Source organism: Vidua chalybeata, chromosome 1 (genome assembly GCF_026979565.1).
Source record: "Vidua chalybeata isolate OUT-0048 chromosome 1, bVidCha1 merged haplotype, whole genome shotgun sequence".
NCBI classification, from domain to species: Eukaryota; Metazoa; Chordata; class Aves; order Passeriformes; family Viduidae; genus Vidua; species Vidua chalybeata.
Window position 1 is genome coordinate 82,838,252 of NC_071530.1, and position 71,749 is coordinate 82,910,000.

The 71,749-nt window shown below is 40.1% G+C and overlaps 3 protein-coding genes across 3 annotated transcripts in view; 1 reads left to right on the forward strand and 2 right to left on the reverse strand.

Annotated features, from left to right (window-relative positions):
- Positions 1 to 2,022: 2,022 nt before the first annotated feature.
- Positions 2,023 to 13,361, reverse strand: SRD5A1 (steroid 5 alpha-reductase 1). The gene is made up of 5 exons (XM_053964362.1): positions 12,979 to 13,361; positions 10,786 to 10,952; positions 7,706 to 7,807; positions 5,457 to 5,607; positions 2,023 to 3,320 (listed from the first exon to the last, which is right to left on the reverse strand). The coding sequence occupies exons 1-5, from the start codon at positions 13,302 to 13,304 to the stop codon at positions 3,254 to 3,256; spliced, it is 813 nt and encodes a 270-aa protein (XP_053820337.1). The 5' UTR covers positions 13,305 to 13,361; the 3' UTR covers positions 2,023 to 3,253.
- A 203-nt stretch (positions 13,362 to 13,564) lies between these two features.
- Positions 13,565 to 33,598, forward strand: NSUN2 (NOP2/Sun RNA methyltransferase 2). Its single transcript, XM_053961510.1, has 19 exons — positions 13,565 to 13,679; positions 13,761 to 13,918; positions 14,093 to 14,197; positions 14,307 to 14,412; positions 14,992 to 15,063; positions 17,592 to 17,676; positions 18,541 to 18,733; positions 19,119 to 19,193; positions 20,289 to 20,419; positions 23,446 to 23,519; positions 26,514 to 26,644; positions 27,223 to 27,319; positions 28,433 to 28,608; positions 29,125 to 29,217; positions 29,603 to 29,738; positions 30,960 to 31,040; positions 31,261 to 31,399; positions 32,333 to 32,372; positions 33,030 to 33,598. Exons 1-19 carry the CDS (start codon positions 13,602 to 13,604, stop codon positions 33,433 to 33,435), a joined length of 2,376 nt encoding a protein of 791 aa, XP_053817485.1. The 5' UTR covers positions 13,565 to 13,601; the 3' UTR covers positions 33,436 to 33,598.
- A 25,091-nt stretch (positions 33,599 to 58,689) lies between these two features.
- UBE2QL1 (ubiquitin conjugating enzyme E2 Q family like 1) overlaps positions 58,690 to 71,749 on the reverse strand; it is an 18,023-nt gene continuing 4,963 nt past the window's right edge. Inside the window, exon 2 of the mRNA XM_053966900.1 lies at positions 58,690 to 60,021. Coding sequence (XP_053822875.1) covers positions 59,890 to 60,021 — 132 coding nt within the window. The 3' untranslated portion in view covers positions 58,690 to 59,889. The remainder of the gene's footprint in view (positions 60,022 to 71,749) is intronic.

Sequence of the window (71,749 nt, forward strand, 5' to 3'; positions counted from 1 at the left end):
CTCATAAGACCTGCCTCAAATAAAATCTGTACTTTACTTAGGGAAGGCTCTAGAAGTATAATGAGAATATAAAATATAATCACACAAAGCTTCTGGCTTGGGTTTGGGATTTTTTAAATTAATCCAATTAACTAACATTTCTAAACATGCTGACATTCACAGCTCACAGACCTTAGTTTTTCTTTTTCTGCAACAAGAGAGAGAACAGGGATAAGCTGTCGGACTATCACACTTCAGATCCTATCCCACTCTTGACAAACCACAAATTAATGTGGGCAAACCAACTGAACTTTTAGGCAAGATAAATATTTATTAGCATAGTACCAGAGCAAAATTAAGACATCTGTTCAAATTTTCTGGAAACTGTGATAGAAGACTACTGACTAGAGAATTACAGCTCTTGAATATAAAGATGCAATAAACACTGACCTTTCTTTCACTGTTTAGTATTAGAACATTTACCTTTTCAAAAAAGGCAAAAAAAATAGTGTTAGGTTAGACTCTAAAATGCTGCCAAAAAGTGATTTTTTTACTGGGAGGTTGTCCCATTAGTGATTCTTAAACAAATATCCCTGAAGATATAAGATATTTTGGTGGGTTCACCCTGGTGTCCACCAAAGCCACTCTGTCACTCTTCTTCACAACTGGACAGGGAGAAGAAACCAAAGTCTAAGCTTCATGGGTTGAGATAACGACCCGGAGAGATCACTCATCAAATATCACCACAGACAAAAGAGACTCAAATTGGGGATATTAACTGAATTTATTACTAACAAAAACACAGCAGGATAATGAAAAGTAAAATGCATCTTAAAAACACCTTCCCTCTACCTTTCTCTTCTTCCCAAGCTCTACCTCCTCCCCCAGGGAGGCACAGGGAGACAGGGAATGGGGGCTATGGTCAGTTCATCACCTGTGGTTTCTCCTGCTCTTCAAGGAGAGGAGGCCTTCCCCTGCTCCAGCATGAGGTCCCTCCCATGGGAGACAATTCTCCATGAACTTCTCCAATCTGAGTCCATCCCATGGGCAACAGCTCTCCATGAACTGCTCCAACATGGATTGCTTTGTTCAGGTACAGCCTGCTCCACTGTGGGTCCTCCACAGGGTCACAAGTCCCACCATGAAACCTGCCCTAGCATGTGCTCTTCTCTCCAAACATCCCTCTCACAACCCTGCTCCAGCACAGGCTTCCCATGGGTTCACAGCCTCGTCTCAGGCAGCCACCTGCTCTGGCATGAGGATCCTCCACAGGCTGCAGATGGATCTCTGCATCCCCATGGTCCTCCATGGGCTGCAGGGGCACAGCTCCAGCAGGAGAATCTCAGCTCCAACACCTGAAGTGGCTCCTCCCACTCCTCACTTGGTGTCTGCATAGATGTTGCTCTGCCCAAGAACGTATTTTTTTTTCTTTCTTAAATATGTCATTACAAAGACATTACTGTCCTTCATGATGGGCTCAGCCGTAGTCAGGAGCAGGTTGGCCCTGGCTCAAGCTGGCATTGGCTCTGCTAGACATGGGAGAAGCTTCCAGCATCTTCTTACAGAAGCCACCCCTTTAGCCCCCACCACCAAAATCTGGCCACACAAACCCAATAAAGATATTAATTAACCACAAACTATGTTTGTGTTTAAACACCTTGGGTAGATAGTGGTTTTTGAATTCTATATTTTTTTTCCACTAAAAAAGATTTTGATTGGTAGATGATTTAGACAAGAAGATTAAAAAAAATGCTGCCGACATGACAGGATTTAGAAATATCCTAAGACTCTAAAATTATCTTCAGAATATGCTTTAAGTGATCCTATTGAACTTTCATTGTCAAATAACTCCATTTTAACATTGAGGAGTAAATCAAACTCTTCACCATCCTCTCTCTCCAGCAATCTCATGACTGCTCATCAAAACAAATCTTACTGCAATTCCCTACTGGAAAACTTAGCAACTGGCAAAATTACGCTACTAATTTGTTTTTAAGAATATAACCCAACACAGAAGTACAAACAGAGCAGATGACACTTGGCAAAAGTTTGAATTCCATTTATTTTCAAATTATGTTAGCAGCAGAGTTTTGTGGAAATTTTTTTTTCTTAGTGTTCATTTATTTGTTTCTTAATTTTTATAATTATTAGAATTTGGTTGTTCATTTGGTGGCCTTTTGTTTTTGTTTTTAGTTTTCTCTTGGGTTGTTTTGGTTGGTTTTTTTTTTGGGCCAGCAATTCTAAAAGATTATTATTACAATCACGCAAAAGACATAGATAAACTGAAAATCTGTATGCTTGGGATCCCATCATGTTCTTGAAACCATTCTGGAGTCCTTCATGAGCAAAAGGTTGGGGTATGAGAACAGACACAAGGCTCAGAATTTTAGAATATAAAATCACCTAGAATTTAGCAATCACCTAGCAACAGAAGAAAGAAGACACTTGATTTTTTTTTTAAATAGCATAGTAAGAATCTTTTTTTTTCCAATCTCAAGGTTTTTTTATAAATTAAGTTAGAAAACATTACACAATTGTTAACAATGCTAGATTGGCCTAAGTATCTTACGTAGACTTCCAAAACCAGTTTAGAGTGAGAAGACATATATTGCATATTGAGATAGCTATCAATTTTAAGAGGTAGATGACAATATTAATCTATTAGCACTACAGCTTTTATGTAAATATCATTAAATATTGTCTATACAGTGTCCCTATATTTGTAAGGGTGCAAAGAGAAGGAAAAACACTGCCTTTCATGTAAAAGCAACTGTATTCATCTAATCCCTTGGTCTACATCACCAGCTCTTCTGGAGATGCAGGTGGGGGGAATTGAAAGAATTAGGAAGGCAAGGAAAAAAAATAAAATCAACCCTATTAGTGTATGTAGGCAGAACACACCATCCAGATTGCAGTGAGGGTGGCTGAGCTCACAGCACAATCCTCAGCTACATTGAGTGGAATCAGTAGAAGCCCTCACAGGCAGAAAAAGAAGGATCAGAAGTCATGCACAGTAATTCCCATGATGCCAATTCAGACTCATTGCCTAATGTATTTAAGAAGGTGCTTCACTGCTGGAAAGGCACTTCTGCTCCTATTCACCCTGTCCATCAGACTTCTGGGTTACCATTAAGAGGAAAAAGCAGTAAGTAATAGCAGCACTGATGGAAAGGCTTTGTCACAGTGATGATCCAAGTGTGTTGCTAACCTGCCAGCATCTGTAAAATGTTGGCTGTTACTAAAAGCATCCATCTCAAAGTGTTAAAAGCACAGCTCAGTACAAAAATGGAATGACAATTTTCCTGTCCTTTGGATAGTCTTCAAATTTCTCAAGGTACCATCTGAAAAACAAAATAAAATCTGATGAGTATTGAGTCTTCAAAACACTGCTGAAGAAATGAAATGATTGTACAATGTGTTTAATTTAATCCATACACATTTTTGTCTTCAAACAAACAAAAAAAAAAGCCTTTATAACCTACTCTGGATAGAAAAATGGCATTTACTGCACTCACCCTAATGACATCTAATCACCAAATATAACTAGCTGCCAGTTGGTTTGGAAATCAAACCAATAGAGGTGAGATATGTCAGGGAAGGAATAACCCATTCTTTCAAAATGTATGGTATTACAAATACTAAGAATTTACACATCTTAAACTTAGAGAGAGAAAAAATAAAATCAAAAACGTGTCATTGCATAATAAGCAAGGGATGCTTCACACACTGGAATGAGAATCCCATTCTGCATAGAAACGTCTTTGGCTGCAGTTAGAATTTGGGTAATCAAACTGAACATGACAAACATTGCATTTGCCTTATTGCTAACACTCCTCAAAGACCATCACTATTTTCAAATCCAGACAAAAAAAAAAAAAAAAAAAAAAAAAAAAGCAGAGCACTATCAGATATTTGTTTACTCTCAGATAGCATGTTTACTCCCATTTTTGAATATTTATTAGTTCTTTTATTTCAGAGAAGCAGAACAAGTTCACCTGAGCTCCTCAAAGGTGCAGATATTCATAATATCAATAGTTAACTGCAAGATCAAAGCTGGAATAAACAGAACAAAACACACAATGCACGATAACCTGCATCTAGGGAATACAATTACTACCCTATTAACCCATTTCACTCATTTATTCTAATTTTTTTAAATAAACAAACTACACTAACATGTTTCTTCACTTACATGGATTTGCTATTTTTAGTTGCTTGGGGGTTTTGTCCTGTACCCCTATTCCATTTTCATGCATTTTTCCTTTAGTGTAAAAAAACTTCATTTAACAACCTTTAGCTTTTCTTGATGTTCTAAAAGAGGGCCATCAAGGCTTAAGATTGATGGAAACCAACCATGGAATTTGAGCCTGAAGAACATAATATACAAGGAGAGGCAGGAGAACCTGTCCTTGCTTCATCTGGCAAGGAGGAGACACTCAGAACTCAACTGGATGAGCCCTGGGCCTTGTGGTTTGCCACACACCAGTTGACTGGACACCACAACCTTCAAGTGCTCCTCCCAACTCAAGATACTCTGCAACTCTGCTCACTAATAGCAGGTGATAAAACAGGAAGAGATGGTCATAGGCAACAGGTTTGAAAGACTCAGGTTGGATAGTGGGAGAAACTTGCTCGCTGGGAGGGTATTACAGACCTGGAACATCCTACAAACAATGGGCAGGAAAACCTCTATTTCTGGAGGTTTTGAGGACTCCATAAGACATAGACATGTCTGCCCTCACAGTTGGTTGGTATTTTTTTTTCAACCCATTTTGTCCTTAAATTCATGTTTATTTCCTCTTATGCCACTAAATTTCAACATGACAACCAAAGCAGGAAGCTGAAAATAACCAAAATAAAATTAACATGTTCAAATTCTTTTAAGCATGCTATTCCTTAATGAGAATCCCTTCAGGAAACAAGTCTCCCCAAACTATGGTCCTTCTTGTCAGCAGGAAAGCCACATTATAAATACAGTACATGAGCAGTCAGAATGTTTAGAGCAGAGACTTCATTAAATATCATCTATCAGAACTGTTTTCATAATGTCCATACAATTGATTATAGACAATATGATACACACATGACTATAAAGTGTGCCTGTTAAAGACAGCTTGGGTGATTTTCAAAAATTTATATATTAGAGAAACAAGTTTGAGAAGAGAAAGTATAATATTTGATTAATTAAGATAATATTGATAAACTTGTCTATAATCTTCACAGATCCAGGATGTACTGTCTTCATTTAAACATTCTTTTGACCACCTTATTGTACTGTGTTTATGCTCTGTACTATTCTGCTGAAATTCTGCAGTACTTAATCTTCTCAGAGTATTCTCTATCATTTTCTGCCCTACAGCAGCAGTCTCTTTCACAAGACTTGCTCTGCAACATCCCTGTAGGATGAGGTATAATTTGTGAAATGGAAATGCAGTGGGGCATAGAGACGACCAAGCTGACAAGGCAGGAACACTTACTTGTGGTGTTGTCTTGCCCTTGAACCCAGGACGAAAAGAGTACACAATGCAAATGCAAGGCTTTCAATGGTGCAGCAGGCAAGGGCAAAGCCAAACCATTCCAGGATCTCTCCAAAAAAGTTGGCTCCACTGACATACTCAAACATTCCTCCTGAAAGCAGGACAAAGTTACTTCAAAATACCTTAGTAAAGATGTTCAATGTTACCTTTCTGTGCACCAAGTAGGAGCTATATCACTAATATCTCTATTTGATCTTTAAAGGCATTGGAGACAGCATTTTTCAGTTCAAGCTGTACTATGAAGGATCACTTCAGACCTCATTCTTAGACAGACCTTTTGTAGCTCCACTTTTCCTCTTTAAATAAAGAAAGAAAAGCAGATTTACTAGGATCAGAAGCAAGTGCATGCCTTTGTGAATAATTACTTAATGACATGTTCTTTGATCGTACACTAAAACTTTTTTAAAATATGTAGAAATAGAAGACATACTCCCCTTGAGTCCCAGAAAATACTGGGTTAGTTAGCCTACAATTTTTAATTTCTTTAAGTACTTTAGAAAATAAGTTAATTATGAACAATACTATTATTATGAAGTTCCAAATTTATTCTCTAGCTTACAAAGTTATTGCGCTTTTGTCACCATTGCTCATCAAATCTGCTGTTTCAGCTTCTACACTCAGTGAAAATTTGGCAGTCTGTGTTAAATCAATTGTATAGACAGTTGTGCATAAACAATTGGTACTCCAGCTGCTAGGAATTTTATAAATTAAGAATTTCGCCCTAATTCCAAAGTTGGTGCACAAATGGATAACATCTCAGCATGTGCTTTACCAGTGGGATTAAACAAACAAGTATTTGGAAATGTAATAAAGGACGTGTTTTGACCTTGCTCTAGTTACACTACTTTTGTGACAAAAGTGAAATTCTAGCACTTAAACTGGATAAGCAACATCAAAAAGATTGCCTCCTCCTGATCTTACAGCAAATAACATATTTCCTTCAGAACCATTTTGTACACTGAACACAGTATAGTATGTTCATATTCATTTTTTCACATGAGCACTTCAATTTACATCTATTAAAATTATAATCATTGTCTTCTTCTTGGTGAAAAATAACAGTCTACCTTATATATCTTAGTTCTTACAGTTTTATTAAAAAAAATAACAACTAAGAAAAAGCAACAACTAAGAAGAAAAATCTAGTGAGATAACAGAATTCAGAGGTAGTGTTATCTTTCTGCTCTCAGTGAGTGTAATGTACCCAGAAGAGTGCCTGTTTGCAAAAGTGATAATAAACCTTAACACTTCCATATAGGCTCCATAAGAAAGCCTTTCACATTCTCCATTTTCCCATGAAGGTCAGAATTTACAATGCCAAATTCATTTCAATTTCTGTCCTCTTTTCCCTGTGTCTCCCTTTTCAAAATTGCTGCTGTTCACCAATTACTTTAGGTACCTCCCTCTTATATCAGACATGAAATGGGTCACATGCTGAGTAATTTCTTCATTCCCCTGCTGCTCCTACACTGAGTTAATAATTTAGGTCTTTCTTCTCCACCCACCTGCTCATTCTCTGAAAAGTTGGGCAGTGCTGTTACATTTTTACCCCTTTTCAAAAATATAGCCAGTGTTGGTCAAGAAACCCAAAGATTTGCACAAGGCAAGTGATATAATGAAACAGATTCCTTACAGTATTTGGCTTAAGAGGAAAAAAAAAAGTTTCCCAAACCATAAAATCACTTCCTGTGGTAGAAAATAAAATGCTATTTCCAGTTGCCTCTTATATAACAAATTACTATATCCTCTAAAATACACCAAGCTTTAGAAGGCCATTTTCACACAGAATCATTTTAGGTTGGAAGGGATCTCTTGAGATAATCTTGTCCAACCACCACTGTTGAAGCAGGATCAGCCAGAAGAGGTTGCCCAGGACTATGCCCAGTCTGGTTTTGAGTCTCCCTCCAATCTCTCTGAGCAACCTACTCCACACCTGTGTGTTTGACCATCCCCACAGCCCAAAAAAAAAAAAAAAAAATCAGATATAAGTTTGTGTCCACTGTCTCTGGTCCTGTCACTAGGCACCACTAAGGAGAGCCTAGTTCTCTCTTCTTTGTAATATATAAACTTTGATAAGATCTCCCTTGAGCCTTCTCTTCTCCAATCTGAACAGTCCAAGCTCTCTCCACCTCTTCTTATATGAGAAATACTTCTTTTTGTTGTGTTAATTTCTGTACCATTTTACTTACCTCTTGGTATCTTGTAACCAGTTTCCCCAGGTTTTCTCAGATTTCTGAGAATATGATCAGAATGAATATTGATGGCCATGCCAATCAACCATCCTAAAAAACCTATGGAGAAATATTAAAAATACTATATTTAGTGTACTGTGTTTGTTCAGAAAACAAACTACAGTCAGATATCACATTAGGCATATTGTCTCAAAGCAGTAGTAATGTAAGCAGCATGAACAGTTCTGGTGACATCCTGCACAGTCCCAGTCCCACACTGTGCTCTTCAATCAGTAGAGCTCACAGTATCAACAGCTCCCTAGATGGGAAATAGCACTGTAAAAATGAAGTTTATTCTTATTTGCTAGACTTATATAAATGTATGTATGTTCATATATGCAGATGTAACGTGTACGTTTCCCTAACTTCGACATAGAAAAACAAATATGCTAAAATTTTACACACTGAAACAAACAGCCATTTTTAATCTTCCCAGAGGGACACATCTTAGCCCCACTCTCCTTTTACTGTTTTACTGATAGCGTATCAAAATTTCCCCAACAGATTTCTGTGCAATAAAAGGAATACAACTGTGAAGGAATTAAGGTACCATTTACTTGTGCCTTTCAGCAAAACGGTTTAGCCATTTATTATAGCCTTTCACAGAAACTGACATTGTTGTCACATTCTGCATCCTTATGTTGCCATGAGGGTGGGATAAATCAAAAGGAATTTAGGATTGAAATTCATTATTTTTATCCCTTGCCAACATGTTGCCTATGTTATCTTCTGTTGAAGGCAGCATTGCCTGCTGATCAGGAACAGATAAGGTCTATGTTTTGAGGTTAACGAGTGCCTCATCTAAGATTCTGTGATTAGTTTTTCCAACAAGACACAGTCTGGAGCATCCAGATACCTATCCATATTAGGAGAGACACTTGTAACCCACATCCCTTGCCTACAAGATGATAACCAGATTTGGACAAGGCATACATGCTCTTCAGGTTTGATGTGTGAAGAGAGCAGAGGTGACATGTGCTTAATTGCCTCATTGCCAGATAAAAAGCTTCATGCAACAGGTGAGATGCTGATGTTCTGTAACCTGCACCTTGTGAGTTACAGGTGCTGTTCTGCTTTGCAGAGCTGCTACTAAAGAAGTGTTTTGATGCACAAAAGAGTTAGCCATCAACATTCGAAGGAAGTAGTTGAATAGGGACTTAAAGGAGTAAGAAAAGACATGGCATGCTGCAAAGGGTTTGAAGATGCTAAAGCAAGCAAAGGAAGAAAGCAGTTTGCAACTAAAAGTTCAGATACATTAGGAAAGGACACAAGGGTGAGGCACAGAGGTGTTAGTGTCCTATTTGTAGCAGTCACCACTTCAGGGTATCACCAGCTTTCTTGGTAAATTCACAAGCTCTTTATTGGCACACAGGTGTAAAGTTCATGCTGAAAGATTATGACTTTGTTCTTGGTTTGCAAGCTCATGGTTCTGTATTTGCAGCAGAACAGTCCTGTTTCCTCTGAAAACAGACAGGTTCACTTAGTGGTACTAGAAATATATATAAGCATATATTTCAAACTGGTATTATTTGGGAAAAAAACAAACAAACAAAACCACAAATACAAATCAAACTAATTCATTCACAGAAGTATTCATAACTGAAAGCAGATGAACCTAACTAGTGTCATTTATACATTTGCATCTTTCAGAAATCCTTGAAACTTAAAAAAAAAACCAAAACCTGCCCAAAAGAACCCAAGGAAACTTGAGCAACAAGTCTTATTAACTTGATTTTTTAAAAGATATTTGATTAAGGAGGAACTGATTTATAGCTCCTTAATCATTATTCATTCACAGCACTGTATTGAGATATCTTTCAACTAAGGTACTGAAAACAGCGCCTGCCTGGCTTCAGTCTTGAACAGTGTTGATCAAGAAATCTCTTAATCTTTTTTTTCTTTTGCTGGATTCTGATTTAAGGAAAGTGGAAATTTTAAATCACCAAGAAAATTTCAAATCTATTCTAGTGTCCTCTGAAGTCATTCCCTTGTACCTCAATTTCTCTATTTTTAGCGCACGAAGAGAACTGCCTCCTGATCTTGGCAAGAGAATCTACTTATATTGAAATTTCTTCAATCTTATATTCATGACAGCATTCAGCACAGTTGTCCTCTATGTCATCCAAAATAACACTGGAATAAAGCCAAAAAATATATTTTTTATTGTTGTAAAAGGCTTGAGAAATAAAGGAGAAAGACTAACTTGCTCTGGCTACAGAATAACGAAAAGAAGGGTACTGACTCAGATCAAGGATCTACACAGTCCAGTACTCTGCCTTTGATGAGGCAAAATATTCTGGTTTATTTTCACATGAAAATGATCTTTCTGTAAAGATTTCATTAGGAAACGATACTATCATTTTGACAGTAGGCAAAAGTAGATGCCTAGGAAACAAAAAAATTGAGTAAATAAAATACTTTGTCACTAAATATCTTAGTCCTTTAATCATATCCATTGCTTCAAGTATAAATGTAACCTCACTTCCCAATTGGGAGTTAATGATCAACCCTTCCACCCCTTCCTTGTGGGGCCAGTTTTGTCATTTGACAAAGCCACTCCTCAATTATAAGGGCAGCTGGATTGGTGCTTGTGTGTATCCAGTGTAGATATCCTGACACCAAGGACTTCTAGCATTTACCACGGTATGTCAGTAGTTAGCAGCTATCCTTGATAGATTTTTCACTCCACAAATTTGTTACTTTGGTTTAATCTACATGTTACACAGAAAAGCTTTGTTTCTTCTAAACCTGCATGTTGCTGGTTCCCTGTAGGGCTTCAAGCTTCTATGAGGAAAAAAAAAATACATGACCTGGATTTACTTAGCTGTTAGAGAGTAAAAATGACAATCAGATCATCTAGCACTGCAGAAAGAAGTGTGAGTTCACAAGTTAAAAAGCCTTAAGCTACACCAATGAGAAAATTATGAGAAGACTTTTAAAATGGCATTGGAGATACTGTGGAATCACAATAAAAAATTAAGAGCTATGAAGACAGAGGAAAATGACACCTGATGTTCTCATAACATGATTTAACTCACCTGTAATGAAGCGTGAGTCGCCCAGCCAGCCTGGAGGGTAAGTTGCATAGGTGGTTAAGCTTCGGCCCTGCAAGTACCCGTTGAAAACACAGAACAGAAGTGCTAACACAAAAGTGAAAAACGGCGTTGGTTTTCCTTCACGGATCAGCAGAGGAAAGATGAGTGCCCTATAGAAAACAGAGAAAAGAAAATGTATTGTATTAACCACAAAAAAAGATAGTTTTGAAGTCCAAACATTGTCCACACTACCCTACTTTACAAATTCTCAGCACCAGCTCTTGGTGTCTGTTTGAAAGGATAGCTGCACTTGCTTTAACATCTAAAACATTCTCTTTTTTTTGCCTAGTTGGAATTACAAGACCAGTGCTCTCTACCGTATGGCAGAAATTTTGAACTTTGCATCCAAAGCAATTACTTTGGTGAGAGGAATAAAGACAACTGATATTACGCACAGTCCACATTTGTCCCTAAATCCTCAGTTGTATCATCAAGCTTTCTGAGATGAAACGAGGACCCCTCTACTAAATTCCCCCAGCATTTCCAGGGGGAAAGTCAATCCCCTTTAAATTAACGTAATTGACCTCAGTTTCCTCCCTACTTTGTAAGCCAAAACATTAATTGCTTCACCTTGACAGTTTTGGTCAACTCTATGACACCTCTAAAGATGTGACAAACCCACAATTGCCATCCCATTTGGGAAAGGAATCTTGATTGCTTTTCCTGGGAAATTATGCAAGCAAACAAACTAGCTCCAAACAAGAAGAGCAGGTGAATACTCTTGTGCTCTTTCTTGTGGAACTAGCCAACTCCCAATTGTCTATTGATTTAATTATGATCCATAATGATACAGAAGCAGGATCACGGAAGCCTGAGCATTCTTCACGTGTTTTCCATCTACCCAAGAATGACTGCTTCAAAATAGCCTTTCCAAAGGAAGTCCAATTCTAATAGCTTTCAAGAAAGGGTAACAAATTCATCACAGGATTATTTAAAGCATGTAATGCTACAACAAACAGAAGAAGATAACATAGAACGTTCTTCCAGTTTACATTCACCTACAGAAGAGTCCCTCGGGTTTGGCAATAGCAACAAGCAATTGGAAAAAAAGAAATTGCCTCACATTCCTAGCTATTCCCAAACTTCAAGGATGAGTTAAGATCCCATGTAAAAGCTAATGTCTTTACACTTAAGAGGAGAAAAAGGGGGAGCAAAGACACAACTGCAGGTTTTCAAAGGCAACCTCCAGGCCAACCATATGTCATATACCTCCCCACCACAAGGCTGCTGGAATACACTTGGTCAAAAGCAAGAGCTTTTCTCAATAAGCACCAGAAAATAACATCAGTCGCACAAGTGGCTTAAAATAAACCTGACAAATCTAACCTTTCTGTCTTGGAGACTAATTTACTTGTGGAGTATGACAAGTAGCTACTGTCCACGACTTGAAGGGAACAGCAAGATCACACCTGGGCTCCAACTCAGCTGCCTTCTCCAAGTGTTTTTACAAAGTGCCTGAATACTATTGACTACCTGGAAACATAGGACACTCAGCCTCAGCTTTGCCAGTACTTTAATGAATCATTGAATATGCTGAGCTGGAGGAAACACACAGGGTTCATCCAGTCCAAGTCCTGCAACGAATGAATGTTATGTTGAAAGACAATGTTGAACAATATAATTAGAAAATAGCTATTGTTTAGCAACATCAAGATTATATCACTACACAGTGCTGACCTTTCCTTGTTGTAACACTGTGACCTTAAGACAGCCTGGTCAATCCTTTGCCGAAGCGGGAGTCACCACGAGGTACAGCAGCATCAGCACAGGGATGAAGCGGCGCGCTGCGGGAGCGCCAAGCGCTCCGTTTGCACGCCGGAGCATCGCAGCGCACAGCACAGCGCACAGCACAGCGCACACAAGGGAGCCGGCACCGCATCGCCACAGCTATTTACCCAGACACCATAACAACACAGGACATATCTTAGCGTAGCGAAGCAGAAGGGACTCCGTAACTATTATATTAAGCAACACACGCTAATTAACAGAACCTCGACCCCTTCGGTCGGGAAGCAGCGACCAAGGATCTCTAAGAAGACCGATCCCTTCTCCTGCCTCCAGCATGGCAGGGAGCCCCGGCCATCCGCCCCAGCCCCGCCTGTGCCCGCGGGCAGCGCCGCCCGCCCGACCCCGCACCTGTGCGCGTAGTGCAGGAGGAAGCAGCCCAGCAGGACGCGGTTGGGCCGGGCGGCCGCGACCGCCCCGCCACAGGCGACGAGCCCGATCGGGACGAGGAGGGAGGGCAGCTCCTGCAGCGCCCAGGCGGGGCGGGCGGGCAGCAGCCAGCCGAAGCGCCGCGAGGAGTACCGGCCGTAGGGCATGGGGATGAAGCAGAGCAGCAGGGCGGAGGCGGCGCCCAGCGCCATCAGCCCGTAGGAGGAGAGCTCCAGCAGCCGCCGCTCCTCGGGGCCCTCGGCCCGGCGCCACAGCGCGCACACGCCGCCATCGCCAGCAGAGCCCATCGCGCTCCGCCGCCTCGGTTCATCTGGCACCGCCGGCGCCCGCCGGGGGCATGGCCGCCCCAGCCCCGCCTCCGCCCGCCAGTTGTGGGTGGGGCCGGGCCGGGCCGGGCCGGGCCGGGCGCTCGGGAAGTTCCGCCGGGAAGCAGCGCCGGGAGAAGGCGGGTCCGCGCGTGCGCGCCGGGAGCACGCGGCAGCCGCGCGGTTCCCTCCGGCCGGCCGGGAGCGGAGGCGAAGCGGGAGCGGCCGCTCTTCCTCACGGCGGGGCGGGTGGCGCGGTTCGGCCGCCGCCTGGCTGCCATGGGCCGCAGGGCGCGGGACCGCCGGCGGCAGCAGCAGCAGCAGCGGCAGGAGCGGGGCGGAGGCGGGGACCAGGCGGTGAGAGCCGGGCCGGGGGAGGTGAAGCGGGGCGGGGAGCGCCGGGACCGCCGGGTTGACGACGGCGGCGCTTTTCTTCAGGGCTGGGCCGGCGGCTACCCCGAGATCGTGAAGGAGAATGAGCTGTTCGAGCGGTACTACCGGGAGCTGGGCATCGTGCCCGCCGGAGAGTGGGACGCGTTCATGGCGGCGCTGCGGGAGCCGCTGCCCGCCACGCTGCGCATCACCGGCTACCGCAGGTACGGGCGGGGGGCTCCCGGACAGCGGCTGCCAGAGCCCTGGCACGGGGGAAGGTGTCACGCCCACGGCAGGGGGGTGGAAATACGCGATCCTTAAGGCTCCTTCCGACCCGAACCGTCCTATGATTGTGTGATTTTCCATCCGCTGTCCCTCCGGGGGTCTCTTGCATGCAGCCACGCCAAAGAGATTCTCCACTGCTTGAAGGAAAAATACTTCCGAGAGCTCCAGGACCTGGAGGTGGATGGCCAAAAAGTCGAGATGCCGCAGTCGCTGAGCTGGTGAGTGATCTGGAGGCGAGACTAGGCATTCTGCATGTTTCCGGCAACCAGCCTGGCTCATCGGTCTCTTTCTTCTGCCTCTGTTCTTTTCCTGTCTCTTTTCCACCAGGTATCCTGAAGAGTTAGCCTGGCACACTAGCTTGAGTAGAAAAATCTTGCGCAAGTCCCCCCAGCTGGAAAAGTTTCATCAGTTTCTGGTTAGCGAGACAGAATGTGTAAGTTTTGGATAGATCTTGATTTTTTTCTGGCATATCCTGAGCAATGTTCTATTGAAATTTATTGTGAAATATGGAGACTCTACCTTTTCTCTCAGAAGTTGAGTAGCTCAGAAGAATGTGGATTTTGTTGGCAGTGATACATCCAATGATTCTGATGCATAACTGCAGATATAGATACTTGCCTAATTGTATTTTTTTATTGTTGTTGGGGATATTAAAATGTTAAAATAATCAGGTGCTGTTAGAAACAAAATGTTTAAACCTGGTAAAAAGTGCATGACAACACTTAAGTGATGGATATTTGTCACTTGATTTGAGCTAGTTTCTCCTCTGTTTTGAGCAGAAACTGCAGAAATATTACAATTGGAGTAAATACACAATTATTAGAAATCACAATTGGGTGAAATACTGTGATTTTTTTTTGTTAAATTCTAAAGGAATTAATCCTAAGTTTATAGTAGAGTGACTTCTGACTGCTTTCTTATTTTATTACATAGCAAGTTAAAAGCTTTATTGCAGAAGAAATGTATTCTTTCATGGAATAAAAACAAATTTAATTTCTTTTTTCATTTCAAGGGAAACATCAGTCGTCAGGAAGCTGTTAGTATGATCCCACCTCTGCTGCTTAATGTTAGCCCTCATCATAAGGTAAGTCTAGAAAATGATGTGTACTAAAGTATTTTCCCTGAAATTAGCTTAATTGAAATTACAAATCACAAGAGCAGTATCAGGGCTGATACACAGTTCTGTTTCATCTTGATACATTTTATGCTTTCTGCACATCAACAGCAACACTCAGCTAATGTTCAGATCACAAAAACACTATCAGAGGAACATCTACTTTTTCAGCTGTGTGCTATATCCTGCAAAAAACACCTTGTTTTTAAGCAGTTGCATAGTCTTATTTTCAAAGTGTAAATGTGTTTAGCTGCATCTGAGTTATGTATTCTTGCTACAACCTGCTTTTAAAGTAAGGTAGCTGTTTTTAACTTCCCTTCTCCATCACACTCTGAACAGATGTAGTTTTCAAGATGTAGGTGATAATATTCCCTACCTTGTAGATTTCACTCCCCTATGCCTTTTGAAGAAGCTGAAAAATTCTACTCTATAAATAATCTGTTAGATAAATTATTTTGGGTGAGCTGAAACATGCTGTTGGTGGTGGCTAAACACTATAGGGTGCTAACTTTAACTGAAGTGTGTAAGGAATGCCCATGGTCTTTTCTTAGGGCATACCATAGGACTGAGGATATCTGGTAGCAGAGTTTCTGTTCTGACTTTGTGATGTTTTCATTAATGAGCTAGTTGCCTTGCTATCTCAAGCAGCCACGTTGTGTTCTTCTTTCTTAAATTTTCATACTGTATCTTAAAATTTTATGTTTATCAAACTTTTAATATGCGTTTTAAAAGACTAGTTTGTATGCAGTTTTTTTATATTAGCAGTACTTAGCATACATAACTTTTCACCTTTTTTTCTCCTACTTTCACCCAACCCAGTGTATGACAGCTATGTCATATCCTGTTTTATGTGAGGCAAGATCTTCTCATCTCTTTTAAGTGAATAGTAAATTGAAAGTCTCAGTCCTGATGTGTCACAGGTGTATTTTGATTTTTGTCTGGAATTGAACATGTGGTGAATACATTCATCTTAATGTAAAACACAAATTGTGGGGATATTTTTGCACACACCTTACATTGTATATGATAAGCTAGCAGTATATAGGCTTTACATTGACTGTTTCATTTGGGTGAGTACTGCAGCATTTTCCAGAAATGTGTGTAAGATTTCATAAATCAGATTAAAAGTTCTTTATCCTCTCTTGTGCCAAAACAGCAAATGTTTAATGATCTAATGATGCCCTGACTTGTCATTTAGGACCTTTCATGGTCCTTAGTGCCTTAGCTTAGGAGATGCTTGTTAGGACCAGAATTGCAGGTTATTTTTGCTTAACCAGCATGTTCTGTATGTCATGTCTAACGTGCTGATTCCGTCTTCCACAACGATAAAATTAATGATTGTCAAACGTTCCCATAGCTGTGTTCATTTTTAATCTATTTTTCCATTTAGTTTTCCTCCACCATCAATTTGCTGGACAGTTTTAGCGTGTGTTTAGCCTTGTGTATTCTTCATCATCTTTTGCATTATCTGCAAAAGTAGAAAAAAGTAGCATCACATCTCTTAATTTAAACAGCAGATCTGATACTGTCTTGCAGGTTGTGTTTCATGATGCACTAGCGCTGCTGCACGACAGCATTTGCCCCACATTCCCTGGAGCTCTCTTTGTGTTTCTCTGGGGTCTGTCTTCTGGTTTAGTCTTGTTTGTGCCGGGGGCTCACATGAGGATCTGAGCAGATCGTTTCCATCCTTTATCCTGTTGCATGATCTCAGCTGATTTTTACTGGAGCCAAAGGTCCAGGAGATAGACATAGGTTTCTGAAAATCTATGCCTAGGCAAGAGGAAAGGCTCTAAGCTTCCTTGCTTAAGAGAACAGTGTGAGATGTCAGTTGTTTTGCTGTGAAAATGACTCTACCAATAACTCTATCACAAGCTAAGTTAGTGATTAATTAGGAGGGAGAAATACACTAGAATTTAGGTGTTGGTGTCTCTGCTGTTTTGTTCAGTGGCCTCAGGATAGTTCAAACACTTCCTAAGTGCTTCTTCCAAGATAAAGAAGCAGGACACTCTACTGCCCTGATTTTGCACATTGAAATGTAAATGTGTAGGAAGGGACAACAATTAATTTTTATAAAATCTGTATAAACTGCTGTCTCTGATTAATTTATTAATAGTTTAAAGAAAAGTACTATTTGCTCTTGAATGTAACTTTGTCTTCAATATATGTGTATATATGTAATGTTGCAGATAACTTCATTTGGAATTTTTTGTGAACTGATAAAAGGATCATGTCCCCAGATCTGTATTCAGATTCCTCTTTCAGATTTTATTTCAGCTGATGTTTTTGTTCCCTACAAAGTAAAGTCCTTTTTATATTTTCAACCTTTAAAGTAAAGCATACAAGAAACAGAACTGTACTTTGTTCTTTTCAAATTGGTGTTCAGAACAATCACAATTCTGCATATTCAAAAATACCTAATTTAAACAAGAACATAGGAAATTTCTCAAGTGCTGAAAAAGTATAAGACAGGAATTTAAAATTTTTTCTTATGTTTGTAGATTCTAGATATGTGTGCTGCTCCTGGATCGAAGACTGCACAGCTCATTGAAATGTTGCATGCAGACATGAATGTTCCTTTTCCCAGTAAGTCTGGAAAACTAAAAACTTGTGACTTGTAATTTCTGCTTTTTCTTGTAGTAGCTTGTTTCTAATGTCACAGATGAGTAACTGCATTTAACTACATACTGAATTCCCCAAGGGGTTGTTACAAGATTAAAGGTACCCATTTGAAGCTTCATGGGCTTCCTTTGCTTGAAAAACAGACATGAATTATATGTATCTTTTCAGTTCAGATTATAGTACATGTGATTAGAGCTTAATTTCTGTATAGAAATCAGAATATCTGATTAAATCAGAATATCTGATTAATCAGATATTATCTGATATTATCAGAATATCTAATAAATCATCTACTTAGTAGATGGTGGCCCATGAGCCTCTGTGCTTTCATGGTATCCTGCAAACACTGGATTAAGCTGCTTTAGACTTGAAGAAATTGTGATAATTACAGTTTTTGTAAGCTTCAGAATCTTTATTTTTGGTTAGATGCTCACAGAAAATACTGCCCCTTGACACTGTAAAGTTGTAGAGAGTGTGTGGATTCCTTCTGCATTGTGCTGAAAATTTGCTTATGTAGAGATTGTCTTTGGTGACAGTGGGGTTTTTTTCTGTTTTAGAGGTTTTCCTTTGAAAAGTTGAAGGGCTTTGGCTGTGTCTTAGTGCCACAGGATGGGAGCTAAAACTCTTGAGACTATGACACATCAGTTAACCTTCAATATGCTTGAAGTTATTTTATGCTCAGTAAGGGCTCCCCTATTCATGAGCAGTCTTTTAAGTAAAAATCTCTAGTGAAAGGTTTACAGAAGTTTCAGAGACGAGGTAATAAACTATGTAAAATTATTTATTTGTTGAATACTAAAGCATTTTCCCACTATCTTATGTTCCCAGGCGGTTTTGTAATTGCCAATGATGTCGACAACAAGCGCTGCTATTTGCTGGTTCATCAGGCTAAGAGATTAAACAGTCCATGCATCATGGTGGTAAATCATGATGCCTCCAGCATTCCTAACCTTCAAATAGATGTTGATGGAAAAAAAGAGATCCTCTTCTATGACAGAATTTTATGTGATGTTCCCTGCAGGTACCTTGCATGTAAACTTGAATACATGGATTTTATTGCTTTAAGTGCAGTGCTAAATTTTTTATGTTACTGAATTGTGCCTTTTGAGTAGGTTAGTGAGTTAGGATTTATAGTTCAGAATGTCTTCTAAGTGTGGGGATGCAGAATTGAGGTGAATTTTTTTCATTCCAAGTAGTCCTTATATTTGATCAGTTGAAGGGCTTCAAATTTTGACCTTGTGTTTGGGACACTGAAATACAAAGACAGTGAGGAAACAAAACAGAAGAATGTAGGAGAACTAATTACAAGGGAGAGGGACTGGTTTTTTTTGTGCTGCTTTAAATGACTTTGATATGGAAAGAGTCTTACACACAAATAATACAAATCTGTTTGACCTCTGTTGCAGCGGAGATGGAACCATAAGGAAAAACATTGATGTGTGGAAGAAGTGGACAACACAAAACAGTTTGCAGCTCCATGGGTAAAAATGCTTATTGCACATCTGCACTTCTTTCATTTTTCTCTCCTTTTTCTATAGCTTTAACATCTGCATGCATTCACATGTTAATATATGATCAAGCGGAGACTAGGAGAGTCATTTTTCTCAAATCAAGAGCTTAGTGCTATTGGGAGGAAGTGTAGGGTTTCAGATGTGAGGAGGGAAGCATGTGAATCTAAATTGCTTGTGTTGTTACAAATATCTGTAATGGAAGTATTAATTGAATTGATTTAGACAGGATAGCTAATAAAATGGAACAAACCACTTGGTTCGGATTCTTAGCATTTAAGCAGGTAAAATACTGCTGGAAAATACAGGAAGTTGTAAAATTTATTAGTGACATTTTAAAGTCTTTAGGATTCTAGAGATCATACACAAATTCAGTTATCTGAGATGGATTTATGTAAACTGATGGTGAATGAGTACTTAGCCTAGTGCAGGCACATGGTAAAATGTAGTGATTGAAACAGATTAAAAAGCTCAGAACATTTTACTGTGTATTTTTAACAAGCTGGGGATGCCATTGGTTACTGTGATTCAGCTGACCTGTGACTTCTTGGCAACTCATTCATTATTGCAGGTTTAATTTCAGTTGGAAGTATGCAGGTAGGGTTTAAACTCATGGTCCAGCTCAGTGATGCCTTTCTCAGAAGGCCACTGCTGGTTAAGCTATGTTGTCCATAATATTTGTAATAGTCAGAGTACTCCTCATTTTAACTGGATTTCTGAGAAGAGTCATGTTTTTGGGTGTTATTTTTCTACTGTTGAGTACTTAATATTAAAACTGATGAGGCACTAGAAAGAACAAAATAGAGAATGTTCTATTCAAAGTTATACTGCATTAGTGTAACTGTTTGACCTAATTGTTGCTTTAATTTAATAGGTTTCATTGGGAGTGTGTCTGCAGTACAGACTGTGCTAAGCTGACTTAGTTCAACACTGACTATAATTTGTGTACTGCTGACAGCTGTAGAACTCCCCAAGTGCTGGCTTAGTCCATGGAGAGTTGTGTGTCTGCAGTAAAGCTTTTTGTGGGTTCCTGAATGATAGCTGGCTAGATCAAGCGTGTTCTGTTAGATTGCAGTTGAGAATTGCAACCCGTGGTGTTGAACAGCTGGCAGAAGGTGGGAGAATGGTGTATTCCACGTGTTCGTTGAATCCCATCGAAAATGAAGCTGTGATCGCATCTCTGCTGGAAAAGAGTCAAGGTGAGAATGTAAGCTGGAACAGAGTGAGGAACTCTGTCTTTTTATTTTTTTTTCCCTCAGCCCAAAAAGGCTATGTGTATGGTGGTACTAGTGATAGGCTTAGTGTGGGTAATGTGCTGCTAATTTGCACAACTGTGGAAATCTTTTGGTACCATAGGATTTCATTAATGTTGCTATGAGCAGTCTTCTTAAATCAGCTGCAGATACAAAACCTGAAAAGTTGTGTTAATGATGCAGAAGACACTTCTACAAATCAGTGGCATTCAGTCTCTGTTATCTGGCTCCCACTAACTGCTTTCACTGGTTGGAATCCATGTCTGACATCTGTAATTCCTTTGGAAAACTCAGTGTGGGACATTGCTGCTGTGCACTATAGGAGTAAAAAGCCTGGAGTGTAGTTAAGCAGCTAAAGTGAAGTAATTGTACACCAGTAGGTGGGAGTCACTGATACCTTTAGCATCCTTTGCCCTACATTTTGACATGCTTGGATTTTTAATGTGTTTAAACTCACGGGGTTCTTTTTGCATTTTTGGCTTGCATGTGAAGGCTGAGGTTACAAGAGGTAGAGAAAGTGAGATGAACTGGGAAGCTGCACTGCATCATTTTGTGATAGAAGAGTTCAGTAGCCCATTTAGTAGCTGGTGTATACTGTTTTTTTTCTCAATCAATAACCTGAAATTTGGAAACATCTAATTGGATTTGGCAGGAAAAGTTCCACCGATCTTTTAAAGTTGAGCCTTTTACAGAGCAGAAACAGCTCTATTGCTCCTGGAGCTGCACTTACTCTGGAATTTGGTAGCCTGTTTGTGTAATGTTTATTTTGTGCCAGTAGCTATTCTAGCCCCAAATTATGTGTGAAATTTCATTGTCTTAGAAACAACACTTTAGCTTAAGTGCTTGCAGGTTAATTAGGAATTGACTATGTAATTTCTACTCCCACACTTCTGTGCACTGGGGCAGCTTCATCTTATGGCTTGTGTGCAGTTTTGATCCCTTCAATATAAGAAAGTCATTAAACTATTAGAGAGCATGCACAGGAGGGCAACAAAGATGATAAAGGGTCTACAGGAAAAGCCTGATGATGAGTGGCTGAGGTAACTTGTTCTGTTCAGCCTGGAGGAGACTGAGGGGAGACCTCAATGCAGTCTGAAACTTCCTTGTGAAGCGAAGAGGAATGGCAGGTGACCTGTGACAGGACCCATGGGAATGGCCTGAAGTTGTGTCAGGGGAGGTTTAGATTGGATATCAGGCAAAGGTTTTTCACCCAGAGGGTGGTTGGGCACTGGAATAGGCTCCCCAGGGAAGTGATCATAGCACCAGCCTGACAGAGTTCAAGAAGAGTTTGGACAACACTCTCAGGCACATGGTGTGACTTTTGGGGTGTCCTGCAGAGGGCCTGAGTCAGACCCGATGATCTTGGTGGGTCCCTTCCAACTCAGCTTATTCTGTGAAAGGACATTTTTGTTTAGAAGTAGTTTCTTTGGTAATCGTAGACACGTTTCCAGTAAATTACAGTATGCTTGCCTTATTGAAGGCCATAGTAAGCAAGCATTAATTTTAACAGTGGGAAGATTGGAAAGCATTAAGAACTAGTTGGGATAGGAACACAAAAGCAGTAGGATGTGGAGGCCAGCAATTGCAGCACCTGTGGGAAATTCAATACTTTGAAGGAAGGACTGGCTATGATGTTCAGGTCTAGTCTCTGCCCAGTGGAGGTATTTTGAGGCATATTTGGAGGCTGTGATGTGTCCCAGCAAGTGAATGTTATCCTTGAAACTTGAACACAGTGTAGGTTAAGAAGGTAGTAGTAAAGAGGCAGTGCCCTGGTCTGCAAGGGGCATTGCACCTCCAGAATTAGTTCAGGTCAGTCCAGAAGATTTGTTGGTAGTTTCTAGCAGAGTTACCGTGGTGAAGCAAAGGTGTGGAGGAGATGAGAGATTGCTTTTCCTTTAGGCATGAGGGAGTAGGGAGAAGGCCTTTTTGTACCATGTAGCAACTATTGGAAACTGTAGCACTTCTGACAAGACTCCTCAGTGCCTCATAAGTCTGATGTAAGTCTTGAGACATCAACTGAAGTCATGCTGTAGGGAGGCAGGAGTATTCAAAGGATGGATGCAAAACATCAAGTGTAATCACATTTGAGATGTCATTTTTTAATTTTTCTATGAATTCATGTATCTCCTTTTCATTTATTTAAAAGACTTGCTTAAGTTATCACTGTAAGAGTAAGTAGTTATAAGCATGTAGAACAGGTTGATACATTGTGTACAACATGAGGAAAAGCCTACCTGACTGTTAAATAACTTAAGTATTTAGAATCACAGAAAAGCAATGTTAAAAGTTATTCTTTTCTAGGGAGATCACCTATTTAAACAGTAAATATCATTCCTTCTGGACTTTGGGCAGCTTGAAGGTTTTATTCAGTAAATTAAGCTATACCCTGTTGATGTTTCTTGTAGTAATTTGACATATTTTAGGCACATAGTCTTTTGTCGTGTTACTGTTAAACAGTTTGGAATTTTCCTTTCCATTTAAAAAAAACAAATTCTCTTTCCTCTCTCACTGGAATATATTGAGATTGTAAGTTTTTTAAATTAGAATATTGTAGGCATTTCAGAAGGCTTGGTTATACCAAAAGTTATTCCCTGAAAAATACTTAATCAGTGTAGTAAATCCAAATACTGAGTAAATGAAAATAAGAACTTAAATGATTTCATTGCTTAGAACACTAATGTTTAATGATACAGGTTATAGAGTATTTCTCTGCAGCTGCTGCAAAAATATCTAACCATTATATTTTGAATAATTTATAGTTGCATCTTATGTAGTTATTATTAATAGTTCTTCTCACCTTCTTTGTTAATGTAAGCAGTAGAAGTTGTATAGCATTTTATTTCTTGAAAGTTTTAAAAAGTACTATTCATAAAGCGGCTTAAAACTTTAAGGAAAGCTGTTCTTATAAAAGTCAATTGGTGACATAAGTCTTAAATTCTGTTTTCAAAATGTTTATATTCTTGGGATTTCAGGTGCCTTAGAACTTGCTGATGTCTCTTCTGAGTTACCAGGTTTGAAGAGGATGCCAGGAATTACAAAATGGAAGGTACTTAATCTGATATTTTTGTAAAGTTCTTGGTCTGTGGTAGAGTGTTAAATTAGGGAAATTCTGAAGTGTAACATTTCACAACATTCAGGCGAGCTGCATTAATGGCAGTGATTTGATGTTCAGGGGAGAGAGCTAAGCTGAAAGTCTTTGTGAGCATAGGTTCTTTTCTCCTCATCTGCTCTCCCCTTACCTCTAGGTTTCTTTCCTCTGTCTCCTATACTTCCTTGCTACAATTCCCTATTCCGTTGCATGTATGTGGCCTGTAGATGGCAACATAATTTCATCCACTTTTGATGTTAGCCACCCATCTCTGTCTTCAGGGTCCGTGAATGTTAGATTCTGCACTTCTTCTGCTGGTCTATTTTATTTCATGTGGAAGTCAAAGCTCTGAAACTGTTTCTGCAAATAAGCTGTAAAGCCTGCAGTGATGTGACTAATCCTAGAATAGTAATAGAATCCTGTATTTTGTTTCAGGCCTTAAATGATTTCAGTTCTGGAAATAAACTAATAGGGAGGGGCAAAAACCCCAAAGCTGCTTCAGGTTCCTGTCAAGAGTATAGTCAAGAGAAGTAGGTGGCCATCCTGGTAGTGGGAAAGATACTGATTAAATTTTAGTTATGAGTGTGTGCCTGTGCAATGCCATTGGGTGTTCTGTCTTACCATCCCACTAGTTTCTTGCAATGCCAGGTAGGTTTATGTCTGTGTACAGGCTAATGAACAAGATGCAGGGTATAAAGATTGGTGTATGTTCTGCCACTGGAAATGCAGCTTAGAAACTAGTTGATTTCTTTCTTCTTACAGTTCCTAAAGTTTGCACTGTATACTTGTACCTGAAGAATAAATGTAATGCATAACTGTGGCTCTGTGATCTTAATTTTACTTTTTTTGGTACCCCATAAAGGCATTATTTATATATTTATATAATGATCACTAAGGGTATATTCTATTCCCTGTAGCATCTATTTCTCTGTTTGCAGTTGAAATATAAATCTCCCTAACAGGTTTTAAAAACTAGTCTGATAAAATGTGCTGAAAGTTTGCCAGACTTTCTTCAGACCTAATTTGCTGCTACTATATATTTTCATGCCTCACTGGCTAGCATGTCACTATGGATGTATTTGCTTATTTCGATGCTGTTTTTACTTGGTGTAGTCTTTTGTTCCTTGGTGCAGCATTTGTTTTCTAGGAATTCTGTAACCAATTACATTGAATATTCCTGAACATCAGTTGGCTATAAATCTCTGGAAACAGCAAAAACAGGAATAAGGTTTTGTTCAGGGGACATTTGGGTGCTTGGAAATAGCATTCAGTACTCCCTCCTTAAGCCAGATGATGAGTGAACTTCAGAGAATTATTTTGGGCTTGAAGAAGACACCTTTTTAACTCCAGATTTGGTCATCTGTTCCTGCAACACTTTTACTCTTCCTTCTGCTCTAACAGGTGGTCAGTAAAATGTGCAATAGTGAAGAGTTCAGAGTGTTCTTTGGTGCTTTGTCATTCTACCAGTCACACCAACTTACCAGTTAGGCTGGTAAACCAAAACTGAATGGCACAGGACTGCTAGGCAGTTTTTCTAGTAAAACCAAAATAGTTTTCTTTTTTTTTTAGACTTTGGTTATTTATCCACTCCTATTGTTGATTTTTTTCAAGCTTGAGTTGTGACTTCCAAAGAAGAGTAGTTTAGAAGTACAGTCTGTCTCGTCTCAATCTATGAGCACTATGAAATGTAGCATAATTTGACTTGAAATACTAATTCTGTAAGTACAGTAATTTCTATTTCAGGAAACGTAGAAAGGCACAAGGTGTGATCTGATCAGTGTCTGAGAAGTGCCAGACTTCATGATGCTGAAATCTGCATTCCAAAGTTTTCAGTGAAACTGTAGTCTAGATAAATGTTCATTTCAGTTTCCACTAGAACACTTGCCTAAACTTTCAAGACGATCACAGTGAGATGCATGAAACCACTTCACCATACTTGCCAGTCCTGAAGTCACCATCACTGCAACTGCCTTACTTTGATGCCAAAAAAACCAAAAATGGGCCTTCATTTCAGTGATTAATTTTATGCATTTGCCCTGTGCATCCCCATTTAGGACCTTTCTTAGAGCTTTAGCATCCAGTCCAAAACCAGGCATCTAGAGTTCTGAAGTCAAATTTTCCCTGGCTTATTTTTTCACTTTGCTTGGAGAGCATTTAGAATGCCTTCCTGTAAGAGTTGTGGCTCTAACCTTCTGCTTGTATCTTAAGAGTCCATCAAAAGCTTTGACCCTTAGCCAGACTGAGGTGATGTTATGTCTACACAGTGTCTTAGAGCAGATCTGTAGGTAATTTCTGAGTTCTAAGTAAAGGTACAGATGCTAGAAAATTCATGGGGACGTTTCTTCAGCAACTCTTCACAAACACATCTCTGTCAGTGACTCATATATGCCTGTGTCATGCAGCTTTCTGCCTACCAAGCTGTTGTGTTGCACTCTTGCATATTTCTTATGTAATGAAATTGGGATTCTTCAATTTTGATCTTTACTAGACTGCAGTAGCTCTTTTCCCTTGAATACTGCTTGGAAGCTGCCTATAATACAATGTTTCACAGCCAGTCTCATGGGAAAAAAAGAAGTAGTGTATCTTAAATCTGATGGTTTACTGATATGTGTTTCACCACTGTCCTTCCACTGGATTTTGGTGGTTCACATGTTTTTAGCAGGTTAACAGAGATTTTTGTAGTTGATTCAGCACCAGTCTGCACTTTGACTGTATGCTTTTCTTTTGAAGCATATGAAGTGGAGCAAAGAGCTGCAGCTGGCAAGAATCTCCTACTCTGAAGTATACAAATACAATGCACAAAGAAACAATACACTTTAAAGAACTTAATTTTCTATACCAGAAAATTACTTCTTTATTTGGTGTCTGAACCTTGGTTTGCAAGTATTTTAATTAAAACTTCTAAAATGGTGACCTATATTCTTCATTGAATTTATATTTACCCCTTTGAAGGTGATGCTGAAAGATGGACAGTGGTTTGAGGACTGGAAAGATGTGCCTTCAAATAGACAAACACAAATACGTCCTACTATGTTTCCAGTGAAAGATGAAGAGAAGATAAAGGCAATGAATCTGGAGCGCTGGTAAGTTTTCCCAGAACAGATCTTTTGAAGATTTGATGTAACATGTATGGTTGTGGGCAATTTATAATTTGGTCAGATTTGGACCAAATAGGTCCTAATGTGTATGTCTGAGTATATTTTGATTGCTTCATATGTAATGGCAGTGCATAATATTTTAACTCAAGTAAATCAGGAGAAATGACTGCAAGTTGCATAAGAGGAGTAAGTGCTCACTTGAAAAGGTCAAATTCTTTGCATACAATAGAGATAAACAGTCAAAATTACTGAAAATGTAAAACTTTAGCATATTGACAGTGTGACTTACTTGCTTTTAAAGACTTTCCACAGCTGTTCTAAAAGTATTGTTTAGATATGAGTCATTCAAGCTCAAATGTGAACGATGAATGAATGTGTTGCGTTGATGGAAGTAATTTTGCCAGAATGCTCTGTTTAGATCCTGTTTGATAAATTAAATCTACACAATCCTACTAGGAATACTTACCTTATCCTGAAAGTAAAACATGTGGGCCTTCTGGTATTTTGTGATTCTGAATGCAGTTATGAATATGCTGCAACATCTTTTTTTCTTTTCTCTCTAGTCTTAGGATATTGCCACACCACCAGAACACAGGTGGCTTCTTTGTGGCTGTCTTAATAAAAAAGTCTCCAATGCCATGGAATAAACGTCAGCCTAAGGTAACTTCTTTTAAATTATCTAAAATGTAAATTACTAATGATGTTTCAGGATTTTTTTTTTAAGCTTGCACATAATAGAAGATATACTATAACTGTTCTGTATCTGCCCTTCAGTTACAGTTCAGTGCATCAATTAAAACTAAATTCCTAAATCCATGAAGTACTTAAAAAAAGACCTATGAAAACTTTTATAATAGGAAAAATAAAAAAGAAAGGGGATTTTGAAATGGTAGTAAAACAAGCTAAATCTTGACCCTAAAATTAAGGCTTTGAAAGAATTACAGAAGCAGATTATATCAGATAGCTAAAGCTGTCACTTCCTTCAGCTGTGTGTGGTCCTCTGCTAAAAAGCTTTTTTCTGCTGTGTTGTAAGCTAATTCTGATGTCAGTTTATCTCACTCTGTGGCTGGTTGCTCAGAAGTGATTCACTAACAGATTAGCAGATCAGCAGGATGGGGAATGGATGTAAAACTGTTTGGAGCAGCAGCTTCAGCCATCTGACTTTAATCCATTAGTTGTCAATTGTCTTTAAAATCCTGTCAACAGGGTTTTAAGTTGATGGAATTTATTTAATCTCTTAGATTGTCATGTCTGTGAGAAGAACTTTTCGTGTGAATCCCTTTAAGGTGTTTATTTGATTTGCTTCAATAGAACAATTTATGAGTAAAATGTATGTGGCAATAGGGAAGAAGCATTTATTCAGAAGTAAGCACCCTCCAGATACTTTATACTGGTCTAAGTTAAAACATTGTAGCACTCTTACAGAAGGTGTGCAGCAGCAGGATGCACTTGTCACTTCGAGTGTTAGGAAGAAAACAGCAGATCCCGTTTTAAAATAACCTTCTCTGAGTGCTTGAACATGATTTTGTAGATGATACAAAAATAGCTTTCTTGGACAGTTGGTATGAAACTGTCCAGATCAGTAGTGGAGGTAAATGCAATTTATAGTGGTATCTTGATCTAGTAATCAGATTAACTCCCTGAATGGATCTGTTTAAGCACTTGCATACAAATTGACAAGAATTAAGCACATACAAAGAGAGAACATAGGTGCCTTCTGCTACAAGTAGGATGCTACTTTTGGTTTCTTGAAAATACTGTAATTTGAAATAGGTTCATCAGAAATTGCCACAAAGAACAGAAGATACTGAAGTGACAGCAGTTAATTCAGGTAATGGTTCTGACTGTATTATTGAAGAAGCAACACTTGCTGAAAATGAAGAGTCTAAGAAAATGCAAGAATTGCAGAATTTGGACACTGAGCAGAGTAAAAAGGAAGGAGTGTGCGGGTAAGGACCACTTATAAATATTTGTCCTGTGACAGCTCCACAGTTGCTGAGTATTCTGTAGTTCTTCTGTAATTTAGAAATCAATCAAGAAAAATGAATGAATTCATTCAGATGTCTTGCATTTCCATGTTTTCTGTCTTGTCTGTGTTTATTCAGCAAGTTGGGAAAATAACCAGTTTTCTTATTAGCATTTGTTAAGTCTATTAAAACTTAATTCTCTGTTAAGGGAAAAAATACTTTCAGAAGTTGGAAGATCTGTATTGCCTTCACAATCATTCCATCAGATATCTCTGTTTACTCATTTTTGTGAACTCTGTTTCCAAGCACTGCTTCACATCCGTATTTTAACAAGTTAAATTGTGTGTAGTGTTAGTGAAGCACAAGAAAATGCCAATATTCTCTTTGGCATACTGTTTTTACAATAAGCCAAGTGTTGACTAAATGAACTGAATATACTGATTTTAAAGCAAGTGAAATTTTAGTGAAATTGACAATGCAATTTTATTTCCTTTCTAGACCGCCACCATCTAAAAAAATGAAGTTGTTTGGTTTTAAAGAAGACCCCTTTGTGTTTCTCCCTGAAGATGATCCATTGTTCCTTCCTATCCAGTAAGAAAAAAAGATCTGTCTGTTTTGGCAGTAAGATTCCTATTAGTTCAGGGATGTTAGTAGTTCAAGTTCTGTTCATTACAAAGGATGGGTCTCGTTGGTCTTGCATAACAGCTTTTGCCTGACTTTGCACCAGGGCCCCCTCTCCTCAACACTTAAATGAAAATAGCTAACTAGAGTTTGCACTGGAAATTTTCCAGTGTGTCTCAGTGTCTATAACAGCTTGTCTTTTGTGATGTCATGCAGCTTAGAAAGTCTAATCTTTGTGTTCTGAAGCCAAAGTGCTAAGCGTTTGCAGAGATAGCTGGAGGAAATGGGCTAAACCATGCATTTTGAGTATGTGCTTTTATTGCTCAGTTAATCAAAACAAGTATTATGGCCACAGGAAGTTTTATGCATTGGACCCATCATTTCCCAAGATGAATTTACTGACTCGAACTCAAGAAGGAAAAAAGAGGCAGCTGTACATGGTTTCTAAGGAGCTAAGGAATGTGCTTCTGAACAATAGTGAGAAGATGAAGGTATGGTTCATAAGCATCAGTGTATATCTCCTTGAACTTGCCAAGTGTACTGTTTACATAGAGGATTAGCCCTCTGACAGGCTATATATATTTTTTTTTAAGTCTGGATTAATGTTTTCCTCTCTGTCCCTCCCGTGTTAGAGATGAAAAGTTGACTCTGAGAGGTAAATAACAGTCTCTGAGATGAAAATCAGTATGTTTTTGGTGGATGAAAGAGAACTTAAAAGTAGAGAGAGGAAATCTATAACTTGTGTGTGTGCCAGCATTTTTATGTAGTCTTCAGGTAACTTTACAAGTTTACATTGATGATGTTGTATTTATCAGCCCCTTAATTATATAAGTATTAAGAGCTTTGAAAGCCAACCAAAAAGATAAGTTCAGCTGAATTATTTACTGGCTGTGTTACATAGGGACATTGTTTCAAAGTAATTTTAACAATTAAACATTCTGAAAGTTCATTAAGCTGACTGATAATGGGATAATAAGTAGTTTTTTTGAATTAGAGGGAATTTTTTTTTATGATTTCCTGTGGAAAAGGTCTTGCAAATGCTAAAGATTTGTCTCAAAAGTAATTGTGTAATTTAGGTTGGAATGAGGTCATGTAGTCCAGCTTCCTTCCTACATCAAACAGAGCTAACTTCAAAGCTATATCAGATACATTCTGGGGCCTCATCCAGTCAAATCTTGAAAATTTTTGAGGAAATTCAATACATCTTTGCAACAGATCTTTGAAATGGATAAACAATTATTCTTTTATCCTCTATGCAGGAAATGGCGGTATAATTGACAAAGTTTTAAGAAACTGGTGCATTATATTAGGTAGTGAGGCTTTGAGTGCCATAAAGGATAGATAGTGTCCAAATAGTATTCACTTGTACATTTTTAAAATCCTGTCCTTGACTGACTTTCCCAGAATCACACAGAGAATTCTTACTCAAACTAAAATTAAAGTTAGATATTAGTAGTTTGTTGCCCTCTTTTTAAAACTGCAACTTCCTCACACTGTTCAGTTTTCAATATGCAAAGGAGTAAAAGACATTTTATGTTGAGGGAGTGACACGTTTTTATAGCAGGAGTTCCTTTTTCCCTTGAATGAATTTTCACGTTAATTCAGTATTCAGTGCAAATGAACTTTTAGTTGAAGAATTGAGGAAAAAAAAGTTGAGGGGTAATTTAGAATTTATGCTCCCTACTGATGTTTATTGGCTTTGCTGTTTGCAGGTTATCAACACAGGGATAAAAGTCTGGTCTCGCAATAGTGATGGTGAACAGTTTGGATGTGCATTCAGATTAGCACAAGAGGTAATTGCATAGTACTGTGATCTCAAAGGAAATAATTTGGTTTCCTCAAGAGCCTATAAGACAGCTGGCATTAACTTTGTCAGATGAATGGTAATTTACATTTTCAGTATGGTTTAATTTTTTTTTTCTGGTATTAGGTAAAGTGCATACTGCTTTTAACATTTTTCCTTAAGAAATCAGTTGTTATATTTTGAAATCATTGTCTTTATTTATTAAACAGGGCATTTATACTCTGTATCCATTCATTCATGCAAGGATTATAAATGTCTGCATAGAAGATGTCAAAATTCTCCTAACCCAGGAAAATCCATTCTTAAGTAAATTTAGCAGTGAAACACAGAAGAAAGTCAAAGATCTGGGTAAGCCTACTAATTTTGTTGTCACAAAATTATTTTTCTACTTTGCACAGAAGGCTATGAAATCCTGTAACATTAGCTGTGTTTGCTAAAAATTTTGACTAAATTTATCTTAAATATACTTGTTAGGTAAGTAAGCATTACTGAAAGCCACTTGCTGCTAGAAATTGTAGTAATTTCTGATTGCAGCCTCTAAGGTTTTTGAGCTTTAGAGAACAGAAGAGTTGCCAAACTTATGACTTCTGCAAAGTAGTGCGAGGCAGCATTTTAAATATCTGATGAACAAAGATTTTATATGCGCTTCTGGTTTTTCTGCCTGTTAATTCTCCAGTTGAAGCTGTTTGTTGTCTGCAATTGCTTGTCATGACCTTATGTATCAAATATAGTTACTCAGATTTTATTTTCTTAAATATGGGGAACAATGTCTACTCATATTAAACTTTTAATTTCCTCTACACTGGATGCTTAAAGATATGAAAATTGCTTTTCAGCCTTTTGCTATTGTTTTATTTCCAGTTCATTGCTCATCCTTGGACTTCTGTGTCTGATGAGACAAAATGGGAAGAAAAAATGTTCTGAAGTTTGGTCTGGCATACTCTTACATTCATTTTAATTAAGTTAAAGTTTTTTGCTAGATTCACTGAGTGAGTTAATCCACTGTGTGGATTTTGTATTTTAATTTGTTTGTTTGGGATCTTGGAGGAGCCAATGTTGGCAATCGCATCTGTGCCTATATAAATACTTAGGTTTGAAAAAAAAAAGGGAATAAAATCTGCTATTGTCTGTAGTTCAGTGTACTGATGTGGATAACTGCTAACCATGTAATGGTCTGTGTTTGTCTAAAAACTTGTTTTATTGAACATTTTCAGATTACAATCATTGTATCATTGTACCAAGTAACACATCTGTTTTGTTTTTGTTCCCCCTTCCCTGTAGCGATGGGAAGTATAGTTCTGAAGTACGACCCAGACCCTGAGTAAGTAGATGTGTTGCTTTCCATTTATGCACTTCTAAGATCTGGACAAGAATTTCTTTTCACTCGGCAAAAAGAGAAGTAGAGGCATAGAGTTGCAGTGAGGGAAACAGTAAAGCCATATAGGATACAGAGAATAAGACAGGGAAAGAAGCTGTCTTGTCTGTGAATTCTTAAAACAAGTGTAGAATTTAACTTCATAAAGGAGAGCTGGTAGTTGTGCCACGGATCAGCAGATCACTGCATGTGATTTATTTGTTTGTTTCCCTGTAAAGTCCAACATTTGGAATGGGAAAAAGTTACTTTTTATTGTTCCTTTTTGTAGACAAAGTAACTTTTGTGGACAAAACTCTTGAGAGTTTTCTTAATGTAAACTTTCGTTTTGCTGTTCCTTATATTAGTTTTGAAACCAGAGCCAAAAAATTATTTTGCTTCTTGCAGAAACTTAATAGCATTGTTTCTGGGTTTTTGGCTTGCTTCCTTGCTTGTAGACAAGCAGGTGCCTGTGTAGGTGTTGAAGTTAAGAACAATGTACTTTCATCTTCTCTGAATAGTTACAAAATGCATTCAGTGTTAGAACTGAATTGGTGTATGGCTATAAAATGAAGTTTTGAAGATGAACTTTTTCATAATTGACTGAACTTAACTGCTTGTTTGTAGAAAACCTCATGATCTTCAGTGTCCAATAGTGCTGTGTGGTTGGCAAGGGAAGACATCACTGCGTGCCTTTGTGCCCAAGAATGAGAGACTTCATTACCTGAGGATGATGGGAGTTGAAGTGTTTAAAGCAAAGAGGAAAGAAGAGGAATTGGAAAACAAAACTGAGGAAGAAGTTCAACACAGACTGGTGCAAACAGAGGAAAGAATGGATGTGGAAGATAAAGAACATGATTTAGTAACAAAAATAGAAGCAGAAATAGGTGAAGAGTCTTCCCAGAGTCCTGTCAAAAGCAGTGCTATGGAAATAGAAAATAAAATTGAGGATTTAGATCAATCTAGTAAAAATGCCAACACTCATGTAAGCCAGGAAGGCAAAGACACGGATGCGAGTAATGTGAAAGATTAAGTTTCTTTCTGTATTGCTTGGCAGCTTCCATGAGGCTCACATCCAGACTTTTGCTTTTAGCATGAAACTGTATTTTAAAATTTGGTCAGAATGGGATGTTCTTCTTTTAAAGTTTCACCTATTTTATATTTTAAATGAAAGCTATAAAGAGATTTCCCTTCAAGTGTGTCTTCTTTTCACCATTTTAAACTCCTTTTTATTGGTGGGTTTGTGTGTCTGTTGCTGGCAACAGACCAGGCACCAGTAAAATCTCAAGTCTGTATTTTTAATGGGGCAGTGGTATGCACAAGTGCACTGCATGTGTGTAACTGGTCAAAAACTCCTTCAGAAGAAAAACCTGGGGTTCCATTTTAAGCATATAGATTCCAAAACCATTTTTTTCTCCTATGATTCCTAATTCTCCTAATTCCCCACCTACCATCTGATCTGGTTACTGTTGATAACTGCAGTTTCTTTAAAGGGTAAGAGAATCAGTGTGAGTATCCATACAAGTGCACATACAGCATATCTGACTGACAACCTGGTGAATGGTTATTCAGAAGAAAACCATGTCCAGCATCCTGGGGAAAAAAAAGCAGAATGCACTTTATCAGAGACTGATGTAATGAGGTTCTTCTTAAAAGTAATTAATTGCTTGACAGACCCAGCTGGTAAATATTGTCAGCTTGATCTTCAGGTGTGCTGAGTGTGCCTCAGACTTCTGTCTTGAAATGTGCCTGGGAAGAGTCTGTGACCATTACTCAAATCTGCTGTGGTTATCTGTTCCTCTGTCAGTTCTTCAAGTGGGAGTCATCTTCAAGTGGCAAGTCTCTCATTTTGTAAGATAACTTGTTCATAGCTGAAATAATAGTTTAAAAGAAAAAGCGTGTTGGTACATATGTTGTTATATAGTAGATGTTTAAAAGGTTATTTAGGTCTAGAAGGGTAATTTATTTCATCTGACTTTAAAAAAGTTGCTACCTCAGAGACTTGGAATATAAATTCTATGCTTTGTGGCTTAGTTTCAGCAGTACTCTTACTTCTGTCAAGTTGGTCTGAAAGTGACCAGCAGTACAAGGTACTGTCCTCCTCTAGGACCATAGTGATGCAAATATTTGTTATCAAATATTGCAAATATTTGTTGTCAAGTGGAATTTTACCATGTGTATTTTTATTGATGAAGTCTTACGTGGCTTGGATCCATTTGCTATACCTTGCTACAACAGACTTTTTGATGTCTGCCCTTGAACTACTTCATCAAAGGGAGAATTCTTGAGGGACAGACATAAGAGTGAAATAATGCCATGTCCTCTGATGAGATATTAGTCTCTTGCAGTGAGGAACCATTGACAGGACTCATTTTCCTCTAGGGAGTCCATAAAATAGGTTAATAAAAAATCAGTTCTTGCCCTTGTATTTTGTAAGGTTTGAGTTTGTTCTTTGAGTAGAGAGCTGTGATGGGACAGCTTCTGTTCTGGCAGCTCCTTAGGCTGAAGAACAGCACAGCAGAATTTTCTTTTGAGCAGAGATGTGTGCAAAGTATATTTTTTTTAATTCTTAAAGTATATGAGGAAAAATATTTTGCAACTTGAAACTTCAAGCATGTTTTCATATCTTTGCATTCATTCTGGCATTTTGGACGGACATTTGAAATTGAAGGGTGGAAAGACCAGTGTCACAAGTCGTCATGGTAGTCTGCAGTACTCAGCCCTGAGGATGATTTGAATGCATCTAATCTTTATGTTCTGATGATCTCCATAAATTATAAAACAGTCAAGTGTTGAAACCTATGTGAAGAAACGAAAATTTGTTTTTAATTATGCCTGCTATTACTGTATCTACTGATGTTCCTTAGCAGCAGCTTCAGCTTCTTTTCAGACAATGGCTCTAAGCATACAAGTTTGAGAGGTTAAGCTGAAAAGAATACTTGTTGATATAGACAATCCAGCAGAAAGCAAACTATAGAAAACAAAATGTCCTGGTTAGGTTTTTTTGACTAAGCTTATGACTGGCAGACTAAAATAAGAGTAGGAAGCTTTTATCTGGGAGCTAAAGAAAAGTAGGTTCTTGTATCATAAACTGACTGAAATTGGGTATAGCTTAGACTTGTAATAGAATAAGAGCCTATAATTTTAAATGGTCTCAGTAGTCCCATTTTCCTGTGTTATCTATATTTTTTTTTGTTTTTTGCTTTGCCCTTGGCTTTTTGGAGGTGTATTTTTTTGCTGTCAAGTGCAAGTGGGAGAAAACTAAGAAACTAGGGGTCTTATTTTCTTGTGCTGTTCAGCAGTTTCTATATCTCCAAGCAAATCCAGAGATTGCAGATTTATTGTATTTTTTTTTTTTAATACTGAGCGTTTCCTTACACCAATTGCTCTGTCCCAGTTGATCTTGCCTTGATAGCCAGAAAGGAAGATGCACAAAATTGTGTAGGTAGTGGCTGAAAGTACTGTGTCCCAGTTTCCCAGGCTGGGAGCCCCATGAAATGGGTGTGGTTTTTTTGCCCCGGTGGTTGCTGCAAATAATTTGAAAGGGAAGACAAAAGAAAAGTGATAAGCAATCATATTAAGCTTGAACACATTAAGCTTGAACACAAATTATGCAGTCTGTCCTCATAAGTAGTCCATATTAAATTTTGCAAGATTTCTCTAGTTGGCATTGCTGGTTTTTAGAAACAGTACTGTAGACATCTGCACTGATGGCAGTAGGTTTTACATGTGATAGAGGGGAAAACAAAAAAAATCATGCATCTAAATGAATAGTCTGATGATGTGCTGCTCAGAGAAGTCCTCAGTAATAACTGCTGGATCGTTAAGAAAATCTGCTGACTGAAAAGCCTAGAAAGCTAAGGAGAGAACAAAGGGAACTCACCACATGGGATGCTTTTCTTCACCATTTACCTTATGCTTGTAATTTGTTACTTTCGGACATTTTTTAGAATTTTCTTAATTCAGTTTGCCGAAAAAATAATATACTGTAGTCTAGTGCCACTGAGGTGATTTATTCTTTTTCCTTAAAGGTCTGAATCCTACCAGAAGTCAATGAGGCTTCTCAAAGTATACAGACCCCTTGAAAAAATCCTGCCCATGAATTTCAAATTTAGATTAAACAGTAAAAGAAAGCAACTTAGCTCGCTTAACAACCCCTTTTTGAAGCTGCAGCAACGGAAAATCAGAGCATTTCTTTCTTGCAGTGGGAAAACTCCGTCCCGGAAAACAATCGGCGGCGTGCTCATGCTGCCCCGCTGCCGGAGCTGAACCCGGTACGCTCTCTGCGCCCAGGACGAGCCTTGTAAACAACCCGCGGCGAAGCGAGGCGGACACAACAGCGGTTCTGTTATTGCCAGCACATGTCCCGATAGCGCTGGCCGGCGTGTCCGCACGCCTTTGCCGGGCTGTGCAGCTGGGGCGCGGCGAGGCCGCTCCGCACGCGTGGTGCCCGCAGCCGGCACGGGCCGTGTCGGAGGGAGCGCAGAGCGCGCAGCATCAAACACGCACCGCGCCGCGGACCCTGCCCGCACCTTTCCGCCTCCAGCGGGATTTGCCGCGCCTGTGACCCACCCTTGTGCCACGTACGTGGCTGTATTTAATTGTCATTTCATTTGTTGCTCTGCGTTTCTTAAACACACCCCAGTGTTGGGTTTTTTTGACGAAAATCTGGTTTTCTTCTAGGGGCTGCTTTTGTTATAAATTTAAGTTTCTTTGGCACTTGGTATTTCTAGTCACTTAACATTTAAGCAAGCTGTTGGTTACATAAGTGCTTTCCCAGGCAGCCAAATTTTTTCTTTAAATGATTTAGCCATGCGTGGTTTTGGCAGGATGGGTAACTCCATCACTTGAAAATATGCCTGTACATCACCTGAATACCTCCTTGTATTTCTGATGCTTTGCCTCTCTCCTCCCATTTTTCTGCTTGTCACCCTTTGAAATTATGGACAGCTCCCTAGATATTTTTTTTTTTTTTTTTTTTTTTTTTTTTTTTTTTTTTTGTGTCGCTCAAATGCTTTCAGGCATGTTAATAACAGATTTTTGCCTGTTCTCAAAGGGAAAACCAATATGACTGGTGGCCAAAACAATTCTTACAATTTATGTAAGAATGGGGTAAATATACAGTGATGCTTGCCCAGAATATTCTTCCAGACTCCAGGAGTTTCTTGGACCAGAGATTATGTATTTGGGTTTAATGGTCCTTTTTGTATTTGTCCTCCATACATTTGCTCCCTGAAAACATGTGGACTTTTAGGTCTCATGACATCCTATAGCAGGGATCCCCAAAATCCTACCTCCTATTGTGTGAAGTATTATTTCAGCACCTAATAGTTTTGTTTAATGATCCCCATTTCTTGCATAGAAAGCCACAACAAGCAACTGACTGCTGAGTAGTTTTTTCAGGACACTTGTGATTTTATTGTCTTCTTTCGTATCCCTTATCCGTCATCTTTTTTTCCAAACAGAAGCCAACTTGTTTATTCCCTCTATGGAGACTACACCAGATCTTTCGTCATCTTCATCAAATGTTTCTGAACTTTTCTCAGTTTTTATGTCCTTTTCCAGGGGGAATAACTGCACGTGGTGCTTAGGATGTGGTGTTTGTGGAAGCATGTGCTCACTCTTCTCTGCTCCGGGACACTGCTTGGTGATTCTTCATGCTACTAAATATCAAGCTGAATTTTCACTGGAATTGCTTGTCATAGCCTCATTATTATGATCTGAGTGAGAACCTGGGGTTTTTTTTACATGTGCTGATAGCATTATTTTTCCCCACATAAATCACTTTTGTCTGCACTGAGATTTGTTTGCTGTTTTGTCACTCAGTTGCCTTGGTTTTGTAAGTCCTTCTAAAGTTCTTTGAAGCTGGAGCTAAACCAGTAGTTGCTGACTGAATTGTATCCCACCCAGAACAGTTTTCTGGGAGTCTGCAGGTCCTTAGTAACTCTGAAGGGATCCTAAAACAGTTGTTTTGTTTTGACTAGGTCACAGGAAAATAATTTTGTATCAAAATGCTGATGAGCAGGATTATCAAGCCCTAAGACACTATAGTATTTTCTTTCTAATATTTAAGTAATTAAATATACATCCACAAAATACTCTCACAGAATGTCTGTTGTCTGGAAAATAGTAACTTATTGGAGGTAAAAAAGGTCCTTTGGAGCACAGCAAAACTTTTGACAATTTCCCCCGAATCTTTTCCAGGGCTCATCCACCTAGAAAACTACCAAGGAGGGTCTTGAGAACCACTCCCCAAACTCTTCTATGGCTTCTCAGGCTTCAAATTCACCAACTAACTTGTTGTGCAGCAAGGTGATATTCTGTACATTGAGCTACTAGGATTTCTTGCCCTTGTAGGTCTGGATGTCTCCCAGGCCAGCTGTTCATCTGGGCCAGCTGTCCAACTGTGTGTCCATATTTTCAACTGATAATTCGGGGTAGTGAAGAAGGAGTTAGAAACAACCTGAAATACTAAAAATGTCTGTGTCATTTGTCCCAAGTGACTTTTAAAGACATTTTACCCTATAGAAAGCTTTGAATTTTCTCTATCTTAAAATTTCCTAACTTTGAATCTGAGTATAGAGAGACAAATGCACTCAGCTGATCCAAAATGGTCTTCACTTTAGAACTATTTTTCTTTTACACCTTAGTAATATGTTTTATTATGGTGTTTAAATTCATTGCTGCAAAATCAGCTTAGGTTATCTGGATTTATATTTTTTTATTGGTGAAAATACTGTAGAGCTTGTGAAAGGTGGCAGATTGACAACCTTGAAGTTAAGCTCATTATTCCATTATTTCCCTGCATCTTTCAGCCTTTTAAAGACATCTGCTCTTTTCTAATCTCCCATATTCAGTTTTTCAGATGACTGCTAAGTCTTCTGAGTCATTGAAAGCTACTTCTCTAGGTATCCTTTGATGATGTTTATCAGGTTTGTCTAATTTGTGAAGTTGTCTGATTTGGTTTGGTGTAACTTATTTCATTACTTTCTATCTTGTCCTTCCTCTGGTACCTAAGAGGAAGAACATTCATTGATACTATGTGCATGAACAGCCTCATATTGTTAAAGGGCTAGGTCATCATTTTAAAAACATTAATTACTATATAAAGAATGCAGGTTCAAAAGAGATAATAGTTAACTCAGTTTGAAATCATCGGCTGATCATTTTTTCTTGAGTATATTTATCAGCATTTTCTTTGGGCCATTCATCAAGGTAAGAACAAACTGCAGAGAATGGTATCTTGTTATCCTGAAATTCTCTAGCTAAGTGGAATCTCATTTTGCAAAGGCACTTCTCAGTGCAGAGTGATGTGACTCACAGCAAATGATACAAAAATGCAGCAAGGGAGGCTTCAGTGGGACATGAGGAAAAAATTACTCCCCAGAAAAGGAGCTGAGGACTGAGGCAAGTGGCCCAGAGAGATATGGATCTCCATCCTTGGAGATCTTCAGAACTTGTCTGAGTGAGGCCCTGAACAAGCTGACCTAGCCAGGAAGCTAGCTCTGCTTTGAGAAGGGGGTTGGACCAGCTCTCCTCCAAAGCTGATTCAAACTTTAGTCTTTTTCTGATTCAAGGATCACTTCCCAGATGAATGCCTTCAGTCAAACACAAACAGCCACAGCCCCCTGAGCCTTTTTGCTGAGTACACCTTCACCCATCCTCTGGCTCTTCAGACGTGGAAATTTTGCATTTAGTGACCAGGGAAGCACCTGCACCTGTCTAACTTGAGTTAAACCAGCCTGCAGTGGTCTAACAGCTCAAATTACTGGATCCCCTACTGACTACCTACAGTAGTTTGGTATTGCCAGTGCTTTTCATTTTCTGTAATTCAAGCTGATTCAGTGGAATCTGTCAAAATGCAGGAAGAGTAACTTCATGGTTCTTTCAACTATATCATAAACCAGAGGATAAAAGAGTCAAAACTGCTTATGAAATGGTTAATGTTAGATTGCCGTGGTAGAAATGAATCTCCAGGGTGGAATTTTGTACCGCTACCACTATTTTGTTACTTCAGGAACGCTGCAGAGGTACAAGGCTGGGGAATTGTGTCCTGTGTTCCAAAATGCTGCATTGCTGGCTGAGGAGAGCTTCAGCATATGAATAATGTGAGGCATCTACAGATCTGAATTGTTCCTGTTTTCATTAAGTCATATGTTCAGCTGTAAATGTTATGTTGTCTCTAGAGGCAGAGGATGAGTTGTACATAATGACTGTGAATTTCAGAAAGAAAGGGTAGATCTGAGCAGTTTTAGAACTATTATATTCCCTCAAAAAAAAAAAAAAATAATGGGCATAGTTATTCAGTTACTAGACAGCACAGGAAAACCCACGCCCCTTTCAATTTTGGTCAAGAGATGGCCAGCCACCCCAGCAAGCACCAGCCCAGGCCTGAGCTTTGACCAGGGGGGATGTAAGAGACTGCTCATTGGTGTGTGGTAAAATCAGATGGCGCAGGAAATTCAGTTTGTTCATTATCTCAAAAAGGAAGTGACGGTACAAAAGGAATGGCAGCTGTGAGACACTTTTCCTAGTGGGAGAACAGGATGTTCCAAGGAAGTTGGGAAGTGCCTCTCTAGGGAAGAAATACCAGTAGAATGTGTTGATAGCAGGCAGGTGGTTTGACTGTCTTGAAAAGAAATGTTCTGTGGAGAGAAGTATCACATATGTGTGCTGATGGTCTCCTGTAGGTCATAGAGGATGTCAGCCAGCCCTGTGGAGATATTTCTGGTGCTCTGGAACATCTTAAAGACAGGCGGGGACAACATTAAGGCAACTGAGCCTTACTTCCCAGTGGGTGGGACTTCAGTGTTTAACTGAATTGCTTCTGATATTAGCCAATCTGGGTTTTTCTTTCTGATAAAAAAAATTGTTCGGTGGGGTGATTTTTGCTTGGCTTTTTGTTTTGCTTTGTATAGTTTTGTTTTCTAATCAAAACATTCTCAAGCAACACTTGCAAAAAAGGGGAGAGAAAGAGAAACATCAAAAATGTGTGTCAAATAACAAAAGCAGTCATCACAATTGATGAACAACTTGATTCCTATGGAGAATCTCGTTATTCTGCTTTTCACATCCAAACAGGATTTGAATTTACATCCAATGTTTGGAAAACTCACATAATACCTTACTCAAAAGCCTCAAAAAAGAACTAATTCTTGAATGTGTTCCTTCCTGTGACAAATTGCAACAGATCATGGATGTGACACGCTTTGTTAAGGACTGATGTCTTCCAATAGGGTTTACAGGGTTAAAATAATATGAAATTGCTGATCATGCTATTACAGAGACTGTGTTGTTTCCTTGGAGAAGAAATAGGAGGGATCATGTAATACAAATGGTGTGTCTGAACACTGAACAGAGAGAATAACATTAACATTTTGTACTCCAGGCTGCCTTGGTACAGGGCTGTGATAACAGGGTGATGCTGTTGACCTCCATAGACTACATTGAAAGGAAAGTCAAACTCAGCCTGATTCTTTCCTGAAGTTTATAGAAAAGCACATTAAATCAGATTTAATCTAAAAAAGTAAACATCATGAAACAGGGCATTTCCCTGCTATATTCTTTGTAGCATGCCAGCCATCTACAAGAAACTGATGTAATTTTCTGTCTCTCTAGATTAATTTCCGGGCTCTGTTCTCGCAGCGAATGAGACTGTGTTTCAAATCAGCTCTGTCCCCTAAACTGAGCAGGTAGGACTGTGCCAACAGTAGAACAGGATGGGTTGGAAGGGACTAGGGGAGGTGGTGCAATGAGCTTCCTGCACCACTAAGGGCCAACTTCCCTGGTTGTTCAGCGTCTAGGTGAATCTTGGGTATGTCCCAGGGTGGACTGCCTTGCTGGGCAGCTGCTTCAGTATGGAGGCCTCCTGTATGGAGGCCATTCAGCAAAATATGGCAAAAAGATCCCAGGCACCTGACCCTGTCACAGAAGCATGAAATAATTCAGGCTGGAAAAGACCTCTATGATCGTGAGTCCAACTGTCAACCCAGCACCACCGTGTTCACCACTAAACCATGTCCCCAAGTGCCACATCCACTTACCTTTTGAACATTTCTGAGGACAGTGACCCCACGACCACTTCTCTGGACAGTCCATTCCAATGCTTGGCAACTCCTTCAGTGAAGACATTTTTTCTAATATACAATCTAGACCTTCCTTAGAACAACTTGAGGCCATTTCTTCTTGTCCTATCACTTGCTACTTTAGGAGAAGGGGCTGACTCTCATCTCACTACAAACTCCTTTCAGGTAGTTGTAGAGAGTGGTTAGGTCACCCCAAGCCTCCTTTTCTCCAGGCTAAAAACCCCCAGTTCCCTCAGCTACTCCTCACAGGATTTGTGCTCCAGACCCTTCACCAGCTTTCTTGCCTGTTTCTGGACATGCTCCAGCACCTTGTTGTAATGAGGGGCCCAGAACTGGATGCAGCAGCTGAGGTGTGACCTCACCAGCACTGAACACAGGGTGACAATGACTGCCTGGTCCTGCTGGCCACAGTATTTCTGATACAAGCCACCTGGGCACATGCTGGCTCATGTTCAGTTGGCTGTGATCCAGCACTCCCAGGTTCTTTTCCAATGGGCAGCTTTCCAGGCACTCTGCCCCAGTCCTGGAGAGTTCCGTGGAATAATACTTTATACAGCTGTACTGTGTTTTCCTGAAATACTGTAGATGTGTTTTAACACAAAAAAAAAAAAAAAAAAAAAAAAAAAAAAAAGCACAGTACATAGGATGACGGTGAGGTCTCAGTAGGAGATGAGTAATTATCAACAAATTGCCATTGATTTAGAGAGGGAATATACAGATGATAACTTTTGTCAGGCCCACTGTTGAAACTGCCAATAGAGGAACCCTACTGTGAAAGAATGAACAGTAGATGCTAGTCATAAGATAAATATAAAAAGTCTGAAACAGCTGGTAAGGACAAACTTGTGTTTATGGCTGACTGCACCAAGCACGGATACCAACTACTGTTTCTAAGCAAGATCCAAGAACAAGAATCTAACAAATGCAGAGTGATTACTGGAAGTCACCGTATTTGCCTCCAGACCCCTGACTGGGATTGAAGGTCTCTGACAGAAAGACTGGCTTTGGCTCTAGAGCTGCTCACCCTCTTCTGCCTAGAAGCTGAGTGCTACCAGCACCAAACTGCTCTCATGTATGGCACAGGTCAGGGATGCCCAGAAACAGCCTCCCAAAAGAAGCCAAAGCAAAGGCAGCCTCTGAGAGCAGCTTCACAAGCTCTCATTGTGTCAGTGTTCTTCAGAGGGACATGAACTTGTTCAAGAAACTGCTGAAAACCTCTGCCTCCCTGCACCCCTGGAGGATGTAGGATGTGTCTGGAGGAGCCCAGGGTGCTGAAGAAGCCCTGAGTAGAGCAGTGTGCCCGAGCAAGGCTTCCTCAGAGGTAGGCAAGCGGAACCATTGCAAATGCCAAGTTAAAGCTCCTCGTTTCCATAAGCGCTGCGCCCCCGCAGTGCTTTCCTGGCACAGGGGAAGAGCTTGTGTGGCCTGGCTGTGGATATGCTCTTAAATGCTGTGTGCCTGCTTCTTCCCAGGGGGATGCATCCATTCACAAAGGGCTTCCTAGCAGGGAGGTGACACAGGGAGCCCCCAGGGAGGCTGTGAGGCAGGGGAAGCTTCAGGGAGAAGGGATGAACAGGAAGGAAAGTGGGAGGGCAGAGGATAAGCACTAGAATAAACTTGGGAAGCTGGGAAAGATTGCTGGGAGCCAGAGGAACCCTGCAACATTAGGAACAACAAGCAATTCAAAAGTATTGCAGCTGTCTGTGGGTGAGAGGAATGTGGAAGGATTTTGAAGGTCAAATATCTGATGTTAAATGGAAAAGATGCCTCTGGGGAATTGTGTGTATGCACTGGAACTGCTGCTTTCCAGGACCTAGCAACGTGATGAAGCACTGATGCACTTACTGGCTCCAGCTCCTGAGGGAAATGTGTCCATGCAAGAGCTGCTCTCTCTGGTGCTTGAAGGGAGCAATTAAGGCCATTGCAAGGCAAGCAGTGTGACTTCCTAACAGCGACCGCCTCTGCAGACAGTATTGAAGAGATGCCAGTTCTGGGCTCAAGAATGATGGTAAAGTCTTCTGAGGATGGGAAGTACCAGAACAAACTGGTGAACAAAATAGGAGGCACCAAACCAATATGGCACATAAAAGAGCAGCCTGTTCCAATAGGCCCAGTTGACTTGTGCTCGAGAGTGCAGAAGGGGCATAAACTGGACTCTGAAGAGATGCAAATGAAATTATGTCATAGTATATAACACACGGTAAACTTCAATGCATACCCTATATTCAATGTTATTAAATGTGTGTATATTCAGATTACCTTAATTGATTTACTTTATGTTAAATGTTTGTATTTATTTATACTTTAAATCTATTATTTTAAAATTTTACTGATTACTGATAAACTGTATGTATTTTGTATTATAAACTATATTACATACGGTGTATACTCTATATGTGTGTTCTTATAGGATTATATAACAGAGGGTGTATAATATATGCACATGTTAGTATAATTATATGTGTTAGTTTAATTATATATAATTATATAATATACTATGTGCTATCAGATTACACAATACCATGCCATATATTATTTCACAGAATTATGGAATGGCCTCGGTTGGAAGGGGCCCCAAAGACCATCTCGTTCCAAGCCCCTTGCCATGTGCTGGGACATCTTCCAGTAGACCAGATTTCTCAGAGCTCCATCCAACCCTGACTTTGAACACTTCCAGGAATGGGACACCCACAGCTTCTCTGGGCAATCTGTTCCAGTGCCTCATCACCTCACAGTAAAGAGTTTCTTCCTAATATCTAACCTAAACCTACTCTCTTTCAGTCTGAAGCCATGTTGCCCTGTCCTGCTCTTGTAAATAGTTACTCTCCATCTTCCTTGTGGCCTCCCTTCAGGTACTGGAAGCCTGCAATTAGGCCATCTTGAAGCCTTTTCAATTTATCATGATTTATTATATAACACAATGTAAGCAGTTCTATTTACAGTATAGAATGTATAAAATATATGTATAGTATTGCATTATATAGTCTATGTACATAAATAATATTACATAATACATAAAATAGTATCGATTACATATTAGACCTTACTTTCTCACTGAATCCTGATTTTATGCTAGAAGGTTAAGGAGACACAAAATGCTGAGTGTCTGTCTTGTTCTGTTTCTTTGTTTTGTTTTTTTTGTGTTTTTTGTTTGGTTTTTTTTTGTTTGTTTGTTTGTTTTTTTTTATTTTCCAGATAAAAACCAAGATTTCCGGTTGATCCTCAGAATCAAGAGCCAGTAAAACTTATGCCTGCAGCTGGCAAATAAGATTAACTGATCATTTGAAACAAAAAAAACCAAAACAAAACAAAAACCCAAACAAACAAATAAAAATAATAAAAAACATATATGAAGGACAACATTATGCAATCAATTATTCAAAAACCTTTCAGGAAGTCCTTTCTTAGCAGCTATAAAAATGTAGAATTTTCTTATGGCTACAAATCTGGCCATGATACAGAAAGCAGGGTAGAACAGACAAATCAATTTTCAGGGTGACAAAAAATTAGAAACATCCAAAGGTTTAAAGCCATTAAGCTTCAACAGGTGATCTACATAACATATTAGATATGTGGACATTTGGAAAGGGGATGTGAACAGTGAGTCAGCAAAATCATTGGAGACTTCAAGGCTATTTGTTTTGGTTAAAGCCTGAAACTATTACAAGGCAAGTTGAATGAAGAAGAACCTAATGAGAGACAAGTTCCATGACAAATGGCCCTACACAGTCAACATAAAGGAAAGAGAAGTGGAAGGAGAAGATAAACCTCTTCAAACACTTGAATTTTAGAGGGAGAACACCAACATGGTGGTGATATTTGGGCATTGCTGTAGGCAGCTCATAGAGACCTCTGCTTGGTGGGAGATTCCATGAGGATAAAACACTGAAATGCACCTTGAGACACAAACTGGGAAAATGTAGCCATTCTTCTCTTTCTTTTTGAACTGGTTTTATTCACTTCTCAGCAATGCAGGCCTCTCTCAGAGGTTGCTGTAAAGAAGACAAAAGCCAGCAGCCATGCTACTGACTGGACATAAGGAAAAGGGGAAACTCCCAGAGCGTAACTAAGCACTGGAACTGGCTGCCCAGAGGGACAGGGAAATGTCTACCTTTGGAGTTATTTGGAATTCAGGAGGATAATGCCCTGAGGAATCTGATCTAATGTCCCAGATAATCTTTCTTGGAGCAAAGGGTTGAATGAGATAATCTCCATTCCAACCTGAATCATTCTGATCCCCAGGACAAGATTCTGACTTTCCCCTCTGAGCCATCAGGACACAGAATTAGATGACTTTCTCATCCAGCTGGACGATTAATTTGTAGCAATCTCACAACATTTCTATATTACACCAAAAATACAAACCAGATGCCTCTTTCAAATCTCACCTAGTACAACATAAAGCAGCTGTTTTTATTGCAGATAGTGAACACAGGCTGGAATTTGCAAGTAATATTGAAAGATTTTAAGATACAATATATAAATATAATTAGGCATTCTTTATGAAAAGCCTGTATGTTTGTAGAGCATGTTCTGAGCCTTCAAATATCCTGGCAATAAAGTTACCAAATAGCCAAAGCTGCCCCACATGTAACCATGTGAAAACTAAGATTCCTTTTTGATCAACTTTGAGCAGAGGGATCAGATACAATAATAGACAAAAACAAAGCTCTAACTGCAAACTGAGAAGTTTTGATGAATGTAAAGATGGACATGATCTGGCAATGTGTACTCACAGAAAGCCAAACTGTATCCAAAGTATGTCCCGGGCTGCATCCAAAACAGCGTGGCTAGGGGCAAGGGAGAGGATTCTGCCCCTCTGCTCTGCTCTGGTGAGACCCCACTTGCACTGCTGCAGCCAGCTCTGGGCACCCCAGCACAGGAAGGACTGTTGGAGCAAGTCCAGAGGAGGGACACAAAGATGATCAAAGGAATGGAGAACCTCTGCTGTGAGGACAGGCTGAGAGGTTTGTGGTTCAGCCTGGAGAAGAGAAGACTAGAAAGAAACCTTTTAGAAGCCTTCCAGTACCTAAAGTGGGCCAACAAGAAAGCAGGAGAGGGATTTTTCACAAGAGCATGAAGTGATAGGACAAGGGGAAATGGCTTCCAACTGAGTCAATTCAGACACAAGGAAGAATTTTTTTATGATGAGGATAGTGAAACACTGGCACAGGTTGCCCAGAGAAACTGCATGCCTCATCCCTGGAAAAGCTCAAGGTCAGGCTGGACTTTGACCAGCCTGATCAAGTTGAAGATGACCCTGATCATTACCAGGGGCTTGGACTAGCTGAGTTTTAAAGGTCCCTTCCAAAGCACCCCATTCTGTGATTCTCATCCTTTTCAGTTGCTCCCTGAGGATATGCACAACTCTGAGGCAACGCTGGTGCCTTCTGGCATCCTTCAATGCAATACCCAGTGCTGAATAATTTGGAGCAATCTGGAGGAGCCATCTTGTCTTCAGAACGACACAGGGATCATGCTGAAGTTGACACCAACTCTTAACGATTTCCATAAGGTCACTTTCCACTTTCTGAAATAGTTGGGTCCCTTTACGCTAAGTTAAAAGTTATTTTTATTTGAGTGAAAAACATGCTTGTAACTAGTGCTGATAAAATGGATAGGATTTTGTTGTCTTCTTCGGGGGTGGGGATGTTAACTACATTTGTCTCTGAAAAGGTGAAGCTTCCTTTTAAGTGACTGAAAGTGTTACGTTGCTCAGGAAGGAAGGAATGGATACATGAAGGGAGGGCAAGGTATTTCCTGGCAACTGAGATTTAATTGTATGAGTCCCTTTTATGGATGCTTGCCTTACTGATAGAGAGTGACAAAAAGAGAGTGCAGAAGGAGTGACATGAGGGTGGTTGTCTGTCTCAGCTCAATTCATTTTCTTGTAGCTGATTCAGAGAATCTGAATCTGATTGCTCCCTTTGGCTAGATCAGTAACATCTTTGCAAGCTGGTCTGTATTAACTTTGCTTTCCTTTCTTCTCCCTTACCCTGCCGAACTCTTCTCCTTCCATTTCTACCCCAGCACAAGGAATCTGATAGATTTATTCTTAGGCACCAGCAGATGATTCATTTAGAGAAGTAAAGAAATGGGAAGGGAAAAACTGTATCTTTTCCATAGGTAGCCTGTAGACAAAGAGATGTCTCTGGTCAAGGAGCTGTGAAATAAGAAGCAGTCTCCTATTGCATCTTTCCTTCTTAGATGGAGAAACTAAGACTTCACATTTTCTTACAAGAGGGTGGATTCCATCAAAGATACCTAAAGGCTTCTCTTACAGAGTAAAAAAATTAATCTTGTTGAAAAAATTTACTACAAGGTATTACATTTTGTCTAGTTGTTTGAGTCACAGAGGATAATCTCTTTGCATTACAGATGTTGACTAAACTTTGCCAGTGTTGTCATCTACTGAGCAATGGTATTTCTGGTTTGGCAGGCTGTGAGGGCACCAGGGGCAGGACACGTCTGTGGAGCTGGAAGCAATGCACAGTGGCAGAGGAGTCTGTTTAAAAGATTTTTTTTTTCCCTTAAAACTAGCCTCTGTAAAAAGTTAAGGACATTCCTAAGGATCCTTTGAAGACATTTTTTATTGGAAACAGGGAGGTCTTATCCTTTTACTAGTTTCTGCTTATGTAGAGAAAAATATGGCTAAATGTTTAAAAAACCTTCTGTGCTTTGCTCACGTCAGTTTAATCTGGATATGCCAGCTGTTTACTTTCATGAGTTAATGAGTATTCTTAAGCTTTCCTCATTTGTTTAAGAGCATCAGCATTAGAGGACAAAGGGATGTCGGTACTGGGAAATCAAAATGCTGCTTCAGTTTCTCCATTACATTAGAGCTCTTGTTACACGTCATGTGGCAAAATCTCAGATCACTTGACAAAGTGTCCTGAAGAGAGAATCTATTTCTTGAAATTAATTTCAGTGACAGAGATGAGATGACCTTGTTATAAACCAGGACTCTGTACTCTCAGATTCATACATCTAGGTCTAAGAGGAGATGGTTGCCAGAATTGTTTTGATCCAGCAAATCATAACTTGAAGCCACACAAAGGCTGCAGCATGTTTCTTTGTGGTCATTAAGCTAAACACACGCTTCAATTTACTTTTTAGGGACAACTTTCCTCTCTCATTCCAGCTGGTACATTGCACAAAACTCCCCAAAAAATGTATCAAATTAAGTATAGCTCTGCAGTTACAACCCCTGCTTGCTTAGCTGAGGATGCAGGGAATACACTAACATTTCTGAGTGCTCTCCCTCCTACCAGCAATTTTACATTTAAAAGGAGTCTGGCCTTTGATGGTGTCACTGACAGAACCCCTTGAGTACAATCCACATGTATTTCAAATCACTTGGGAAAACACTAGGAAGCTGGAAAGGCATATTTAGCAGAATAGCTGCTCAAGGCATATGAAGTAATGTAGGACAAAGAGCTATAATGAAGAATTTTCTGGTCATCTTTCAAATATCTAGGCAACCCCTGACTTCTCATCCATCCTTCTTTGGCTTTGTTTACTGGCAGGAATTAATGTTCTCTGTTAAAAGAAGATTTCAAGAGAAACCAACAGCATAAACTGAAGCTTCTCCCTTAGGAGGCTGCAATAACTTCTGGTTCTTTTCCTTCCAAAGAACCTGTGAGCTTTTCCAGGAACTCAGTCAGTAGGTGTACTGAAGAGTATTTCTGCCTCCTCCTTTGCCACCTTCACCATGGTGGATCCTCACCACTCGTACCCTGGTTGTTCCAGTTACATTTATGCTTCTTCCAATAAAGAATTTACCGTGGGTATTATGGGCAGCATCCAGCTGTGACTTTTTGAGGGCTGGTGCATGAATTGCAGATAGCTCCAAATAGCAATGATGGATCACATAATCTGTCCATGAAATTAATGTCACAAAATACTTGGACTCTTCATGTCACTTCCAGTGGGCAGGAACCTTTAAATGTATTACTGCCAATACAGAAGGAAGAGCAGAAATGGCCCTAGATAAAGTTCTTATTTCTACCCCTGCATGAAGTCCTGTCTGTGTAGTTATGCCCCAGGTCTGGAAACCTCATGGGTATTATGGTCAAAAGGATACCAGAACAGAGTCTGTTTCATCTTTGATTGGTCTTGATTTGGGTCCAGGGTTCATATATATATATATAAAGTAAATACCAAATATATATATATATATAAAAATAAAAGTGCACCAGGAATAACTGACTGCCCATAGAGTAACTGTTCAGAAGGTCAGGATGAGGGTCAGATTTTTTCTGCTTGGTGATGGAGGAGAGGGGAGAAGCAGCTCAGCACAGGTGCACCTTGTTTGCAAGAGCCCTGTAAAGGCTGGGCACCACTTGTGCTTGCCTGGAGCAGCAAACCTGCTCTTGCAGTGCCTGACGTTCAGACTGAGGGCACTTCCATTATGACTCCATTTTGCGGGTTGCAGAGGATAAGGGAGCTGAATCACAGCACTATTCACTGTGGCAACGTTACCAGCTGTGCACTAGGGCTACTCACTTGGAATAGATGAGCCCTTTGTTCCATCCCTTTGTTTTTCCAAGTGCTCTGATTGTCCTTGTGAGGGAGGGGTACTTGACAACACAACTTTATCTCAGAAATAGGGTCAAAATAAGTGAAATCAGAGAAGGTTTTTGTATTCGTGTGCAGTGATGTAAAGCATACAAGGGAGCAGGGAAGGAAAGGTAAATCCAGGTTCTCATATTGCCTGTAGAGCCTTTGACCCTATGAGCTGGACAGGGGAAGTACATGTATTGAGCCAACTGGGATCTGTTGTGCAGCAGAATGTGGACATCAAATGCAAAGCAGAACTGTACTGTGACATGACCTGAAGGTGTGAAGGACGTGCAGAAATACTAAGAAAGTTTGAACCAACACTAAACTGGAAGGAACTCCCCCAAGGGCAGAGAGGCTCTGCAGAGAGACCTTGAAAAATTAGAGAGATGGGCAATCACCAACTGTATGAATTTTAACAAGGTTAAGTGTTGGATTCTGCACCTGGGAAGGAGCTATCCTGGATGGGTAGACAGACTGGGGAATGAGATGTTGGAAAGCAGTGCTACAGAAAGGTGCCTGGGGGTCCTGGTTGATGGAAAGTTGACCATGAGTCAGCAGTGCCCTGGCAGCCAGGAGGACCAGGTGTGTCCTGGGGTGCATCAGGCACAGCATCACAGCTGGGCAAGGGAGGGGATTGTCCTGCTCTGCTCTGCACTGGAGTGGGCTCACCTCACATGCTGGGGGCAGTTCTGGGTGCCACAATATGAGAAAGACATTAAAAACTGTTAGGAGCATCCAAAAGAGGGCAACAAAAATGGTGAAGGGCCTCGAGGGGAAGCTGTATGAGGAGCAGCTCAGGGCTCTTGGTCTGTTCAGCCTGGATGAGACTGAGGAGAGACCTCATTAAAGTTACAGCTTCCTTGTGAGGCGAAGAGGAGGGGCAGACACTGATCTCTTCTCTGTGGTGACCAGTGCAGGATTGGAGGCAATGGCCCAAAGTTGTGTGAGGGGAGGTTTAGGCTAGGTGTTAGAAAAATGTAATTCACCCAGAGGGTGAAGGCCAGAACAGGCTCCTCAGGGAAGCCTGACAGAGTTCGAGCAGTCTTTGGACAACACTCTCAGGCACAGGGTGTGACTCTTGGGGTGTCCTATGTAGGGCCAGCAGTTGGACTTGATGATCCTGGTGGGTCCACTCCAGTTCAGCACATTCTATGATTCTATGACATGACATATTACAGGAGAAAGTCCCTGTCCGAAATGTCACCAAAATCCTTTTCTCCTCAAGTGTTAATCTACAGAATATTTAGAGGAGGTAAAACTAGGGCAATATTGAGAACAGAGGCTTTGGCCCTACGAACTCAAGGATAGCTCACCTTAGCAATCATGAAAGACTTGCACTGTCACACAACTTCAATTGGAGTAGCTTGCTTTCTGTCATTTAAATATCTTTCTTGCAGAAGATTCCCTCTGTAAGCTCCAGGCTTGCTTTCCATGACTTCTACTGAGAGAAGTATTTTTCAATCTTGCATTGCAGGAAAACAGACAACATGACAAACCTGTTAAGCTTAAAGTTCTTCAGGGAAAGCAGAATTAAAAGTTCTCTCAAAACACCCATTTATATGGAAAATACTTGTAACAGTGGAGTTGTAGCTGGTGTAGGTATGCAAGAGTTTTAGTGTGAATTAGTGATACCTTCAGCAGGTGTTTGTACAACTTCATACTCCAACATCCATGCAGTGAAGTTAGAGCACAGGGTGCTTGGAAAGGGATACTTCATATTTTCTGGAGGTTAGCAGCTTTATGAATCAAGCATATTATTTTCCCAATACCTCTGAAGAGCAGAATTTTATAATACATATAACAGAATCATGGAAACATTTAGTTTGGAAAAGACCTATGCCTGTTTCAAGCATGGATCAGGTTACTCAGCGCATTATGCAGCTGAGTCCCAAAAATTTCCCACATTGGAGAGTCCACTTTGGGCAATCTACTCTAGTGCTTGCATGGTTGGAAAATGTTCTTCCCTTCAGACCCTGAACCTTCTTGGTGCCACTTCAATGTCAAAAGGTGCCATGGTCTGGGGGCCCAAAACTGGATGTAGTACTCCAGATGTCAACTCACAAGTGAAGAAAAGAATCACACTCCTTGACCAGCTGGCAATGCCTTTGCCAGTGCAGCCCAGTGTGTGGCTGGTCTTCCTTGAGCCCTTGAGACAGGGGTGCAGTGCTGATCCCTTGTAACTCCTCCCTTCCCAGGACTCCAAGTTCTTTCCTGCAGTGCTGCCACACAGCCCCAGCCTGTCCTGGTCAGTTGGGTGGCTCTGCTTGAATACAGGGTCTAATGCCTGTCACTGTCAAGTTTAATGAAGTTCCTGTTGGCCCATTCCTTCAGCTTCTGATCCAGGTTCCTCTGAATGTGAGCCCTGCCTTCCAGGATATCAATTACTCCTCCCAGTTTGCTGGGATTTATCATAAATTCTATTAATACATTGCAAAAGTATATTTATGTAATAATAAAAAAATTACAACCTCATCCACTATAAGGCATTACCTGTGTTGTATTGTTACCATACATTTTCAGAACTAAATGATCCTGGCATAAATGGTTTAAATTTCTTGTAAGGATGGTTTGCTTTTATTCCTGAGACACATGCTAATCCATGTCAGCATGGATTTTGTGCTGAAATTGAAGTCTTGGTTTTGTTGAGGAATATTTAGTAAAAGTCTGCAGATCTTGCTAATGCAAATGGCAAGTGAAGTATGCTTCTAAATCACCCAGGCAACTAGAATTGGTTCAGTTACATTTCACTGATTTGTGCCAAGAGGACCTGCAACATACTTCACGTATTTCTGTTAGTGAACACAGGAGGTCACTCAATAAGAAAATACAATAATATATAACAGAAAAAGATCATTAATTCTATGTGTGGTGGCAAACACTGAGTATAAAATGCAAAGTTTTCAGAGTTCGAGGAGTTATCTCTGAATTCCCGTTTGGTGAAGCACAACTGCAATGAATATTTATTGCCACCTTATTTAGCAACATGAACAAAAGGAACTGTTATAAATAAACAAACGCTATGACAGTTCCACTGCTGTTAGCTTGACGTTCTCGTCTGCAGTCAGTCAAACTGAAAGACAAAGCAATCAGCGAAAAGACAAAGTCAAACATCCAAATTACAGAGGTTCTATTTTTGTGTTAACTTCCGTCATCGCTGATTTGTCCATGACTTGTGCAAGGAAGCTGCTGGTGAAATTTGACAGGCATCAGCATGGCATTTGCGTGCTTCCAAATTGAAATGAAGGCTTTTAATGTAAATTTACATGACTTGTTTCCTTAGCATATGAGTAAAACTTCGAAGGGGCTAAAATTTACAAAGCAGAGCAATGTACACTTAAGAGGATGCAATTAAGTAGTCAGCAATGTGGGACACACACACATGACAGAGGAAGGCTGTCTTTTTAACATCTTGCAATGTTCTGCCGGTGACTCTCCCTGCAGTACCTCACCTCCACCCTTTGATGTAAGGACGAAACCACCTCTACAGTGCAACTGTTCTGATAATAGCAGGTGACTCATTTCTAACCTATTTGTGCTCAGACCTAGTTTGACAGCCACTTTATTCTTCAGAGCCAGCATAGCAAAATTTTAACTGTGTTGCTAACTTAGAGGAAAACCCACAGTGCGTATTTAGTAACCCATCTGCTCTGCAAGCAGGAACTTGGGTCAGAGGTGTACTGAACCCCTGGATTCAATCCAAGTAATATGCATGCTTCTGAGGTGTTTGCAAGGTCAGTATTTGACAAGAAGACAGGATGCACATTGTCTAGGTAAGCTCAGAGGATTGCTGCCCCCCTCATCCCACAGCCGGCACTTTGTAGGGCAGTGCATGGTCTCAGTGCATGTACACAGCCCTCTCTGTCTCTCTTGTTCACTTAGATCAGGGCTACATCTTCTCCTCAGGAATGTACTGGGAAGGCTGGAGGACATAATATCCAGGAGTTTTACTTCAGCATTGCTACTAATTGTCATCCTCTGAAATGTGGTGTCTGTAGCAGACTATCTGAGTTGGTGCTTGTCAGGGAGGGAAAACATAACTGGAAAATTATATTGTGCCAGCAGGTTGGTCTACTTAATTCTATTTTATAGATCATAGCACAGTTTCAGAGGAACTCCTTCACCAGAAGTTACTGCATGGAAGAGACAAACTCTTCACTCTGACTCTATGCAAATGCTTCCCCAGGATTTCAGCTAAGCTTTGGGATGCCTCTGCATGCATCACATCTGCCTACGTAACACTGACAAGTAAATCCTCAGTGCGTCTGCCAAGCTACACACCCAGGCATTCAGCTGGAAGTCAGTTATCCTCTAAAAACTTCTCCAACAAAAAGTATGCTCCTCACCAGAGTCATGTAAATTACCACGCTGATCATACTGCCAGCGTAAGATGAAGACACCTGTGGCTCCATGTGGGTGCCTGAAAATCTTGAAAGAAAAAAAAAATTAAAAAGTGGAGAAGAAAAACCATTTACTTTGAATTAATTCTTTAAACCCAAAGCCAGTTAATTCTACACTATTTTTCTCTGTACAGTCAGCCTATCAAGAAGCTATTTCTCTCTACTGCAAGTTCCTGTGGAATGGAAATTGCAAGCACATCGGAGCATTGGCCATCACAGCCATCACTGCTTGGCAGTTGTGACTCTGTCTTTCTAAATTATTTCTCTAAAAGTATACATATGTTACATTGTCATATGTATATTTGTCATACTAGAAAGGCATACTAATATGTGTATTTGTCATACTAGAAAGGCTTTGTTCCAACCCTGCTGTTCACTAATGAAGTTTCAGTTTAGGATCTTATGCACTACTTTTGAGAAGGATAATGAAACAAGTCTCTTTTTTTAACATAATACAGTATCACAGCACCAAATAAACAGACCATACCTATGATCTTTCTCTGGGCTCAAGACTGAAGTTTAGGCTGGAATGAAGGAGACATGCTGTGTTTGAGACAGAAAACAACATAAATTCAAGAGGTCTTTGACTGCTAAGGTTTCGATTGTTGAATTTTTAGGACCAACTTCTAATGACACAGAAATACATTCCCATATAAATCATCAATTCTGTTCCTTGTGGAAATCTTTCAGCATTTAGGTATTAAGGGATAGCCTTCTTTCCTTATCATAAACTTGCTTTTCTCAATGCCTGTACTTATTCAAATAGCTTTCTCGGTCTTAAAGAAGATCCTCCAAAAGGATATATTCTAAAGAAGCCAGGAAGTAACTTCCCAATACAGCTTCACACCTCCCCAGATGATAGGTTCAAATTAATCATCTGTTCTGGGGACAGCAGATGGAAAATAATGTTCCTGGTAAAATGGGTCTAATGAGAGCCGAAGGACCTGTGCTGACTGCTAATTTTACAAGAAATCCTAAGGATACTTTTGATTGGATAAATGGGGAATATTGTGGTTTGCTGTCTGCAAAAGACATCCTCCCACTTTGCTGATTTTGAGGAACTTTGACCAAGCAGATGACTGTCCAATCTGTTTTCATTTTGGCCTCCTGGAATTTAGAATCTGGGAATGACACTTGGGTTTATTTCTCAGTCACAGAAGAGATGTGATGGCCTGATTTGAGTTCCACAACAGAGCTCCAAATCCTAACATCCTTCTTCTCAGCGGCCAGGATAGAACAGGGAATACAAACAAAAACAGGGGATACAAACAAAAAGGATATTATTGGATCTTAGGTACCTGGAGCAGCTCTGCAGTAAGTTCCTGCAGTATGTCCTACCTAAACTGCTTTTTCTGATGCTGTGCTGCTTCCCTCGTTTTACACCCTTCTATTATCAGCCTTTTTATAGTGTCATGTGTTTTACTTGTCCAGTTATATTTTCTCCAGACTATATTCTCTCTCTCTCTCTTTCTCTCTCTTCTCAGGTCTTCCTCTTTTCCTTCCCCTCATACACCTTTCCCAATTTCTCCTTCACTTTTCTTTTAGGCTTGTCTGTAGCAGAGAAAGTAGAACTTGTCTAGCATACAGCTAGACAAAAACCATGAACTAATTTTCCCTAAAACAGATAAACTCTCTTTATAGATCTCTTAATTAACCACTCTCCTAGCCATCTCCCTCTCTCCCTTCCTGCTCAGAAGCACAAAGCTTCTGCACTCCCTGCTGTCCCCTTTTTCCTGCATGCCCCCAGCACAGGCTGCTCCTTCCATAAGCCATCGTCTCTTTAATAGCAGCAGGATTATTTTTGGTGCAGCAGGAACTTCATCCTGCCCTAGTTCATGCAGTGTACTTTGCCTTCTTTCCTCCTTGCACGAGTTGTTGCCGCAGCTTATGATCACACGCACTCTGCTCCCCTTCTGCTACAGCTTCAAAGCACTCCAGATTTTTTGATTTGCCTCTCCTACTGCTCCAAGACACTGAGTGATGCAGAGAACCTCCTACAGCCAGAAAGTAACTGTGATTTTTAGCGATGATGTTTGCTCTAACTATTTAAAGCACACTTAAGAAGACACATAATAAGTAGGTTTGAAGGAAGTGGTAGCAATCCACCCACTATGTTCCTTTTAGCTAACCCTTTAATTAAATATTAAAGATATGGTTCTCAGGAAGATTTAAAATAACCCACTGACAGAAAAAAAAGAGATAGGTTAAAAACCAGCAGAAAATTAAATAATCCCCCCAAAGACTTACCACACCTTCATGCTGTTTTTAACATAATTTTACTGGGCTGATGAGGGAAGAGCCTTCCTGAAGGGAAATAACAAACCTTATGATTTCCAGTGCTAGATCACTCTCTATGTTCTCAGGGAGTCCTGCTAGGGATTACAAATAATTTGATGCTTAAATAAACATACCAGTTTCCTCTTCCACAAGGGAGAGCAAAGAAAGTTTATAAAAGTTGAGAAAGTGAATTACTTGAAATGTTATTCCTCACTCAAAAGATACATTCTGCTGCTGGATGCACAGAACTGATACGCAGTTTGAGGAAAAGTACATACATACACTTCTTATAGCCTTGTCTCCAAGTATAAAGGAGAGTGAGATAAATGGCAGCAAGATCTGGGCAGATTTGTGGTATGAAGCATTTCTCTTTGTAGCTGAGTTAAGGCACACCACAAACGATCAGAGGAGAAAGAGAAGTGACTACTGATGGAGATCAGAAGTGCAAGAAACGAGGTTCTTGCAGTGCCCACAAAACTGAGTGGCTCTACCTGCATATTCCTTTTGGTGAAGGCTTTGATTATTTTTCTCTCTATCTATCTGACAAAGCTCGACAGCCTCACTGAACAGTGTTTTTGCACCAGCACTGCAAGGATATCTGCTCTGCTGCTTCTTCTCTTGTGTTTGAACTCCATTGTACTCCTTTTGTTCTTCTATGCTGCGTGTAGTTTTAAATCAAACTCCAGACCCCCAAGCTCTCTGTACAGTCTCCAATGTTGCTGTAATACAAACAGAAACTGGTCAACCATTTCGATTTGTTCTTGCATTAGCCGTATAATGGAAAGTGCTTCCAAACACACACTGCTTTCCCCCTCCAAATCAGTCTTACAATCGATACTGTCCTACTTTCAATTAAAATACCACCACGACAGATACATCTAAATGGTCCTTAGAATCTCACAAAAGAAAACCCATTACTTTGAATACAAAAGCTTGCCAAAATGATTGAATTCCTGAGGCAACAGAAACGATACTGGTGATTTTATTCAGCACGTGTCCAATACGATTTTCCATTCGGAATCCACATTTTTAAATGCTTTTCTATACCATTCTTAACATTACCTTCAGCTTTTATGGAGTCTCTTAGAAAGTTGGTTTTTTCAATCTGTTTACCAGAAAACTTAAATTTTAATGATTAAATAATAGGACATTTATATACATCAGTGGGTTTTCTCAGATACTGGGCTCTAAGTACATACAATGTCTATTGAGTAAAAATAAAAAAGAAAAATTCCAGTCATGCAAATCATCTTACAAACCATGTTCCATTTGTCTTGAAAATTTTTACTCTGTTACTGGCATATCATTTCAAAATTAAACAGATAAAATTTTAAGGTTGCTTTGTCCATTTCCACTCATTTGTTTTGCTGTTTTGAAGAACTGACAGGCCACATGCTACTGCAGAAGGTACCACCAGGGTAATCATTTTTCTGCTACCACCAACCAACCCCTCTGAGCTCGGGTGTGGACATGTTTTAAAAAACCACCTAACCTTCAGCTAACTGCACTGGTTTATTTCTGAACAGCACATCACAATATCAGCACAGAGAGCACATTGTAACCGGTTGGGTGATTCCACTTAATAATTTTTCAACACTAGGACCTTTCAGCATTTTAATTCTGGTCTCATTTATGAATTAAAGGTCATATATAGAGCACAAATGAGGTCTAAATTTAGTCACAGCAGACCACAGTTCCACATAAAGACAAATCTTCAAGTTATGTTGACCTGCTAGGAGACAAAGATAAACAGCACAGCAAACATGTACCTGCAATGCACTGCTTCCCTATTAAATATTAACTGTTTCATTTACATTTAAATGAACTGAGCAGTAATGGATAGACTTTCCAGTACTGCTGTTTGGTGCTGCTGTCATGGAAAGAAGCTGAAGACAATGTGGGCTGTATGGGGGCAAATGACGCAATCTCAGCATCCGCTCAAGTGACTTCAATGATGACCATTCTCCAGTCTTGAAATATAATCCTACACAGCATTTTTTTTTCTCTCCCTCTGTAAACACATCTGTTCATAAATAACTTAGATGTCTCCTTGACATTCATGGTATGTAACTGAAGCTGAAGTAGAAAAAGATGGGCGGTGTACAGCACTGAGGAGATGTCACAGTACTTTTATTCAGCATTTTTGTCAAGTGCAGGTTGCTAACATCAGCCATCAGAGACGGGCGGGGTGACCCACCCATATTTTTCATGGGTCTTCACCAAACTCTTAAATGTTGCTTCAGCTTCCTTTCGACTGAATGACTTTTTTGATTTGCCAGCTTTTCTGCAGATACGGCCCTGCACCAAACACAAAAAGAAAACCTTCATTAAAGATGTGAACACGCATCTGGAAACCACAGCTTAACTTTTCAACTCATCAGGACGAGAGGCATTCATTTACAGGTTCCAGCAAGCATAGTTCCCAAACCTGAACAGACAAATGCATTATCAGAGATGTTTTAAAATGATATTCAGTGAACGGGTAAGAAGATGGAAAAAAAAAAAAAAAAAAACCAAAAAAAACCCAAGAAAGAAAGAAGGCATCTGGGGGGCTGTTCCTTCCCGGTGAGCCCCTGTGCTGGCACGCTGCCCCGCTTGAAGCAACCCGCGGCTGCTGCTGCGGCCGTGCCTCGGGCTCGCCTCCCTCTCGGCTGCTCCCGGACACCCCCGGCACTCCATGCTTGGCTGAGGCCCCTCCTGCCCGCCCCTCCTGCCCCGCCGGGGGCTGGCAGACAGCGACTGCCCGGGCACGGCTGCGCTCAGGGCTGTCCGCGCCTCACCCCCGCTGCCACCGCGCAGGGACACCAAAGGTGCCATCCATCCCGCGGGACACACTCCGGCCTTCTTCCCGCGACCGACTCGTGAGAAACGAACAGCTCTGCCCCTTCTAAACGGAGCGCCTTAAACCAACTTGCCTCCATCTTAAATCGAAAGTTCTAATTTGTTTTTTACCCCTTCATGCCAAGTTTGATAATGAATGAAAACATACCCATTTGCATATACTGCATTTTTATTACCTGCTGTTATTATATTATTATATTACCTCTAACTGCACAGCTGTATGAAAGTTCAAATCCTTGTTTGGCAGTAGAGACTTTTACTGAGTTATCAATATCTTACCTTATTTTTCACACTGGTCTGTGTCAATTACCAACCAACAGAGATAAAAGAAAGAATTACAGCTGCAGATTAATACCACTCTACAACAACGAATACCTTTAAACAAAATAATTAAAATAAAATAAATACCTTTAAAGTATTTATGCCTACTGGATTTGTTACAAAATAGAAGTTTATTAAAGTCACTAGTCTAGTAATTTTAGTAATTGTTTGACAGACTGCACTTTTTAATATTGAATTGTATTTGATGAGCGGATACCATATCACAGTGTTACAATTATTAAGAACCAACTTAGTATGTTCTCATTTTTTTATGTTCTTTAGCTCATTTTTTTATGTTCTTTACTTTCCTGATTTTACTGTCAATTTGGAATTTAAACCAAAAATTGGCATTTGCAATAGCATGCAACAAATACTGAGAAAATAGTCAGGTATATGGAGAGAAGAAAAGGGAGGAAATGGGAAAAAGGAAAGCAAAATCTGTCCTCAGAGTATCAAATTTACTTTCACAGACTAAAATGAGTAAGATTAGTCTGCAGTGTGGACAAAAAATTTCTATCTAGAAAGCTGTCACAATATTGCACAATATTGTGTTCAGCACTGCTCCTGTTACAGTAAAACTATGGACACATGAAACAAAAAGCTGTTTCCTACTCCTGCTCAACAAATAATTTTTCGGTGCAGTTTGAGTGGTCTCTCACAGCATACCTTAACCAAAGATTACAAATATCCTCCAATTCCCACCTCGATTTACTCACAGTCAATTTATACCCATTTGTTTTTCCCCTTTTTGTTTTACCTGTCGATGCTTTTCCTTGCCTTTTTCCCTAGCTGCCATTTACAGACTAGAAATCTATTTCCTCTTTAAATTCCCTTGATAGACCAAACAGCAAGATACCCTCTACATCTCCACACAAATTCAGCAATTAATATGTCCTAAATAAGGATGATCTGAATGGTTCTCAACTGAGTCTCGATCATAAATTTTCTTAGAAAATGCTCATTTTTAGTTGTGACAGATGGAATAATTAAATAAAGCTGGGTAACATATTTTTAAAATCTTATTCCATAATTATAATACATAATTATATAATATATAATTATCAATCATAATTATTCTGCAGGAGTATTTCTGTTGTTACAAAACATTTAGTAATTTCTTCCTAATCTGAGCTTTTGTTGGAAGCACACTCAGAGAAACATAGGAAAAGAAAAAACAAAGTGCAACAGAAGATTAAATCAGCACAGAAAATGCTGTCCTCAAAATCTCACTGATGGAATACTTTTGAAAGAAAATATAAATTTACTCCGCTTCCTAATTTCTGGATTAGATCCATTTGTCATCTCCTGTGTTTTGCACATTATTTCTTATCCTTTAAGTCTTTGATACTTTCTGAATTATATGCATAGCACCTAGGACAGTATAATTCACATCTCACCTAGCTTTTACAAAATAATAATACTAAGTTGTACCTAAAACTAGGACCTTTGCATTGTGAACAGCTCACGTTTGGTTTTGACTATGCACAGCTTTCAAAGCAGGAACGTAAGAATTCTCTGGTGTCATAATGATGCGGTAAAGATCATCACATCATGTAAAATGTTACTGGAGCCATATCAAATGAAAGAAACATAATTTCATGAGTTTATTCTGAACCTTTCTGTTATTAATGCAACAGATCATTAAATCCACTTCCACTCTGGTACCATATAGAGGCTGTATGTGAACTGCACCATCAAAGGCCAGCTAATTCTACCCTGCTGCAGTCCATGTATTTCTATGCTTATACAGGAACTATGGGTGGCATGGTCAGCACTGTCTCGTATTAACCAACATCCTGTCAGCTGTTTATAATTTGGATAAAATTTAATGTCCTAGACTGAAAGATTCTCTATTTGCTGCCTCAAGTAAACCTGGGGTAAAAAGAAAGAAGGCTGGAATTTCAGCTGACCAACTTCAGATGTTTTCAAGCATATACTTGGGTGGTATCTACTGTCTTACTGATTTTTAGTTTTTTGCCATTCTCAAAAAATTCTTCCCAAATTTAAGTAAAATGTAATTTTGGATGCAATTATAGAAGAAAGTGTCAAATGTTTTACCAGGCACTGCCACCAGCCCTGACTACAGTTTATTTTCAGCCTGCTACTTAAACATGCAGTCATTTTAACTCTGGACAGGAGCCTGTGAGCTGCTGCATTATGTAAACATGGCAGTGATGGTAAATACAGTATGTAAATATGTGCTGTCCACAGCTCTGTTGGGCACAACTGCATTTTGACCAATCCCCAAACCACATGTGTCACTACTGCTGGGGTAAGGAACACAGATCATTTGCATGGCCAACTTTTTGATGTGTCCAGCACCACATCAAGGAAAGATATCAAACTGGTATCTGAACAAGATCAAAACATTCCACAAGAGGTTAAACACAACAGCAAAAACCCAAGAAAGCCTTTCATAAAGACATCACTGTCGACTTCGGCTCTGAGAAGTTGCTCCAGGAGCTTATTTAAATACTCGCAATACTTTCAGACACTCGCAGAGTGCCTTTCATAAAGGAATAACTGAAAACCTAATTAAAGAGTTGGAGAGAACGTTTCAGATTTTACCATCTGCTGTGACTTCATGTACTTATCAAGATATAATTTTAACAAGCTAGAAACATATGAAAGGTGAAAGCAATGCCACAGCACCCAACTGGTTTTTATGCAGCCGCGCTGAAGCGCAGGGGGACGTGTGCTGCGCTCAGCCTCCTCCCTCGCTCGTGCTCCTGCTGTGGCCAGCCTGCGTGGCACAGTGAGCGATCGCATGCCACTCATCCAGGCTTTGCCCAGACTAATGAGCCTGCACAAACAGCTGGTAAGCATCCAGTCTATGACCCTGATAATGGCGGGCAGAAAGACCTCCTGGAACACGATCTGCTGCGGGCAGCCTTCTCAGGACCCCAGCTGTACCGAGGGACCAACCACTCCCTCCTGCTATGTTCAGCAAATGACCCAAGGTGAATCTCATGATTTGTCCCCCTGTCCTGGTTCCAGTTGTAATAGAGTTCATTTTCTCTCTAGTAGAAGTGGTGGTTTGAATTCAGCATGAGAATGATATTGATAACACCCCTATGTTTTAGTTGATGCTGAGCAATGCTCACACTAAGCCAAGGATTTTTCACAGTGCCTTGTGCTCTATCAGTGCACAGGCACACAAGAAGCCAAGAGGGAATATGGCCAGGACAGCTGAACTGAACGGGCCAAAGGGACGTTCCACATCATAGAACATCATGCCCAGTACATTAACTAGGGAGAGTTGGCTGGGAGGGGCCAATCACTGCTTGGGGATGGGGCTGGGCATCTGTCAGTGGGTGGTGAGTAATGGTATTGTGCATCACTTGGTTTTCTTGTGGGTTTTTTTTTGTCTCTCTGTCTTTAATTACAGTTGGGGTTTTTGTTATTATTATTAGTATTCTATTTCACTTAGTTTCAGTTATCAAACTCCTTATCTTAACCCACAAGTTTTTACTCATTTTTTCTGATTCTCCTCCCCAGCCAGCCAGGGGATGAGGTGAGGGAGTGACTGTGTAGTATTTGGTTGGCAGCTGAGGTTAAAACATGACACATTCACATCTATGGACCTCTGTGGGCAAATCTGGCAGCTTCTTTACTTCCAAGTGATGCCACAGTAGTCCCTGTGAACACATCTCCCCTTCATAATGCTCTGTGACACTGAAGCATATCCTCAAAAATATCCAACTCAACAACTATTAGGCCTTTAAAATCTATCAGTACCATTGTCAGCAATGTGCCATGTCAATTCTTCCCCAGCATCACCAGATCACAAAGTAGTCCAAAGACAGAGTTACGTCCTGTACAGAAACAAAATATAAAGCCTGAAACTCTTGAGCCCACTATGACCATATATTTACCCACAGCTGGCCTATGGTGTCATGACAATCAGTCTTGCCATTTCTTCTGGTCCTTCCTGAGTCAGGACAGCCTCAAGAGGATTTCTCTGGGCAAACGGAGTTCCCTCTCTTGTCAAATAAATGATAGTAACTCCCAGATCCAAACCCAATGACTTTAGGACAGTACCAGGTATGCTTCTGTGTGTGTCCTGTTGGCACTCCCTAGGAGGACAGGGCTATGTAACAGAGGTCAACCTTCCACAGGATCATACAATCACCAAAAGTATGGCTGAAAGGGACGTGTGGTGCTCTCCAAGTCCAGCTTAGATACTTGGAGATGAACTGCCAACACAGGTCACTGTGGCACTGCACAGCCAGGTCCTGAACCCTTCAAGGTTGTGCTCAGTCCACTCATGATGCTACTCCCTGCTTTATTAGGTCCCAAATTTTCAGAGCTTTAATGTACACAGCCATGAGCCCTTACAGGGCTGATGTTATTGTGGAAACAATGTAAGCTTCTGTGCTGTGGATCTCTGAGGTGTCACAGCAAACCTTCAGTCACATCCAGGCGTTTTACCTGGACCAGCGAACAAAAAGCTGTGTAAATTTCCAGTAGTGCACAGCTAAGAGACTCAGAAGCAGGCAAACCTTCGTGTTGTTAGCACAGCTCTTAACGCAATCTCCTCAGCCCTGTGTACTTTCCTTCGTCCTGGCAATGCAAATAACTCCAGGTTGGTCTCCCAAGGGCAAATTGCACAAGCCTTCTGCACATGGGGCTAACCTTGGCCCATCATGTAAGCTAGCGTAAGGACACATGGATGGCTGCAATTTCCTTTTCTGTCTCCATCTCTTAACAGATCTCTACAGCAGGTTCTGCTGACCCAACCCTAGGTAAATGTCAAGAGACGGAAAACAAGCAGAGAGAGAGAAGCACACAAAAGACTGCAGAGAGTCACTATGCCAGGCACAGCATCTATGGCAATCCCACCATGGACAGGAAGATGATCCACAACGATATGCCCATTTTCCAAGTCTGATGTGCTAGGTTTCTCCATGTATGACACAAAATCCATGAATTTCCTAAATACTGAAGCATGCTATGAGTTTCCAGTATGTAACATGTTCCATAATGAGCCAGTGACTAACAGCTTTGGGCCCCAACTATTCCATACAAACATACTCAAACATTTTCTGATAAGGAACAGAGGCACTCAGTGCTTAAGCCTGAACCAGCCTCATCCTAGAATATTTAAACAAGCTTTCAGAGGAAAATATTTCCACTGGCTTTAGAGACACATTCAAAAGCAGAGTGATGCTGAAGTGAGTACTGTCATGCTCTCAGTGCACTGATTGCAATGTGTCACAACATCGCTGTTAGAGCGCAATATACACAGTCTCTCCCCCCAATTACACGGTTTATAATTTTTTTCCTTCCTCTACTGATGAGGCACAGTTAATCATGTCTCAAAAACTGCACACAATTTATATTGCACTGTATATGATTATTAGCTATAGCTAAAATAAAGCAGTATAGAAAGTGATACAGACAAATACTCATAATGCTGTTGCATAAGTGAATTAAAACAAGGAGGTTTTCCTGCAAATGTGTAATTTACAAAGCAGGAATTCCATGCCTTTTTTGGTCTCCTTTTTAAGAATTATCCATAAGAGAAGTGAAAACATAGCAAGTTCTAACTTTAAAGCATCCTTTAAATTGTGCCTTCTGGGAGCATAACTGTTCTTTGTCCAGGAAAAAGAAATCTGAGTTGCAGCTGAGTAATTATTCATGCTCATTTGTCTGTGCCAGTAGCCTGGTGCCAGTAGCTCTTAATCGATACAAACGCTTACAGCCCCAATCTCTGTCTGACAGCTACAGAGCACTGTGCTGCTCTCCCTCGCCTTTCCCTAAGTCAGCACCGAGCTGGCAGTGTGATTTCAGCACAGATGAGGGTTAAGAAACTCCCTCCCTGCATTTTCTGTGTGGGACAAACTCTGTGCTGGCAAAAGAATAAGAAAATTTGGGTGGCTGGCTACGTTATTGGTTACTCAAGCATCTCCAGGGCTGAAGGTATGACAACATGGTGGGCTTCTGTCAAAAGAGACAGTCCCTGTTCCCTGCCATCAGAAGTGCACTTACTAGTCTAGGTGACAGAGGGATGTTTTCTCTGCTATGTATTCTCAGTCTTTTGCTGAGCTCCCTGGAGTACCCCTCTGTGGAATCAGGCACTGGCAGAGTTCCTGAGGGCCAGTCCAGGTGAGAAGGATGGGAACATGACAGCAACTCTGCATAAGCCCACAGATCCTCCACATCAGGAACCTGAAGCCACCCAAGTCAAACACAGTCATGGGTGTGAACCCAACCAAAGCAAAGCCAACCCAAACATCCTTTGTGACAGGCTGTAAAGGCAAAGGCACCACAACAATGCCTACCTTCACATTCCCCTAAGTTTTACAATGCTAAAAGAAAAACAAGAACAAAACAGAAGTAAAAAGCAGGTTGCCTCTGGGAACATCTAATTGAGTTAAACCCAAACTTAGTAAGATCAGAGTCACAAGTGGATGTGCTTTTCTACTGCTATTTATATGAATGTGCCAATCTCTTGACTGCAGTATGTTTCATACTGATGCACATGGACATCTACTCAGAGAGCCCTCTCAGTGCTTCAAGCACATATCCTCAAATAACCTTTGTGTCATTTATAAATTTGTCTGTACTTTACGTGTGGGAAAGAGGAATATAGTGAAGTTATATGACTTGCCCATGACTACACTTGAAGTCAGTGGCAAAACCTGGAAGATAAACTCAGATCACTGTTTCACAGGCTAAGTGCTCCAACGTCCTCCCACAAATAATTATAGAACACTTCGATGCCAGGTATATTTTAATGGAAATAATACTGTCAAATTTACAGAAAATCTAATATTTATAAAAATTCATAGAAAATTTGAAAAACTAATTTCAATTTCTTATCTTTCACGTTGCTTTGTTTTTTTCATGGGCATGTATTACAGAAACAACTCCTTCTCACTGCAGCTGGGGGCTTGTTACCATTTGCAGCACAAGCCTAGAAACACGAGAAATACCAAGTCATTCCACAGCTCATAAAGCCTGACTATGACAAGCATCTGAGCTCCGGGCCATTTCATAACACAGGCTTATGTCTTCCTTCCTCGGGTTTATCTTCACTCATCTTTGAAAGCAGGTTTGGGATTATAACTGACTTGTAACTCTATCAAGGAGTCACTGCAGTTCCATGAGTTTCGGAGAGCCTGTGCAGCAAAGGATTAAATCGATGAGGATCATCGATTTAAACAAAGAAAATGCACAAGATCGTGAAGCAGATAAAAAGACATTTTCCAAGGGCAGACTCTGCACGTGCATGAGCCAGGCACGCATCTGCCATGCATGGCTGGGGACAGACATGCCTGATGTGTCCTTCCTCAGCGTGACTTTTAATGGGAATGGGGCAAATCAGACTGGCACCTTTTCAGAAGAGGAATCACCTGAACATCTGTAGTTTGGTGCCTACTTACCTGTTCTGTGCACAGCGCTAAAGACTACAAATTCACTTTCATCAAAGCATACCTATGCTTCTCCCTAGCTCAGGTACTTTCCATTCCCAGTGCATTTCACTGTGAGCCAGGTTAGGTAACAGTATCACATCGTTCCTGTAAAGCTTGTCCTGGGACTTCCAGGATCTCAGTTACTGCAGTTTCCAGATGGAGTTAAAGGCCAATATGTAATGCCCAGCAGCATCCAGAAATGATCTGTGGAGTACAACACAGACCAGACCTCGCACTTTCAAAAAATACAGTGACATCCAAGAGAAACCTGCTATTCCATTTACAAGTGCGACAACTGGATCCTGTGCACCTTACAGTTAAGACACACTTTGAGCCATTCAGCCAGCATAACTACCACAGCATCTGAGGTTCTCCCTGTTTAACTGCAGAGGAACTGCACCCAGCAATCCTCCCACCGCCCATCTCCCTTTGCACTGAATGTCAGCATTACCTTTTTTGGCATTTACAAGAGAAAACTGGAAACTGCATGTGAAGGACTGAATACGTCAAGGAAAAGAAGAGCCCTTCACTGACTCCCACCAGCCCAAAGGAGCTGAGACGGGAAAAAGAAACGCAGTAAATATTATGTTACTTAACCACCGTCCCACTTTGTGAGAGCAGATGCCCACAGGGGGACATGCCACAGATCATGCCTGGCAATCAGACTCCCAGGATATGAGGAGCTGAATTACTGTGGAGTTACCAGTCTTCAGTCTGGAAGTATCTGGTCATGCATGGAAATCCATGTGTGGATGCTAGGAAAGCTGCATATTTTCAAGGCTAGCCTGTAAAAGGAAAAGTAAATCTTCCTCACAATAGAAACAGGGTTATTTAGGTTACTCCTTCAGGACATCACCCTTCGTGATGTCTGCACGGCTTTCTGCATTTGAAAAAAGTACAATTTTCAAAGAATTATCTGACAAAGCACCCCAATACTACATGGTTCTCTCTGCCTGAACACTCACACTGAAGAAAATGAACACTTCTTATATAATTCAGGGAAGAAGAATCTTGTTCTTTTCAGCAAATTCAATTTTCTCACAAAATCCAAAGCCACAATTCTTTCAAATTTTTATTTAGGAGATCAGCTAAGTATTACCAAGAAGAATAAAAGCATGTTTTAAAATTAGTATTTGGCTTAATTTGGGGATTTCATTTATTTGATAACTATTTTAATAGTAATAGGTATAGTTGAAAGTATTTTAAAATTTTCATTTTTATGCTTTGAAGGAGAAAAATGGAGATTATGGTCCCTCTGCTTTTTAAAAGAATTAAACCAACCTCCTATTTCAATGAGTTGGAATCCCTGTGTCTTCATTCCTCTCAGTAGAATATTTACATAATAATAGTGGATGGTCAGAACATCAATTTATCAGAGTACACATTAACAATTATTTTTTCCAGCCTGTTTATCAGGCCCAGCATCTCAATACATATGCTCCCACTTAAACTTCAGCTTCCAATCCTATGTTTCTCTAATGGAATGAAAGAGACATCTTAGAAGGCCAATACATCTGATTTTCCTCGGTAGACAAACAATATTCTGTTATCTCTTTGGCCCAGCATTTATACCTTTTCATGGGAAACAAGTGTCCTAACACAGATTTGGTCTCCTCTGTCATCCTTGTATATGACTCAATGTTTTTCACCCATGGACCTAAAGCAACATTTCCCCTCTTGAGGATAACCATCATAGCTTTCTCAGGCAACTAATCAAAAGCAAAAAGTAAAACAATTCAATTTTTTAAGGTCCTAATAGGACACAATGGCTCCGGATAATTCAGAGACCACTGTGCTCTCTGTACATTTCTGCAGCCTTTGAGATTAGCTAATTTATTCATGGCTACACTGCTCAAACCCAGCATCTGGAGTATGAAAACCCATGGATCTGCAATTAATTTCTGCTATACATATTTGAAAGACCCAGAGTCTGCTGACCTCCTGGACACCGTGCAAGTCCCATCTGCTATCACACTTTTGTTTGGAAGGATGAAGAGAGAGTAATTTAGACTATGATTAACAGCTACCTTCTCTAGTTGTTTGCCATAAAACAAGCCAATTTCTGCTGTTTTAATCTGGTAAAACTCAGCTAGGATATTTGAATCTTTAGAATGGAGAGACAAATCCATTCAATAGTCATACAGGGCACACAGCATTTGAAGCAAACAAAGAGGGTTCCACTGAGGTATTTCTGACGTTACAATGTAGGGATCAAAGACACCAACAACTTTTATTTGAATTCAGGAACTTTTCTGATACAAAAGTAAAGCTTAACTATAAACTATCTTTTGATTTTTATTTAAATCATTATATAGAAGCCCACAACAGCAACAATACTCAGAATTAGGAGTATACTGTTCCTATTGTAATATGTCCTGGCAAAATTTCTATGTTTCTTCTATTCTCTGCAAGAATCCTGAAAAATTTTTATGCTCCTCCTATTCACTGAAAGAACAAGGGAGTGCTTCCCTCAAAACGAGGACCTTTTTTTCATGACAATCTGCAGAGCTGACAGTTACCTGACAGCTGCCTTGTCTGGCAGTCCAGTCCCCAGCCTCCATGGACAGAACAAGGGACTTGTAAAAAAGAGGACAAGGCATCTACTGGTCAGCACTACTGCAAGCTTACATCTGAAGTCCCCAAGACATCAGGTGCAGCTCTGTTTGTTGTTCTCAAAAAAAGAAAAAAAAAAAAAAACCAAAACCTTGATGCATTACTTGAACACTGGTGTATATAGCTTTGTCCTCTTTTAAATGTCCATCAAACCATTCTGTCCAGTGAGAAACAACATATCTATTAGAAGACACAAACCCCTCTCTTAGTTCTGGACAAAGTCCGCCCCTTTTCCTTTGGGACCACATCATCTACCATGTTTTCAAATGAGAGAGGTTCCTCCTCCCTGAAACCTGGGCACTGGTCTCATCTGTGTGCATTATCACTCAAGGAGAGCCATGATGAACGTCCTGCTGTGACACCCCTCCCCTACAACCAGTACCATTCCTCCTTCCTTCTTTCCTTCAATTATTGATATTATTATGACAATGACACCATTATCTGGAAGTGGAGAGCAATTGACTAATTTTTAAACCTCTCTCTGAAATGATGAATAAATCATTTTAAAGGGCTAAGAAGGAGTAACGCTCCATGGACCATCTCAATGGCCTGGACAGACACAGAGAGACAGTCAAGGGAAGCTCTGCCTAGACAGACATGTCAAACAGTTGCCTCCAGGACGATAAACAACTGGTATTTAAATTATTTCATTAGCATTACCCCACCTCCCTGGCTGGCACCCCAGCTCTGTGGCGGCTTACGGCGACTGTTTCGCTGGCTCAGCAGGGTCAAGCTCTTGCCTGTGATGACAGGAGCCAGCGAGCAGCTGACTGTGCAGGAAGCAAGTACAAAGTCATCCCTTTAAAAGCAAGGCTACAGTTGAGTTAAGGACA

What these genes read in the sequence shown, in the direction of transcription:
- SRD5A1 (XM_053964362.1), bottom strand. Translation starts at nt 13,304, where the DNA reads ATGGGCTCTGCTGGCGATGGCGGCGTGTGCGCGCTGTGGCGCCGGGCC. An exon ending in CTCCTGCACTACGCGCACAG is followed by an intron (nt 10,953 to 12,978) that starts GTGCGGGGTCGG and finishes TGTTTTCTATAG; the next exon opens with GGCACTCATCTTTCCTCTGC. An exon ending in AGGGCAAGACAACACCACAA is followed by an intron (nt 3,321 to 5,456) that starts GTAAGTGTTCCT and finishes TTTGTTTTTCAG; the next exon opens with ATGGTACCTTGAGAAATTTG.
- NSUN2 (XM_053961510.1), top strand. Translation starts at nt 13,602, where the DNA reads ATGGGCCGCAGGGCGCGGGACCGCCGGCGGCAGCAGCAGCAGCAGCGG. An exon ending in ATGCCGCAGTCGCTGAGCTG is followed by an intron (nt 14,198 to 14,306) that starts GTGAGTGATCTG and finishes CTTTTCCACCAG; the next exon opens with GTATCCTGAAGAGTTAGCCT. An exon ending in ACAATAGTGAGAAGATGAAG is followed by an intron (nt 29,739 to 30,959) that starts GTATGGTTCATA and finishes TGCTGTTTGCAG; the next exon opens with GTTATCAACACAGGGATAAA.